Source organism: Rhineura floridana, chromosome 2, assembly GCF_030035675.1.
Source record: "Rhineura floridana isolate rRhiFlo1 chromosome 2, rRhiFlo1.hap2, whole genome shotgun sequence".
Lineage (NCBI taxonomy): Eukaryota > Metazoa > Chordata > Lepidosauria > Squamata > Rhineuridae > Rhineura > Rhineura floridana.
This window is the reverse complement of record NC_084481.1, coordinates 154334517-154406605: the sequence shown is the minus strand read 5'-3', so window position 1 is coordinate 154406605 and position 72089 is coordinate 154334517. Positions and strand designations below refer to the sequence as shown.

General features: G+C 42.6%; 1 protein-coding gene and 1 long non-coding RNA gene across 5 annotated transcripts; one reads left to right on the top strand and one right to left on the bottom strand.

Moving 5' to 3' along the window:
* Nucleotides 1-20026: 20026 nt before the first annotated feature.
* LOC133377238 (uncharacterized) lies at nt 20027-39968 on the bottom strand. 2 transcript variants are annotated; one of them, XR_009760656.1, is made up of 3 exons: nt 39544-39968; nt 21847-21969; nt 20027-20286 (listed from the first exon to the last, which is right to left on the bottom strand). It is a non-coding gene; the product is annotated as an uncharacterized LOC133377238 (long non-coding RNA). The 2 variants fall into 2 exon arrangements; XR_009760657.1 differs by lacking the exon at nt 39544-39968 and adding an exon at nt 39283-39378.
* LOC133377237 (astacin-like metalloendopeptidase) lies at nt 39648-67654 on the top strand. 3 transcript variants are annotated; one of them, XM_061610849.1, is made up of 12 exons: nt 39648-40143; nt 45376-45400; nt 49005-49145; nt 50777-50894; nt 51898-52076; nt 54013-54094; nt 58883-59010; nt 61195-61310; nt 62361-62586; nt 63346-63464; nt 65482-65704; nt 66502-67654. In XM_061610849.1, exons 1-12 carry the CDS (start codon nt 40141-40143, stop codon nt 66513-66515), a joined length of 1374 nt encoding a protein of 457 aa, XP_061466833.1. In that variant the 5' UTR covers nt 39648-40140; the 3' UTR covers nt 66516-67654. The 3 variants fall into 3 exon arrangements, with proteins under 3 accessions (XP_061466833.1, XP_061466832.1, XP_061466831.1); XM_061610848.1 differs by lacking the exon at nt 39648-40143 and adding an exon at nt 40460-40609; XM_061610847.1 differs by lacking the exon at nt 39648-40143 and adding an exon at nt 45094-45253.
* Nucleotides 67655-72089: the final 4435 nt, after the last annotated feature.

The following is a 72089-nucleotide window of genomic DNA, read 5'->3' as shown; positions in this document are numbered from 1 at the left end:
TTGTCTTTTTCCTCAGCCTCCATCCTCAATCTCTCAGCTTCCAACTCTCTCTGTTTATCTTTTTCCTCAGCTTACATCCTCAATCTCTCAGTTTCCATCCTCAACTTCTCAGTTTCCAACTCTCGCTGTTTATCTTTCCCATCAGCTTCCATCCTCAACTTCTCTCTCAAATACTCTGTATAAGCGGGATTGCTTAAGTATCCTTCTGGGGTCTCTTCCCTGACAGGTTGTTTTTGCTGGGCAGTTGCAAATCCTATAAGTGCTACCCTCAATTCATCTACCCCTTTACCCTCGTGAGGTAAATTGAATGTTATGCACTTCTCCACCAGCTCCTCTCTTTTCATTTTTATATATTCAGCCATGGTGTTTGAGTTCACTCACTCTTTGCCACACACTCTTTGCCAGTCACTCTCACAAGTAATCTTGTTTTGTTATTTCTGTTTGCCACACCACTGTTAGGGATTCTCTAGTATTCGTACCACCGCTACAGCCAACACCTGTGACGTAGTCTCCTTTGTTCGATCCCACCGCTACTGCCACCACATGTGATGCCCTTCCCTGGCTCTCCCTGTCAGGTTCCTACCTGCTCGTGGCTACTGCCTGTCACTAGGCACCACCAGGGACTCCACCAGTCCGGACTGTCCTTTTTTATGGTTTCTCTCCCCGCTCTAGCACAGATCTCAACAGATCCCCCTGCTAGGCAGCACCACCAGTCACATCCTAATACCAGTATTCCCAGAGACTCAGAATACTTGTGGTGTTATTCTCTTCACCGCTGCCACCATTTGTTACAGTTTCCCTTCAGCCTTGGTCATTACCTTACCCTCCCTTCTGGTCTGTGAAACCCCAGCCAAGGATCAGACCTTCGGTAAACCAAATATAGTTTTTATTAGATATAACAAAGATAACAAAGATAACAAGATTTCTTCATAAGGCACATAAGCATATGGTTTTATCTAATACTAATCCGAACTCCACCCCCCTCCTTCTCCACGCTCTCCTGGCAAACAACTCTCTAAAACCCACCAAAACAACCCACTCACTTTCATCACATCACATCCACCCAGATTCCACTGTCACTCTTCCTTTTATACTCTCAGCCATTTTAAACACTCAGCCAATCATCCAGCATTCTACTGCCTATTCACTCCCCCTCTTTCACTCCACTTACCATGTATCTTCTATTCAAACAGCACTTACCCTATTTACACTAATACAGGATCATCACAGTGACAACACCTGCAATCAGCCCAAATAACAAAAACAAGACATGTACTGTGCTGATCTTGTTTTAGTAGGGAGGAAGCAACAATATTAAAACAGTTGATATAGTTCAGATGGTCACTTTAAATATGTTTGATTTACTTTGCAATTTTAGTGAAGTTTCCCATAGTAAATCATTTTCTTTTGCTTCTGTTTCTGTGAATATGTGAAGTACAGCAACATTTTGCAACACTAAAAAAACCCTCCAAAAACAATTATGGAATAATGGCACTGACTGTTCTGTAGAATAGTTTCCAATGGACATGAGGAGTGTCTCAGTTTGCACAAGATCAAACAGTGGGAGTTGAAATATATTCTAGAAAAATTCTAGGTGTGCTCTATGTTTTGAATTGACCATGCCCACCTTTCCTTAAATGGATTAGTTTAAGCATAGCAGGCTGAAAACATGCATCTTGGGCAAGCCAAATTTGTTTTTTTCCCAACAGCTGGAGTCATTGCTTAAGTAGCAACATATTGTAATCAGTCTGATTTTACATCAAACTGCAGTTTCAGATTCAACTGTTAATGCACCCAAAATAGAAATAGAGCATAATCTCCAGTTTGAATCACAAAAGGCAATCTTCACCATCATATGACATTGACCAATAAAAAGGCTTTGAAATTAATAAAAATAAATTTGACACAGATATCTAAGGTGAATAATCAGATAAATATAATTTTCTAGGTTAAATTCTCTATAGAAACAGCAGTAACACAGAAAAGAAGCAAAGTAAGAAGAACACCAGCAAACATACCAAAATGCAATTCTCCATCTTTAGAGATGGCAGGGGTTGCCACCACTCACCATATTCTCAGAGGCACATGTTACCAAATTTTTCCAAGCTACACAGGAAGTGGATTGGACTATGAAAGACCAACCCAAATGGTGTTTGCATTTTGACAGATTTGTAGGGCAGTACAATATCTCAGAGAGGAGGTCAGGTCTTCTGCTTCCCTGGTACATTCACTATAGCTGCCCAATTTCCCTGCTTTTTAAAGTTTGATAGAAATATGTGTTGGCTATAGGCATGTTCTTAAACCGCAAGGTTTTTTGCCTATTAGTGAATCTATTTACAGTGTTTATAAGCTGCCCAATGCAAAATTCAGCAACGATAAATAAAAAAAATAAAAGAGTACCAAAGAATAAACACAGCTTAAAGCTAAAACAGATTAAATGGCCAGGGGAAATAAAAAGTTCCTTGCCTGGTGCTGAAATGACAAAGTAGGCACTAGGAAAACATCTCTGAGGAGGACATTCCACAGCTAGGGCATGACCATGGAAAAGGCCATCTCTCCCATAGCCCCTGGGTGTGCATTGCTCATGGAGTCGACACTGTAGTATAGTGGGCAGACAAACTCTACTCCCCCCAGCCCCAACCAGCAAGGCCAATGGTCCTGGTCATGGATGATGGGAGCTGTAGTTTAGCAACATCTGGAGGTCTCTACATTCCCCATTCCTAGACTAACCTAACTACTTGAGTTAAGCTATTATTGCATAAATACATTAACATGTGAATGAAGAAAGAGATTTGCAGGGAGGTATAAGTTAAGGCGGCAGCAGCTCACCTGTTGGAGAGGAGCCACTATGCTAACCTCCTGGCAGGTGGGTCAGTGTTGCTTACCAGGAGGAGTAAGGGCGAGGCAGTGGGATGATCAGCATGGTGCACATGCACCAGCAGGAGCACCAGACCTCCATGCCGCCTCCCCTTCTTCCTCCCTGTCCCAGTAAGCAACAGTGACTCACCTGCCAGGAGGCTGGCAAGCCACTTCTGACCTAAGATATGAATCATTCATGGCCCAGTTTTGCAGTGTTAAAGTCACAGAAACATAGAGTCAGATGTAGGTGACCTACTCCAAGCCCCTGCTCAGTACAGGAAATCCTGAGCGAAAGCATCCCAGGCAAGACTGTCTGGCTTTTGCTTGAAAGCCTCTGGTGAGGGAGAACTCACCTGCCACAGGAGAATTGACTGCATAGTAGAACTGCTCTTACTGTTTAAAAAAGTGCCTTCTAATGCAGCTCAACCCATATATGGAAAATGGAAATGGACTGCCTTCAAGTCGATCCCGACTTATGGCGACCCTATGAATAGAGTTTTCATGGTAAGCGGTATTCAGAGGTGGTTTACCATTGCCTCCCTCTGAGGCTGAGAGGCAGTGACTGGCCCAAAGTCACCCAGTGAGCTTCATGTCTGTGTGGGGATTTGAACCCTGGTCTCCCAGGTCGTAGTCCAACACCTTAACCACTACCCATATATACTCTCCTGTAACTCAAGCCCATCAGAGCTAATCCTGTCCTCTGGCTTTCTATAAGATAGCACTCCAGGTATTTGAATAGTGCAATCATATTTCCTCTCAGTCTTCTCTTCTCCAGGCTAAGCACACACATTTAATTTTACTTTTCCTCAAAGGATTGGCTTTCCATATCCCTGACCATGTTTCCAAACCTGTTCCAATTTGTTTACATCCTTCTTAAAGTATGGTGCCCAGAACTGGGCATAGTGCTCTAAAGGAAGTCTGACCGTGGTAGAAGGAAATCATAGAATCATAGAATAGTAGAGTTGGAAGGGGCCTACAAGGCCATCAAGTCCAACCCCCTGCTCAATGCAGGAATCCAAATCAAAGCATTCCCAACAGATGGCTGTCCAGCTGGCTCTTGAATGCCTCCAGTGTTGGAGAGCCCACTACCTCTTTAGGTGATTGGTTCCATTGTCGTATGGCTCTAACAGTTAGGAAGTTTTTCCTGATGTCCAGTCGAAATCTGGCTTCCTGCAACTTGAACCCATTATTCCGTGTCCTGCACTCTGGGACGATTGAGAAGAGATCCCGGCCCTCCTCTATGTGGCAACCTGTCATGTACTTGAAGAGTGCTATCATATCTCCCCTCAGTCTTCTCTTCCCCAGGCTAAACATGCCCAGTTCTTTCAGTTGCTCTTCATAGTGCTTTGTTTCCAGTCCCCTGATCATCTTTGTTGCCTTCCTCTGAACCCGTTCCAGTTTGTCTGCATCCTTCTTGAAGTGCGGAGACCAGAACTGGACGCAGCACTCAAGATGAAGCCTAACCAGTACGATTACTTCTGGTGACTTGAAAACTGTGGTTCCTTTTTTTTTTTTTAATAATTTTTTATTCAAATTTTTCAAAAGACAAACAAAACAAAATCAAACAACAAAAACATAAACATAACAATACAACAAAAGAAAAGAAAAGAAAATAGTTGACTTCCGATTTGTCGCAGATCAGCTATAAGTATATAATATATATCAAACCTGTCCCTTAATATATACATACAGGATCACTTTTCTCCATAGGCTATCTTAGTTAATCGTCAAATCCCAATATCATCATTTTATTTTGATCTTTCAACAAAAAGTTTAAGAGAGGCTTCCATTCCTTAAGAAATGTGTCTGTCGATTTTTCTCTAAGTAAACATGTCAATTTATCCATCTCTACTAAATCCATTAGTTTCAATAGCCATTCTTCCGTTGTTGGTGTTGATTCCATTTTCCACTTTTGTGCATATAATAATCTTGCTGCCGTAATCATATATAATATTATTCTTCCATATTTCTTTTCTATTTGTTTATCCATAAAACCCAATAAAAAAAATTCTGGTTTTGACTGAATATTTATCTTTAGAATTTTTTGCATCATCCTACCTATCTGTGCCCAAAATGATTGAAAACTGTGGTTCCATTAAGGCAATCTACAGTCATATTAGCCGTTTTTGCAGCTACATCATACTGCTGACTCATGTTCAGTTTGCAGTCACCCACAATTCCAAGATCTTTTTTCATACACCAAGCCAAGTATCCCCACCTGATATTTGTGCATTTATTTGTGCCTAAATGCCGAACTTTGCATTTGTCTCTGTTGAATTTCATTTTAATCATTTCAATTCAGCTTTCCATTCTATCAACATGAGACAATAGGCTAATTCTCTATTGCCCTGGTTTGGGCTTTTTGCTTGTGCTGTTAGAAAGGCAGAAATCAGCACCAAAGATTCATGGCTTAGCTTCATGCAAATTCAGCGACTTTCCCCTGTCACTGTACCACCTCCTCCCTCCCATTTGAACATACATCATGCTCATGTTCAAGCCAGACTGTAAAAGAAAACATTTTTTCAGCTCACTCTATGGATGGTGGCACTAAGCGCCTGTCAATGTGGCAAATGGAGTCTACCACGGCGTACTCATCTGCACTACCTGAAAAATTATTCCTGCCAGTCAGTCACAGATTGAGAGATACGAAACCAATTCCCATGATGAATAAATTCAGAATTAAATAAGGTGAGAATGGTTTCAGTGTCTGCTGGAGCCACTACTTCATTTAAGGTTATTACAGTCTTGCAGAAAATCTGAATGGGTCAGTTTACCTTTCCACTTATCTTCTGCAAACAGCCAAGCAGTTTTGTTTACTGTTTTCTGTTTCTGAAAGGAAATTTTATTCTTCAAAATATGCATGAAAGGTAGAATACTTCCCACATCCAGTGTCACCATGAGGCACAATTATACATGAATTGGTCCCTTCCACCTCTTGATAAGTTTGTATATAATGTAGGCCTGCTTTCCCCAACTTTGGGTCCCCAGATGCTGCTGGACTACATCCCCCATCATTTCAAGCCAGCATGGTTAATGGTCATGAATGATGCAACCCAAGGTTGGGGGAGGCCTGATTTGACCACAGTAATCCACATACTGGATGCCTTACACCAGGCACTACAGAAGGGTTATCCACAATACAGATCCAGATGACTCAAGCATATGAATTAAGCCACATACTAAAGTTGCCAGGTCAGAAACATCCCAAACCCTGGGATTTCAGGGGTGGGCCCTAGTGATGTCACTCCCTCAGGAGTCCCAACCCCTTCCCCACTCATTCCCCAGGCATTTTCCCAACCCCCCATTCCCCAAAGCACTTTCCCAACCTCCCCCCACTCACTAGGCCAGGTGCCAGCCCCTGGGGCTGGGAGGGTGGAGCTCCTGTTCCCTGCTCCTCACCAGCATCACAACTAGACAGTGGCAGGGATAATTTACAGATCAGGAGTTTCACTCTCCCATGGAACATCCATCAGCCAGCACAGCTTACCTATATCTGGTCATGCCCTGTCAGCATGCAATGCCTTCCATCACCCAAGATGGCAGTGGGGGGGGGAGAGATGCACATGAACATGCTGATGCAAAAGGTGGCACAACTGGATGTAGGTAACCTGGAGCGACTGGATGTAGTTGCCAGTCTCTGGGGTGCCAGGTGAGTCACTCCAGAAAACTGGAGATTGGAGAATTTGGTGGTGACTCTGCCAGAGACCTGGAGAGGACCCCCCAAAAAGAGATACTCCAGGTAAAAACCAGACATCTGGCAATGCTATCACAAAACCCTACCAGATCCGAGAAAAAAATCACTAACTCATAGCGGGGCCTTACGAAGTCAGACCAAGAGACCATATATTCTGTACCTTGGACCTGAGTTGCCCTTTTACAAACAGAAGATATCCTTGCATTGACAGAAGGACCTTCATTCATTGTCACTGGTGGGAAACAGGGAGAAGACATATCTATATGTTCGCACCTCCTGATACAGCCACAGCAAGCATCCCCCAATTCTCTGGAGCAAATTTTCACAGGGCACAAGTCTTAAAATAGCAGGGTAAAGAGGAAAATGGTAAAAAAAAATGTGTTGTCATATCTACCTTTCTGCCAGTGGGAGCATCTCATGAGTGGAGTTCTACTCATGGGAACTTCGGATCCAAGCCTCTGTCTCTCATAGGCACAAAACAATGTCCTAGAAAGCTGATAAGCAGAGCGTGATATGACATAATCCCCTCCCAGCAACTAGTAATCAGAGGAGTACTGCAGCTGAAAGTGAAGGTTCCATTTTTGCTGATACTAGTAGGGCACACAACAAAAAATTGCAGTATGGGATACTCCTGTTCACTGCTTCAGCAAGGCAGCCATGCCTCCTCTGAGGTACTCCATTCTATTCCCCCTCCTATGCAGCTTTCTGGTGTCTCTTGCCCCAGAGTTCTATGGCCACTGAGCATGCGCAGTCCTCACTTGGCTTTTTTTCCAGGTTCCTTCTTCCTTAGGGTTCCCCCCCCCAAAAAAATTTACTTGGTGGAATCTCAGGGTTCCACCAAGGCAGCCAATACTGTGTGTGGTCATACTGTTTTGGCTATATAAGCAATGTCACTTATGCCTGGACATCAGAAATACAGAGAATGATGGCCAATAGCCACAGACTTTTGCTTCATGAATCCAAGTTAATCCTATCTCCCCCTATCCCCAAACAGGCCATCTACCACCAACTGTCCTGTGGGAAGAATTCTAGGAGAGTGAGGCAGGCAGGCAGGCAAAGTTGGACCATTTCCCCTCTCCCCAAAGGGCCTCCAGCTGCCCTGTCACTACTTTTTTTACATCAATATTGTTTATTATGTCAATATTATTCTTAAAAAATATTTTTTTGTCTTATTTGTAAGCCTCACTGAAAGGCAGAATATAAATTCTGAAAAATATAAATCCTGAAAGGCAGAATATAAATAATTATAATAAAGAAATTAAATAAAATTGTGGCTGCAAAACGCAGGTTCTTTTCCCATTAAGTTTTTGGCATGATTGAGAGCTGAAACTGGCTCTTCAACTGAACAAAAAACAAGGCAACACTGGAGAGGTCAGGGGTTTATATCGACAGCTTGCTCAAGAGACTGAGAAAAGAAGAAAATCTGCCTTTCAGTATTATGTGGTTTGTGAAGACCTCCACGCTTATGATTTCTTTCCTTTGCAGAAAAGAACACAGTCAGTCCTTTAGGCTGGCCCTACTATTAGGCAGAATGAGGAGGTTCCTTGAATCAGCAGGTACTGGGGTGGAGTGAGGGACTTACAGGGAGAGGCAGCAAAGTCTTAGAAGACAGAGCTGTGCATGTCACATGACCTTAAGGTTGCCAGGTCAGAAGCATTCCAAACCCTGAGAGTTCAGGGGAGGGCCCTAGTGATGTTATAGGGCGGGACCTAATAATGTAATGGGGCAGGCCCTAGTGATGTTATGGGGTGGTCCTAGTGATGTTATTAAGCATGATACATTATGCATCAACCACAGTTTCTTGGATCATACCACTCAAACAAAAACAATTCTCTGAAATCTTAGTTCAATGAGAGTGTTCCCAGATCCAGCTGAAGTGACGGGATCATTCCTTCTCATCTTCTTAGGAAGCCTGGGTAGGGAACATTTAATGTGGCCTGATTACTTCTGCCAAGAATGGTTTAAGTGCCCTCAGGCTAGGCCAGTCACCAGAAGGCCATTGTGGGAAGAAGGGAGCCTAGTGTTGTGGAGATGTTGGATGGGAGCTCTCAGGAGTAAAGATGGATGCTCCTGAAGGCTGCATTTCTAAACTCACTTACTAAGGGACTAGGCCCCATAGAACTCAACAGGACTTACTTCTGAGTAGATATTGTGCTGAGTAGATATTGTGCTGTTGGTAAGGTTGACTTGGGATCCTCTGCAACGATATCTCTCTAAGCAGGTGAGAAGGAATGATCCCATCACTTCAGCTGGAGCTGGAAACACCCACACGTTGCTAAGATTTCTGTATTAATTTCCAGTCAGAGAATTGTTTTCGTTTGAGTGGTATGCTCCAACAAACTGTGGTTGATGCTTAATGTATCATGCTTAATGACATCACTAGGGCCACCCCCTCTGACATCACTAGGCCCCGCCTCTGAAATCTCAGGGTTTGGGGTGCTTCAGACCTGGCAACCCTACCCACTACAGCTGTTGAAATATTGCCCTCAGAAGCTGGGCAGATGCCTTGACAGTACTGCCATACAACCATCACTGCCCCATGGCTCATTATCAAATTGATGTATTTAGTTGGTATCTGCTCCTGAATAACCCGTGGCAAATGTCCCAATTCCTCAGTATAATGCTAGAACACAGGACTGCTGAACAGGTATTTCATTATTTAGAAGCACAGTACTGTACAAGAGTCCAACTGAAAAGCTGTGTAACAAATGGGGAAGCTGAAATTGACAGCATAAAGAAAGGGTGATTATGGAGCTTCCCATGGGCAACTGGTTGGTCACGGTGAAAATAGCATGCTGGACTAGATGGATCATTGGCCTGATCCAGCAAGATCTTCTTTTGCTCTTATGAGTAGGGAACGTTTTTCAACTCGAGGGCCACATCCCCTTCTGAGCAAACTTTTTGGGGCCACATGCAAATGGTGGGCAGGACCAGAGGCAAAAGTGAGTGGTGCAACGAATAGTAATTTTACCTCTGTATAATAGGCTAGTTTCTACACACGCTGACACAGCCCTCTCTATTCTCCCTCCAGGTAAGCAAGCGTCATGATCATTCCAGCCAGGCAAAAACACTCAAAAAGGATGTGAAGCAAGGCCACTAAAGGGTGTGGCCCGGGGAAAGAGGGAGTGTCTGTGGAGGGAGGGATGGCCTGGGGAGAGTCCCAAGGGATTGATAGATGGGGGGATGCATTTGGCCTCTGGGCCAGATTTCTTCACTCCTAGCATAAAGGGAGAGTGGAGAATAGGATGACTCATGGCTTTCAGTTTGATGCCAAACCTGAATGATCTGTGTTCCACACATCCTACAGAGGTACTCCACATAACACACACTTTTTATTCCACCTACCCATCCACTCCCCGAGGGAAAAAAGGTACTCATCGCCTTCTGATGAATTCCTAAGAATTCAGACCTTCACAACATTAATATGAAAATTGTTTCAAACCCAATGCAAAAGAAAGCAGGGCGGGGGTTCATTTGCCACCTTCATCTTTGCTCTTTGAATGAATTAATTATGAAAGGGAAAGGCATATTTTAATGCCTTAGACTTTAAACTCAGGCAAGTGGGAAATGTAAGCTCAACGATCTAAAAAAAAATTGCCAATCTATTATTCTAATCATAACTGTCATCATAGGTTTAAGCACAGCTTGAACAATTTGCCTGATAATTGTCTACTTTGGCCTCTGCTGCCCTCTGCAGGCTATCTGTGGTACCAGCAAAAAAAAGCAAGATGGCCAGAGAGGATCGGAATGGGAAAATTGTGATGCAAAGCTCTCCTACCATTTTGCCACTTGAAAACAAAACTGGTAGAAGGAGATGATGACTGATACAGAGGCCAAGAGCTCACACTGCATAACAGGTGATCAGGTAGTTCTTTAAAAAGTCATGCCTCCCATCACATTGGGGCTAGTTCAAAAGTACTATTTCACAATGGGGTCGGGGAGGCATGCCTTTGCCAACCAAGCGGCTGTTAGAGAGGGTGGAAAGGGACTGGGCATGCACAACTTGTCTCTCATTTAACCCTCAACATCAGCCTCAGTGAAGGGGGACAGGATGGGGTCATTCCTGCACAAGCCCACCCCTCCCACAGTGACTACTGTCACTGGGCAAAGAAGGTGAAGGGACCAGTTCTCCAGGATTGTAAACCCCCCCCCACACACACACCATACACTGTGATGACAAAGGTCCAGATGACTGGGTGGAGTGGTGAAGAGGGCTCTCCCTAGCATGCAGCCTCTTGGGGCTCTGTCAGGGTGAGCCTCTGCTAACAACACTTCATTGCCGTTGTGATGGAAATGCCTCTTCATTGAGCTCCAGTGTGTCAAAGCAATAGAAGCCAGGAACTGGGGAATATATGGTGATTGCTAAGAGGGCAAAGGCTTACTACTAAAATTGTTTGGGGTAAGAGGCTTGGATCAAATGAGCCCTGTGTGGATAACCCAGTTGGCATCACCCTTTTATAAGCCAATGTCAGTATAACCACAGGGACTTCAAAGTGGAAATCCATTGCTTTGAAAAAACAGATGAAACAGGAAATTACAGATTTTAGATACAGAAGAGGCTTAATGGACCCCATCCAGTTCAATATTCTGAACTGCATTTTCCCCCTGCTTCATTCTAAGTAGACGTGCCAATGTACCTATGCTGCTAGATAAACAGTGCAGCCTCTTTTAATAAAAAACAATAATAACTATACTGAAGGTTGCTAAATTCTGGCTCTGGAGGGCGTGTTCCAAATTGAGGTCCCCATGCTGACAGTCTTGTCACAGGAGGGAAAGTGCCCTGAATTGTTTTTTGACAAATGCTTCCTGGCAGATCTTAACTGTGATTAAGTGGCAAAGCTACTGTAATGTATAAGGGAGTCAATGTGGACATTTTACTCATGTCCATCTTTAGGAAGAGATACTCCAGTGGCCTGAATCCTAACTTTTCTTCCATGAACAGAACAGAGGTGCTTCCCGCTGCAGCTTCCTGCACACCCTGAAATTTTGATTTCCCCCCCCGGAATAGGCTGTGGGGGCTGTAGACAGAGTTGATGGAACATAACCACCACCGCCAGCCCCACAAAGTGCACAGAGGACCTAAGTGAGCTTCAGGCTGCAGAGGTCCATGGGCAAATGCCCTCTGCTGTGTCCCATCTTCCCTCAGTGGGTCCCAACACTCTTACGCAATGGCAGCAGCCAGCAGCAGTGGCAGTTGCCAGGTTGCTTGGTTCAGCCGCCATGTATAAGTCTCATATGATCCCCCTGCTATAGTGTCACTCTGGGAAATTAAAATGATGGATTGTCTCAAGCTGCTCAACTCTGCTTGGAATACTGAGTTGGATTTTTTTTTAAGGGGAGCCCAAGCAGGTGTTAAGTGATGGGTCCTACCAAAGGAATATTAGGTGCTGACGCTGGGCCTGGAAAGAGGAATGTAGCATCCACACCTGGGAGGAACAACCTCTGGGCTCCCTAGGCTCCTCCTGGGAGGGAGGGTGGGATATAAATCTAATAAATAAATAATAATAAATAAACCTGGAATCTGGTCTTATAGTCCAGCTCAAGGAACAGAGTTCCACTAAGAGCCACAGTTTCTACTGTTTCTACCACGCACCACATATTTCTCTTGGATAAGCTGAGAAGCATGATATGTGTGGATCCCAAAGGAGATCCCAAAGGACTCAGAATCCCAAAGGAGAAGCAGCTGGGAAATGGAAGTGTCAGGGTGGAGCCACCCCTTTACTGTAGCTTGCTAAGGGCAAACTTGTGAGAGGACAGTTTCAATAAAATATTTTAGCTCCAGCCTAAAGTCTGCTAGTGCTTTACACTAATGAAAAAAGGTGAACTAACGTATATCAAATTTGTGGTCCTATGTTAAGAGTGAACACATCCCGACATTCTAACTAGAAATCTGGGGCAGGAGGTTCTACAGCTTATCGTTAGTAAGCGGCTCAACTGATTGATTTGAAATGTCGCAGTGAATGAGAGGTAGGTTTGAGAATGGTCGGTGCTGAATTTGGGGTTGAAAGGATAAGAAATAGCTTTAACTGGAATGATGAATGACGCTGGCATTTTGACAGGTACTGTGACTTTCTTCCAAGACCTGGCTGAGTTTGGACTTTCCAGAGAGGGGTGGGTCTCAGAGTAGACCCTTTGAAGTTAATGGACATAACTTGGGTTCATTAATTTCAGTGGGTCTCCTCTGAGTAGGACTTAGTTTAATATCACCCATGGTACTGATGACCCTAAACCTGACCAGCAGTGATCTATACATCATAATGAAACTACTAAGTTCCACCATCCCAAATCACCCTCATCCCATCCAGCACACACACACAAAACCTAGTCTGTGGAGCTTTGGCTGTAGGTCACATACAGATGCCAAAAACATAAACATAGTTATAATTTTCTTATTATCTTCCTCATTTAGTCAGATATCAACTAATTATATATATATATTGGGGCTCGGAGCCACAGATCATTAGTACACCCTCCAAAGAATTCATATGGGATAACGTTAAGCCTTACAAATGAAACGTACAGTTTTATCTACTAAATAAAAGATGCTTTCTTATTTGCTTTGGGATGCTTTAGAGAACGAGAAGGAAGTTAATAGAACAGAAAGCAAAACACAAAAGAATACAACACCTGGAATTTCTCTAATGAAAGACAGTTAATCCCCAAAATGGAGAGTTTCAGAGAACATCTGTAAAATTAAGTGCATTGGTGGTAGAAAGAGTCCTTCACGGTGGTAGACTTAAGATGGTAGACTCAATTCAGTATTAAATTGTCTGTTACCACAGAGACAAAGATGGTCAAAATGAGTTGGATAGAAAGTAATGCCAAATACAGTCAAGTTAAAAAACCCTGATGTTGCTGAATTGAAGGGACATTCCCAGGCCCAAGCCATATCATATATCCCTGCACTGCTATCAGGGACTAGAGCTTTCTTTGGCTCCCACAAACAGCATTCCATAGACCTTTCTATGCAAATATATACAAACCAAATGCAGTATGGAAGGAGCCAAAACTCTCATTAGAACCTTTTGCCATCGAGACATAGAGAGAAAAAATAGACATGTAAAAGTACACTATTAATAATTAACAACACATCAGGGTGGTCCATAGAGCAAGAAAGCAGTACCTCCCTGTGACTGCCCCTGCGGGAGGGACACCTCAAAGCCCCCCATCTCCACGGAATCCATGCACAAACATGAGTTCCCATAAAGAACAAACAAGCTTTACTGCAACCAGACAATGATCCATCTTACAATTTGGTCTACAAGGCATGGCCTTATCAGTCCAAAGACCAGTTAAGTGAGCTCTTAGCTGTTACTTCACAGCAAAGCACCCCGAAAGCAACACAGTCTCCCGAGGAAGCAAAAGATACCTCCCTTCTCCAGCTGCCTTTAATTTCCCTGGACTTCATCTGCAGATAGAGATTCCCTGAGGCCCTGATAGTTCTCAGGGACCTCAGTATTGTGCCCGTCTAGCAGGGATAACCTTGCAAGGCCAAGTTCTCCTGGATGCCACCAGTACCACTCAGGCAGTTTGGCCAGATAATAGCAGAACCCTCTTTGGGCATGGGACAGTACTTGTAGGATCTCCTATCTATCCTACCACACCACGGATCTGATGGTCTCCAAGTGGTCTCCTCTCCTCTGGCCAGCCTTGGCTGTCAGTGCTGCATTCAGCCCTGCCCTCTGAGGTTCATCCCTTCATTTTCCAACCCATAGGACTCCACCAGGGGCCTTTTATTCTTACCCTAGGATTCCCTGGAATCTTTACCCTGTTCCTCCACCACATATAGCAGTGCAGCCTCTGTCCTCCTTTACCACTTGCATCATAGAAGGGGTCTCGCTTTTATGGTGGGTGGGGCATCATTTCGGGATGAAAGAGTGGGGTGCAGATATGTTTCAGGGTTCCCAGGGTTGGAGAGAAATGGCTGGTTTGCTGATCCCCAACAGTCCCTTACACTCCCAAACAATCACTCTGGTCCCACAGCCTTTCTTCTCACACATTCCCAAACTTCTTTCTGCAAGTGGAAGAGCTTAAGAACTTCCATTTTTTAAAAATAAAATAAAATCACACTTAAATTCTTAAACCAACAGGCTATGCAGTTGATTGTGATAATGCTTCAGTCTATTTGCATCTTTAGTTTAATCTCAGCTCCCAACAGTTCTTGGAGCCCAGAAAAATCATACAGGATGTAACTGCATGTGTTTTAACAGTGATTGTTCCACAATCAGAGTTCTCACACTTCATCGTATGAAGAAGCACTGTAAGAAGTATTTTAAATGGTATTATTTCATATATCAAACTGCCTGGAGAAATAAAAAGAGCTTTCATCTGCACTGCTGACCACTGCTCTCTCTTAGTATATTCAGATATTGTACCATTTCTCAGGGTGCATTATGAGGGCAGAACTAGTTGTTATAAGGGAAAACCTACCTCCTATTTCTCCCATTGTGTTTTCTGGTAGGTTAATTGTTACCCTGTATTTGTAAAACACTTGGTTTGTAAAAATGTCTTTGGAAATGCTTTTGAAAGTTGCTGTCTACATGTGCTTGTACTGCATGCCTTGTCTGCTTGGGAGAGAATCACCTGGGAGACAAATCATTAAGGACAGGGATGCTGCTGAGAACCAATCCCGCATTAAAAGGAAAAGGAAAAGGAGGGGACCAGATGGGAGGTATTTGGGGCTGTGAACAAACTCTTCATAGCTGGCTGCTAATAGAGTTCAACCAAGCCTGCCCTGTCCCACTTAAGAAGAGAAAGAACCAGGCTGTATTGCTCATGGAGTGGCTGAGTGATGCTTACGTTGTTGGGATGAATTTTCTTAGTCATTCAGAGAACAGTTCTGTTCTATGCATCTTACACTGAAGAGGATATGGATGTTCTTACTAAAGCATATGATGTTTGAAACTAAACACGTATAGCATTTGTCATCCTGGATCAAAGAACTGTTCTGTGGCAACTTTATTTGTTATCTGGACATTTATATCCCATCTTTCTATGATGATGATGGGGGGGGGGGAGAGAGAGAGAGTTTTGAAAGCAACAAACAGAACTTCACTGAAGCTTGCTCTGGATCCCTATAAGGATTCTGTTAATCACCTAAAAATATATACACATAATTGTGATCAGCAAAACAGAGGTTTTTATTGTACTACTAAAGTGTTTTGGCTTCCGGCTTCATTTGCTGCTAACATATAAATGCTGTTACCAAGGTGGCAGTTATACAGCTTTGAGGAGACAGCTTAACCACAAGCTCCAGATAAGATGAAACATTAAGTTAAATCTTGGTTTAGTGAAACACAGCAGCAAAATGGACCGGAAAGGAGCAAAGTGCCTGTGAGCTCCTGTCTGGGAACCTGCATGCTTGCAGGGTCTTGCTTAGCTATAGTTTGGTTTAGCATGATGCCATGTGAACCAGGCCAATGTATGTAAATCTATGAATTATAAGACAGATTCAAGAGTTTTGCCTGATGGGAAGCTGCATGCATTCATTGTATCCCTGACCATTGAATGCATATGACTTGCATTTGCAGAGATTGTCCCCATGTCTGATGGACTGCCATGACAGCTGGCTCTTAGATGCAACCTTTGTCAGCATGCCACAGATTAAACCTTCCAAAAATGTCTAGGGAACTGATCCAGAAAATCTTTACCATTTCCCTGTATCTAAATGCCCAGGTTTGCTTTGAAAGAGCAAGGTTGTGGCAAAGGTGACTTATTTCAACTACCCCAGCAAGAAAGGGAAAAAAAGAGAGGGGAGGCAGTGAAATCAAGGTACTGTTCATTTGTGGTCATTAACATCCCTACAGCAAGCAGAAGCATTGCTTCTAGTGTCCAGGCAACATTCTAAATCAAGTGATTACATTATGTAAAATGGAAATATGAAGAATAAAACGCGGTGGGGTGTTACTGCTATTCAGCTGTTAAACAGCTGCACTAATTCACATGCAACGTGACTGCATTTCTGATGATAGTTGGAACAAATCCTGCATATTTTTATTTGAAAGCACTTACTGATCTCATAATTGGATGTTTAGCATCAGGCATCTCTAGCCATGTTTGGACATCAAGAAATTAGCCCAGTTTCAAAAAAACCACCCACAAGTTCCACCCAGGAACAGGTATCTGGCACTCTAAAGCGATCTGCCATGATGGATGGAGTAAAGTACACATGAACTGGGGGCAGGCACATCTCTGCCATCACATCTTAGAAGTTGCATGAAATTAGGGCTGCATGAAGGCCACAGGTTCCACATCCCAGTTTTGAACAGAGAAATAAATAAGAGTAACAGTAGATGTGGTCAAGTTTTAAAATGGATGTTCCAGAGAAACTTTGATGACAGGTTATATTTTAAGAGAATTAAAACTTCCACATAAAAATCTGCTGACCAAAATATCAATTGCGGTTATATTTCTTTTCTTTTTTTTACAATAATTTTTATTCAAATTTTCATAAAACATAGAAAACAAAATCATAAAACATTCAAAGACAAAAAACAAAACAAAACAAAAATGATTAAACAAAAAAAAATAAAATGTTGACTTCCCATTTGTCACATATCAAATCAGTTATAGGTCTACAATATATAACAATCCTGTCTCTTAAATCATATTATAAAATCACTTTCCTCCAGTAGTTATCTTAATTAATCATAAAATCTCATAAACATTACTTTATTCTTTCCACAAAAAGTCAAAGAGAGGTTTCAATTCTTTAAGAAATATATCTATCCATTTTTCTCCAAATAAACATGTCAATTAATCCATCTCGTTAATAATTATAATAATCTTATTGTCATAACCATAGTCCAAATAAACATTTCGATTAATCCATCTCATCAGAATCTGTTAGGTCCAATAATTTCAATAGCCATTATTCCATTATCCCTATTAGTTCCATCTTCCATCTTCAATAGTCCTGTTAAGTCCAGTAATTTCAGTGTCCAATCTTCCATTATCAGTATTCCATAATAATCTTGCTGTTGTAGCCATAGTCATATAATAAGAGTCTGATGGGAATTTCCTCTATCCCAAATATTTTCTTGCCATCCATTCTGAATAAGTTGCTGAAATATTGTTGTAAAGTCATATCTGTGTTCTTTTTTACAAAATGCACTGGCTCATCTCTTAAGAGTTTTTCCATTGTCACATGGCTGCAGTTAATTCCATAGATTTTCTCTATATCAAGCTCCATCACATCATTCCAGTCCAGAAGATTATCCAAGCCATTGATAACTTTATCTCTAATATCTTCATTAATTTCTTCAGAGATAACGTTAAATTCCAAACAGTAGATTTTATTTCTAAAATCCATAAACTCCAGATCTTTTTCCAATTCCACATTTGTTCCAATCTCCAGGGCTTGTATCTTCCCTTTATTTTTTCTTTTCTCATCTCTGATCTCATTCTCCTCTCTCACAGGATCCCCTATTTCTTTAAGCTCCTGCGTCATTTTGCTCAGTTCAATTTTCAGCTCCTTACTACCCTGTCGCAGGGTTTGTTTCGTTATCTCAATCTCATCCATTATTTTCTGAAACATAATTACTTCCAGATTCTCAGCCACTTTCTTGATTGCCATTTTTAAAACCACGAAAACAAAGCAAAACAAAAATAAAGAAGAACCACTTCTTATTTCAGCAACAATTGGGTTAATATTCCAGGCTTGATGACATCACAGTATAAACAGAGCAACCTGCCTTATCTCTCTATGTTCAAGAATGCAAAACAAATTTAGTTCCCAGCATCAAAACAGTTAGTGGCGTCGTGAAGAAGCAGATTCGTCAAAATAAAATAGACCAAAAAGAGAATAGTCCCAGACAATATAATATTCCTCGGAATATAAATCAGGAATAGAAATCCCTCTTCTGTTTATTATCTTTAGAATGCACTTCCAGGACAGCTTTTTGCGACAGAAACAGAGATAAGCTGTTAATTTCGTGAATAACAGAGAAGAGCTATATCTCACCCAGAAGTTGTCCAAAGCCGATCAATCTGACAAATCTCCTTTTGCTGCAACAACTTAAACCAAGTAAAAAAAATAATAGAAAGAAGGGTGCTTGCCTGTTAGTCCGTTCTCTCTTTAAAGAAAAGATAAACGTATCGCTTAAGCAGATAGAGCTTGTTAGGAAGTCCGTCCGGCATTGTTGGCTGGACCTTATCTCATAAATTAATGAAATCCAGTCCTCCCAACAAAAACAGGCTTTTGAGGTTGATCTCTACGTTTCTCCCTGCCCGGGAGAAATTTCATCAGTCAAAAAAAAAATGTTCTGACTGATTTATATCTGAATAAGCTTCTTTTGAGGCGGGAGCCCGTCCCAAAAGCAGGCACAAGCGAAGTCACCCTTCCCGGAAGTCCCAATTGCGGTTATATTTCTGAAGAATTCTCCAGTTCCTGGCCTCATTTTCTTTGCACTTTACAGGTGACTACACATTTTGCCTTCAGTGCCGGATATGTGTAAATATCACCTCACTGCATATGTGTCGTATCCAGGTTGGGACTCAGGAGCCAGACCAGTTGATGAAAGCAATTCAGTTTTTATTAAAATAATATCCAGACAAAGACTACGCCTTCTCATGAAGTTTCACTACAAAACATAACCTGTGACTTGAAAGAGAGTTGACAGAACAAGGAACCACTATTCCCCCTGTCCCTTAAGAAGGGGGCAATCGAGCGCGAATTCTCTCACTCTGCCTCAAAGTGCTCTCATCCACTCCCCTCCTCTCCCCTTTCTTTTGTTGTCTCTTTTGCTGTCTCCTTGTACATGGTGAAGGAGGTGCTACTGCCCCTTCCCCTTCTGAGGACTCTGATTCAGGTATGGGGGAAAGCGGGGGGACAAGGCCTAAACCATCTGGCTGCTTCTCTTTGCTTTTCCCTGGATCAGGAGGAGGCTGGATTCCCCCTTGCCCTCCCTCCTTCTCCAACTGCTCTAAGCTCGAAGGGGGAGGGGGTGTGGGAAACTCCTGGGAAGGATATGTGTCTGTGGGACATTCAAGGTCTTTGCTGCCAGACAGTTCTATCTCTGAGATTCCCTCCCCCTCCTCTGCGTCTTCTTCACACGGCTCTGGCCAAATGATCCCCTCCCTCTCTTCATCTTCTGAAACATCAGGGCCCCAATCCTGCATCCCGACAATATGGAAGGGAACCTAGGATTATGCTAGAGAAAACAATTTGTTTAAAAGCTGGGCTTTTCCAGACATTCACCTTCTCCCAGGGCAGAAGGTACAGACATCACACACCTGTCCAGACAATGACAACGTATGATAGATGGCCATGATTCAGTTTCAAGAAAATGTAACAGTGCAATCTATGCATGTTTACTCAGAAGGAAGTCCCCCTTACTTCAGTGAGGCTTACTCTCAAGTAAGTGGGCATAGAGTTGCAAGTTATTTCTTTTTAAATCAGGCTGTTTTTAAAGAAAACTGAAGTTTTAAAAACACGCACACACAAATCAATTAAATATTCCGCTTTTATCCTGTATCATAGAATGAAGGCCAACATCATGATATAAAGTGTCAGTTGACTTCTGGGTCTTCTCAGAGCAGCTTGTCTACCACTTTGGAACTGTCCATGGTCCTGCAGATCCTACTTGTGATGCAGATTGTAGCCCCTTTCATTTGTTCCTCGCCACACAACCACAGTATGAAGGAGGGAGCAAGGCCATGTCTGTAAACTACACACCCAACTTCCTTGCATTTGGCTGAACATGAAGGCACCCTTTTCATGTGTTCAACCAGACCTACAGTAATGAGAGGCATGGTCAGTAGGTGCACTGACATTGCGGCATGATCAGAAGACACTATGCCGCTTCTCCCTTCCCTCAACCATGCATTCAGTTAATATGTGTTTCTATGTTTCCAAATATATATTCTGCTCCCTAGATGATCTGCTATATGGTCATGACACAAGTTCCCAGCTATTGGGTGCTGACACTCACCATCTGCCTGCTTCCTGCCAGGCCCCTTAAAGTCATACACCCATATCCTCCAGGACCTACACCCCACCAGACCAGGACACTTATTTCACAGTGTCCCTTAACATCACTATTGGGCACATCACTAGCCTTTTAAGTGAACAAAGATCACTTTGCTTTTTCATCAGTCCTTGTTGGTTTGGCTTTTTCTAGAATACTGTGTACTTGTCCTCTTCAGAAAACACACCTCCTACATATAGTTAAGCAGTTAAGAAACCTTAGGAAATGTAGCCTTGTTCTCTTCCAATACATGAGGTGGGAAGTGGATTAGTAATACAGTACTACTAGAGGGATGCAATATCCACCTAGAAAGGCATGTGTCTGGAAAGAGCCCATCAACATCACTACCTGGAGCACATATAAGGTTCCACCCATCTCCCACACACTCATCTTTTTTCCTTAACATATAAATCCGCTGGAATTTTCAAAGGCACAACTGAGGACAGAATCTTGTCCCTTGACCTAAAAGCATGCACAGAAAAGCTGAAGTTGTCATCAGTTGAGCAAACAATCTGTTCATCATTTATAAGGCCAGAACTGTAATTTGAATACAGGGAAAGGGTCCTCCTTTTCAGTCTACAGCCATGGCGTTGTCTTACTCTCTACAACACATAGTGAGTGGTATGTAGGATATTTTACTGAAAGCTAGATCTATAGACTGTTGTATATAAACTCTTTTCTTCGCTGAAGGACAATATCATGATGGCAAAAATGTTATTGTGGGTATTGTGCAAACATTATTGTGGATTTGTCAGAGCTTGGAAAAGTTACTTTTTTTGAACTACAACTCCCATCAGCCCCAGCCAGCATGGCCACTAGATTGGGCTGATGGGAGTTGTAGTTCAAAAAAGTAACTTTTCCAAGCTCTGGAGTTTGTGGATATTGTGGAAAAATCTATGGGTTTTTTCCTAATGAGTATGACAAGCTTTCAAATCATCTGAAATACAACTGCCTTCGAACAATTTCCTTACAGAAGACCAACCCACTACAAGTGCACTTCTTTTGGTGAACAGCAGAACCCATCAGAGTCACCCAAACTATTACCAGAAGAGGGCTAAAGCTTTATTTCCCCTTCTTCAAGCATTTGTACAACATAGGGTGTGGCTGGTCAGATCTTGTGAATAGGTTACCTTTTGAGATAGACAACAAAATAATTTATAAGACGCCAGTTAGCCTGATCCAATCAGGCTAACTGGCATTCACAAACCCATATATCATGGTTAACATTAACTCTTTCTCAATATGAAGATGACTTGTAGGCAATAAGCAAAACTGAGGGGAAAGATACCAATAGCTGCTCACAAATTTAGCTTATCTAACACTTACCTTTCCTTCTTGCTTTCCAGACTTGTGAATTACATTTCACAAAGCCTTATGATCAACAGCTACTGTGCAGGAGAGCACCTTCTGAACAGGCAAAGGCTAACACCACACCCCTGGATTCCTTTCCTGTATAAACAAAGGTACATAACCATCATCTGTCGATGCACCCTGAATTAACTGCTATTATCCCCTGCTTGTGTAAACAAGCCATGAAATGCACGATGTGCCAGGTCCTAACACCACTGCATACAGTGCATCAGACAAGAGTAACTGTTATTATCATGAGGACCCGCCTAGAAGAGCATTGCAAGAAGCTCAGTTTGCCTGTAATAAAGGCTTGTCATCTAAGGGCTGCTGGGAAGTCACAACCTCTCTCTCTCCTCACCAAGCTTAGATTGGCTCTGTCATTGGGCTGTCAGTCAATAGGAGGTTTCCCATCTCTCAAAAAAAGAACTCTGTTACAGTTGTAACTTGCAGAGGCCAAGGAGGGACTTTCTAGTTTCTGTCACCTGCCAGATGTACAAGGGCTACTATTCCATCCCCACCCTCTTAAAAGCAAGGGTACAACAGCTTGGGCCCATCTGGTAAGGGAAGGGTTGTAGCTCAGTGATAGAGCACTGTAGCTCAGATAGGGCTGGAAGATACCCCTGTCTGAAAACCTGGAGAGCTGCTGCCAGTTAATATTGACAATACTGAGATCAATGGACCACTGGTCTAACTCCAAGTTAGTTTCTTCACTACTTTCAGTCACTGCTGGGCACAAACTTCTGGGCATCGTCTGGCTGATGATGGGGCAACTGAAGATTATGTAAGAATTCCTAGAATTTTGATTCTTATGGGCCTTTATATGTCAGCTAATTTGAATAAAAACTGCAATGTTCTCATTGGTTAAAGCAGATTAATTTGTTTTTATGTCATATATGTTTTTGTGATTTTATTATTGCCATGTATGTATTTTACCCTATGCTGTTTACCGCCCTGAGAGCTATTTGCTAAGGGCGGTATATAAATGCAACCAAATAAATAAATAAATAAATAAATAAATAAACTCGGTATAAGGCAACTTCATATGCTGCTATGGAATACATGGCTGTTAAAAACCCACCTCTGATTTGGACAGATCCCACTCCTCTCCTTTTCCCTTGCATATAGCCCAATTCTCTGCATGTTTACTCAGAAATAAGTTCCATGGTGTGGATGTTCAATGGGGCTCAGCCCCCAGGTAAATGTGCCAAGGATTGTACTGTTTGCCTTCCAAATTGCAAACCTGGGGGCTAGGATAGTGCTATGAATTTGACTACTGACATATAGCGCCTAGCTACTGCAGGCATTCTCAAAATAATAAAAGGATCTACTTGATATACATCTGGAGCAGAGGGCTCAAGGTCTAAATCAAATATTAAAGACTTCATGAGTGACAAAGAAGAGCAGCTAATCCAATAACGGTATATGATCTCGAAAATCTAGATCTCCTTACTTGGAAAGCGCATTGCATATTGAGGCCCTTCTTAGGTAGAATGAGCTGCCCCCATTTCAGAACTCACATCAGCCATGAATTCACTGTGTCACTCTCAGCAAGCCATTGTTTCTCAGGCCCCCTCCCCATAGATAATACTGGAATACTTCACAGAGCTACTGCAAAGACTCATTAAGTTAATGGACTGAGCAGATGAATACATACACGCTAAGGGCCAAGCTACAAGGACGTATTTTTAGAAACATGGTTGCCTCTTATCTCTTTCACTGGAGAGATTGAAATGTATGTTTATTTTGTAATAAATCCAAGCTGTATTATTATTTTTAGTGATTTTAGTACCCAAGACCGTGATTGGTAGTGTTGCGATTTATTCATGCCTCGTTGGACTCGTGTCATGCTAATCATACTTTTCCTTGTTTGCTGTATAAAAGAAAACAATTTGAAAATAAAAGTCACAGAGAAAATTAAAAGCCAGGAGCAACCAACAGAGCCATTCAAGTTGAAAGAAAGACCACATTGTGGGGTGGGGTGAGGGAAAAGAAGAACTATTTCAAACTTGCTTTGCCAGCTGTTTCTCCACTCAAAAGTATCTCCATCTCTTGATAAAGAGATTTTTTTTGTTGTTATGTCCGTTCAAGTCGATCACAACTTATGGTGATCCTATGAATCAGCGACCTCCAAGAGCATCTGTCATGAACCACCCTGTTCAGATCTTGTAAGTTCAGGTCTGTGGCTTCCTTTATGGAATCAATCCATCTCTTGTTTGGCCTTCCTCTTTTTCTACTCCCTTCTGTTTTTCCCAGCATTATGGTCTTTTCTAGTGAATCATGTCTTCTCATGATGTGTCCAAAGTATGATAACCTCAGTTTCATCATTTTGGCTTCCAGTGACAGTTCTGGCTGAATTTGTTCTAACACCCAATTATTTGACTTTTTTGCATTCCATGGTATGTGCAAAGCTCTCCTCCAACACCATATTTCAAATGAGTTTATTTTTCTCTTATCTGCTGTTTTCACTGTCCAACTTTCGCATCCATACATAGAGATCAGGAATACCATGGTCTGAATGATCTTGACTTTAGTATTCAGTGTCTTTAGTCTTCACATTTGAGGACCTTTTCTAGTTCTTTCATAGGCCCTCCCCAGTCCTAGCCTTCTTCTGATTTCTTGACTATTGCCTCCATTTTGGTTAATGACTGTGCCGAGGTATTGATAATCCTTGACAAGTTCAATGTCCTCATTGTCAACTGTAAAGTTGCATAAATCTTCTGTTGTCATTACTTCAGTCTTCTTGACATTCAGCTGTAGTCCTGCTTTTGTGCTTTCCTCTTGAACTTTCATCAGCATTCGTTTCAAATCATTACTGGTTTCTGCTAGTAGTATGATATTGTCTGCATATCTTAAATTATTGATGTTTCTCCCTCCAATTTTCACACCTTCATCTTGGTCCAATCCTGCTTTCCATATGATATGTTCTGCGTATAGATTAAACAAACAGGGTGATAAAATACACCCCTGTGTCACACCCTTTCCGATTGGAAACCAATCGGTTTCTCCATATTCTGTCCTTACAATAGCCTCTTGTCCAGAGTATAGGTTGCACATCAGGACAGTCAGATGCTGTGGTACCCCCATTTCTTTTAAAGCATTCCATAGTTTTTCATGATCTACACAGTCAAAGGCTTTGCTGTAATCTATAAAGCACAGGGTGATTTTCTTCTGAAATTCCTTGCTCTGTTCCATTATCCAACGTGATAAAAGAGATTAGTATGTTCAAAAGATGTATATGTTACTATCATCAGTGTAATAATCACTATTATGTTTACTTATTAAAATTAATTTAGTCCTCTTCTGTTGTGGATATAAAAATGGAAAGGCTCTTTGTGATTAGTAATCAACTGAATTGGTAACAGATTGCTTAATTATTGGTCAGTTATTATTTGATGTATTATGTAATACATTTTTCTTTTGATAATATTTAATAAATTGTGGCTTAAAAAACCCCTCCCCTCCAGATGCTTTTCTACTTACAGAGGAAGAAGATACACGGACCCTGTTTCTTTCCCCCGCTGGATGGGAAAGTGGCTTGGGGTGGATTCTGAGCAGGCAAACAGCACCTTCTACTGCCCTGCTGGTGTCCCTCTTAATCTGGAATCACCCAAGACCTAATTTCATAGCTTTATTTGCAGAAACCTGCAGTTAGTAAGCAAACAACGCATGAGAGAGGCTGCAGAGAGGGCTTTTATAACAGAAATACTCCACTTTGGGCTACTGCCCTTCCAATAGGATCATGATGCTACCGTGTGTGCCCTGTTAACTATTTACAGTATTGCTCATTTGGAATAAGGTGTACTCTACAGAATAACAGTGATCACCAACCTTTTGTTGAGGCTGCAGTTTTCCCTAGAGCAGTATTTCCCAAACCTTTTCCCCCACAGACCACTTGAAAACAACTAAGGGCCTTGCTGGACCAGTGAATGTTTTTTTTTTCTGCCTGTTGTAGCAATTGGAATGTCCTGTGCTAGACATTTTGAATTGTATTTTTATTGCTTCTTTTATTTCTTACACTGGATTTTATTGTATTACAATTTGAATTCAATAGAATTCAAATGGCAAGTGTTCTTCACAGACACGCTTCGGACTCCCTGAAATGAAATCTGCATACCAGAGTTTGGAAACCCCTACACATGACTTACAGTTACATGATCATTCTTTTTATTAACTAAAATGTTGTTTAATACAAAAATAAACCCATCACAGCTGGTATCAAAGAAAATGATAAAGAAACTTGAAAGATACATTTTACAATGAAGTGACGGCATTATATGGCTGCATGCTGTCATGTTTATTGTTCCAAAACATAATAAATGGTGGTAGCCTGAGAGAGGGCCTTCTCTGTGGCGGCCTCGAAGTTGTGGAACTCTCTCTCCACTGATGTGTGTCTGGCAACCTTGCTGCACAGCTTTAGGCAAATGCTGAGGATGTACTTCTTTACCCTGGCCTTTGACACCTGAGGTGTATATTTTTAGGACACTCCCCCGCCCTCCCATTTTTGTGATTCTGGTTGTTTTTCATTTTTTTAACACTGTGTTTTAAGGCTGAGAAGACATGATGCACTAGAAAAGACAATAATGCTGGAAAAAACAGAAGGGAGTAGAAAAAGAGGAAGGCCAAACAAGAGATGGATTGATTCCATAAAGGAAGCCACAGACCTGAACTTACAAGATCTGAACAGGGCGGTTCATGACAGATGCTCTTGGGGGTCGCTGATTCATAGTGTCGCCATAAGTCCTAGTTGACTTGAAGGCACATAACAACAACAAAATCTGCCCTGGGACCTCTGGGTGAATGGCAAGCAATAAATGTTGATAATTTATTTATTATTTTATTTATTATTGTATTTATTATTTGATTTATATCCCGCCCTTCCTCCCAGGAGGAGTTATAATAATAACAGCCATCATTCCAGCAGATGGAAAGAATCTGGACAATAATAATAATGTTGTGTGCCACTCCAATCTCCAAGCGGTGAGATTTCCAGGGGGTCCCTGCGCTCACCCAGGGCTTGGTTTCCTTGGGAAGGTCAGTGAAGACTGTGGTGTCTTTATGAAATATAGTTTGTTTATTTACACACATTCCAACCTGAGCTTAGGATGGAGGGGTTCAAGGCATCAGCAGTCCAATATCCAGCTTTTCCATCAGAGTTACAGGAGGCACCCCAAAGCTTTGGTGCAGAGAGCCAGTCTCTGCCTGCCTCCAGTTCCCAGCCTTTCTCAGACACAACTAAAAACACAACCCTCTCCTTGGCCCCAGGAGGGGGAGAGACGCTCTCCTGAAGAGTTTCAATGACAAAAGGATCTCCCTGGCCCATTCACCAGTTGATGGGCACCTGATAGACCCATTAACCCATCCGGCCACTCTATTAGATTAACAAAAGAGACTCATCTGACCAGCAGAGCGTTTCTCACCCTCAGGCGCAAGTCTCCAAATCAGAGGCTGGAAGGGGACTCATTGGAATTATCCCTCTCAACCCCCCCCCCCAAACTCACAACAATAATGATCAGATTAACATACTTCAGGAGGGCTGGTAATGAACAAGCAAACACATTTGGAACAATTAAAAAAAAGAAACAGGCAATAGTAAGTGGAAAAGACACACCGAGTCAAAAGACTGCATCTTCAAAAACTGAGGGAAGCCACAGAGCACTGAACACCTTTTCTCTCTTGGCCACAGATGTGGCTGAGATAAAGCAAAGCTTCTAGCAACACAGTTTCCCTATAAGCCACAGCCTGTAATAATGTTCCAACAGAGGGATTAGTATAGGAAGCAGTGGCCTTTGTCTGGCAAGTTGCCAGCGGCTCCATTATCAAGTGAGTAGTGCCCCCATGTGGCTCTGTAGAGATGTTGAAAGAGCCTACTTTAAAACTGGTGTCCGAAGAGAGAGTTTGTGCCTTGCTTTTCAGCAGGTTTTGTTCGTAGATCTAATCTGTTGCAATATCCTGCCATTGGAGCTGACCTCATTTCAGCCCCCTCGCTCTCCTTGATGAGGTTTTCTTTCTCCATTCTCCACGATGTGTTAAGAATCAGCGGGTGCTGTGTGTTAAGACAGCAGGTAATAGAGTCATTTGTCACCATGAGCTAACGGACAGCATATAGGGGTCACCTATCACAATATGATTCAAGGAAGATTAAAAACAAAGAAATCAAGGCCACATAGTGTGCCAGAATATTAACTCACAGAAGAGAATATATATGACGATGGGGAAAATAAGGGCTGGGGTGGGAGGGGGAAGAAATTCATTCCTAGTTTCTAGATACCAATCTTGCATTTGTTCCTCAAGAAAATTTCTTCCTTGTGTGATTCACTTGCCCTGCTGAGAACACACTTAGAAAAGCTGAAGCATATCAGAAGACAACGTTCCAAAACCCCTTGGCCTCAGACAAACTTCCCCCGGAATTGTGTTAGTTTGGAATGGTTTTCAAGTTATTTGCTATTGATGATGAGCTCATTAAACTAACGGTTCTCATGTGCATAGGGAAAGGTGTTGTACGACCAGGCAAGTCTATTCTGATGAGTGATGACACCATAAAGACACAAAGGAAAAACTAAATGGAGTTCAAGGCCTCCGTGTTCAGAGGAGCAGATTGCAATATTATTACTTTGAAACAGAAAGATAACCCCTATAGGGCAAAGCCTTTCATTTTACTGCATATTATGTGTCATACACATCCAGTTCTTCTCACTCTAGGAGTAGAATGCACGTGTCTTGCAGTCTGAAAACCCAAAGTCCCTATGATGCAATTTCACAAAATATTGGAACAAACTAGAAGAATGGGGTCTCTGGAGAGAGCCTGCAGTCTCTTGTGCTCTCATTAAAGGAAGATGAGCAGACACAGCTTCCAATTCATAGATCCCAGGAAACAAGAGCACAGCATGGCTGGAACAACATGATTTACTGTATTTTATTATTTATGGGGTGTTTTTTTAAAAAAAAGCTTTCGATTTTACAGGAAAAGGGCTATTAAGGGGAGCAAGCTGTAATAAAAAGAGAAGATACGAAAGAGAAGGCATAATGGCATTTTCTATGAAAATAACTTCAGATATCTATTCTCATTGTTGGCCACTTTGTTTTAACGGCTTTGGTGTCATAGCCTGTTATCGCTATCGTAAGTCATATTGTTATTTGCTGAAAGAAAATATGGCATATCAACTAGATAAGCCCCCTGCTGTTCTTCTCCAAGAATAGGTGCAGTCACTGGTCCTGTTTTATCCTGGCACTGATAACACACACACACACACACACAACTATTTTGTTTGTTTGTTTATTAGATTTATATCCTGCCCTTCCTCCCAGTAGGAGCCCAGGGCAGCAAACAAAAGCACTAAAAACACTTTAAAACATCATAAAACCAGACTTTAAAATACATTAAAATGAAACATCTTTTAAAAGCTTTAAAAGCATCTTTAAAAAAAAAAAGCTTTAAAAACATCTTTAAAAAAAAAAAGCTTTAAAAACATATTAAAAAGCAATTCCAACACAGACGCAGACTGGGATAAGGTCTATACTTTAAAGGCTTATTGAAAGAGGAAGGTCTTCAGCAGGCACTGAAAAGATAACAGAGATGGTTCCTGTCTAATATTTAAGGAGAGGGAATTCCAAAGGGTAGGTGCCACTACACTAAAGGTCCATTTCCTATATTGTGCAGAACGGACCTCCTGATATCTGCAGGAGGCCCTCACCTGCAGAGTGCAGTGATCAACTGGGTATATAAGGGATAAGACGGTCTTTCAGGTATCCTGGTTCCAAGTTGTATAGGGCTTTGTACATCAAAACTAGAACCTTGAACTTAGTCTGGTAGCTAATAGGTAGCTACAATTCTTTCATCAGCGAGGTGACATGTTGGTGATACCCTGCCCAAGTGAGCAGTCTCGCCGCCGCATTTTGCACCAGCTGCAGTTACCAGACCAACCTCAAGGGCATCCCCACATAGAGCACATTACAGTAATCCAGCCTGGAGGTTACCAGTGTATGGACAACAGTGGTCAGGTTATCCCGGTCAAGAAATGGCCAGACCTGTCTTACCAGCCGCAGCTTGTAAAAGGCACTCCTAGCCACTGAGATCACCTGGGCCTCTAGCGACAAAGATGGATCCAAGAGCACCCCCAGACTATGGACCTGCTCTTTCAGAGGGAGTACAACCCCATCCAAAACAAGCAACTGACCAATTATCCAAACTTGGGAACCACCAACCCACAATGCCTCCGCCTTGCTAGGATTCAGACTCAGTTTATTGGCCTTCACCAGCCCACCACTGAGTTCAGGCAGTGGTCCAGAGTTTGCACAGCCTCTCCTGTTTCAGATGTTACAGAGAAATAGAGCCGAGTATCATCAGCGTAGAGAGCCAGTGTGGCGTAGTGGTTAAAGTGTTGGACTACGACCTGGGAGACCATGGTTCGAATCCCCACACAGCCATGAAACTCACTGGGTGACCTTGGGCCAGTCACTGCCTCTCAGCCTCATGAAAACCAAGATGGTACCCTGCGGCACCTCACAGCACAACTGCTACAGGGCTGAAAGACAATCACCCAATGCTATTCTCTGAAAATGACCCTGGAGATAGGATTGGAACCACTGTAAAACAGTGCCTCTGATATCCATCTCACCATGTCGGTCCAGAAAGATACTATGGTCAATGGTATCAATAGCTGCTGAGAGATCAAGTAAGAATAGCAGGGCCGCACTCCCCGTCTGTCCCCCGATAGAGGTCATCCATCAGGGTGACCAAGGATGATTCAGTCCCATGACCAGGCCTGAACCCAGATTGGAATGGGTCAAAATAATCTGCTTCATCCAAGAATACTTGTGTCCCTCTGGCTTTCTTGCATTTATCCATACTGGTGAGCATGGGTCAGTTGTAGACAGTCAAGCCAAAGATGTATTGCTGTAGGCAATGTTAATTCTAGCACAGCCTTTCTCATCATTCCTGACCATTGGCCATGCTGACTGGGGCTGATGGGAGTTGTTGTCCAGCAACCTCTGGGGACCCAAAGGTTGGCAAAGGGTAGTCTCCAGGCTAGCACTAGCCTCCTGCTGGAGAAAAAGAAACAGTGGAAAAGCTGACAACACTGTCAAAATAAAACTCAGCTTTCTAATGTTAAAGTTTTCAATTACTTTGGTGAGTGAAAGAGAGGGAGGAAATGAGGTGTTCAGCTTGCACTGCTGTAGGGTGTATAGAAGGAGACATTGTAGAAGCATCTCTGTGGGACAACTCTTGGATGAGACTAGATGACAGAGCTACCGTCATGTACATTTACTTGGGAACGAATTCCATGGAACTCAGTAAATATGTAAATATTATAGGTAACCAGATTGGACCATCAAAAAAATTCTAAAAGCCCCAGAAATGAACCAACCAAACATTTAACAAAGTTTTGAGTAAGGTTTTATTATTTATTTATTATTTGATTTATATCCTGCCCTTCCTCCCAGCAGGAGCCCAGGGTGGCTTTTGAGTATTGAGTAAGCCTTTGAGTATTCACAGTACCTTTTTGGTAAAAAAAAAAATGAGGTGAGGGTACAGTGTCATGGGTGCCAGCACAAAATTGCTGCTCTGGGCAGCAAAAAAGAAAAGAAAAAAAAAGAGTATTTGTCCTGCCCAGAGTGCGACATGAGACGGAGGCGAGACTGCAATTAATTCTTGTTTTATTAAGAGTAACGGTTACATCAAAAGCAGTGTGCTTCATAGACTTAATTTATTTATTTTTATTTATTTATTTCGATTTCTATACTGCCCACAGCCAAAAGGCTCTCAGGGCGGTGCACAACATAGAGTAAAATACAATAAAATTACAAAGGTCAGTAAAAAGCATACATATTAAACAGTAAAACAGCCTGGCACAAATTGAAAGCTAAAAAATAAATTAAGTTAAAATGCCTGGGAGAATAAAAAGGTTTTAACCTGGAGCCGAAAAGATAAAAGTGTAGGTGCCAGGCGTACCTCATCGGGGAGACTGTTCCATAATTCGGGGGCCACTACTGAAAAGGCCCCGGATCTTGTTACAACCCTCCGAGCCTCTCTGTGGGTCGTGACTCGGAGGAGGGCCTTTGATGTTGAACGTAGTGAGCGAGTAGGTTCATATCGGGAGAGGCATTCCGCTAGGTATTTATTTATTTATTTATTTATTTATTTAGTTTAATTTATATACCGCCCTAAGCCCGAAGGCTCTCTGGGCGGTGTACAAAAAGATAAAAACAAGCACAATATATAAATACAATAAATACAATAAATAATAATAATAATAATAAAAAATAACGAACCAAACAACATCCAAAATACGGAAATGCTGTTTAAAATACACTTTAAAATGCCTGGGAGTACAAAAAGGTTTTCACCTGGCGCCGAAAAGATAGTAGCGTCGGCGCCAGGCGCACCTCATCAGGGAGACTGTTCCACAGTTCGGGGGCCACTACTGAAAAGGCCCTGGTTCTAGTCATCACCCTCTGAGCCTCTCGATGGGATGGTACTCGGAGAAGGGCCTTAGATGTTGAGCGTAGTGTACGGGTAGGTTCATATTGGGAGAGGCGTCCCACCAGGTATTGCGGTCCCATGCCGTGTAGGGCTTTATAGGTCAAAACCAGCACTTTGAATCTAGCCTGGAAACAAATAGGAAGCCAGTGCAAACGAGCCAGGACAGGTGTTATATGTGCGGACCGCCTGGTCCTCGTCAACAGTCTAGCAGCTGCGTTTTGCACTAGCTGTAGTTTCCGAACTGTCTTCAAAGGCAGCCCCACGTAGAGCGCATTGCAGTAATCCAATCTAGAGGTTACCAGAGCACGCACGACTGAAGTGAGGTCATCGCTTTCCAGATAGGGGCGTAGCTGGGCTACCAAACGAAGGTGGTAGAACGCATTCCGTGCCACCGAGGCCACCTGAGCCTCGAGAGACAGGAATGGATCGAAAAGAACCCCCAAGCTACGAACCTGTTCCTTCAGGGGGAGTGTAACCCCATCCAGAACAGGTTGAACATCCACCATCTGGGCGGAGAAGGCACTCACCAACAGCGTCTCAGTCTTGTCAGGATTGAGCCTCAGTTTATTAGCTCTCATCCAGTCCATTATCGCGGCCAGGCAACGGTTCAGCACATTAACAGCCTCACCTGATGAAGATGAAAAGGAGAAATAGAGTTGCGTGTCATCAGCATACTGGTGACAACACACTCCAAAACTCCTGATGACCGCACCCAGCGGCTTCACGTAGATGTTAAAAAGCATAGGGGACAGAACCGATCCCTGCGGGACTCCACAATGGAGAGTCCAGGGTATCAAACAATGCTCCCCAAGCCCTACCTTCTGGAGGCGTCCACCAAGTAGGAGCGGAGCCACTGCCAAGCAGTACCTCCAACTCCCAACTCCGTGAGTCTCCCCAGAAGGATACCATGGTCGATGGTATCAAAAGCAGCTGAGAGATCAAGGAGAATCAACAGAGTTACACTCCCCCTGTCCCTCTCCCGACATAGGTCATCATACAGGGCGACCAAGTCTGTTTTGGTTCCAAAACCGGGCCTAAAACCGGATTGAAATGGATCTAGAAAATCGGCTTCATCCAAGAGCACCTGCAGCTGGCTGGCCACCACACGTTCTAAGACCTTGCCCAGGAATGGAACATTCGCTACCGGTCTATAGTTGTTCAAATTATCTGGATCCAGGGAAGGTTTCTTCAAGAGTGGTCTCACTACCGCCTCTTTCAAACAACTAGGGACCACTCCCTCTCTCAAGGAGGCATTTATCACTTCCCTGGCCCAGCCGGCTGTTCCAGTCCTGCCAGCTTTCACTAGCCAAGAGGGGCAAGGATCCAGTACAGAAGTGGTTGCACGCACCAGTCCAAGCACCTTGTCAACGTCCTCGAGCTGTACCAACTGAAACTCATCCAATAAATGAGGACAAGACCGTGCTCCGGATACCTCATTAGGTTCAACTGCCATAATATTGGAGTCTAAGTCCCAGCGGATGCATGAGATTTTGTCTTGGAAGTGCCCAGCGAACTCGTTACAGCGGGTTTCCGAAGATTCTATAATATCCTGAGGACTAGAGTGTAAAAGCCCTCGGACAATTTTAAAAAGCTCCGCTGGACGGTTGAGGGATGATTTAATGGTGGCAGCGAAGTGTCGCTTTTTCGCTGCCCTCACCACTTCTGTATACAACTTAGTGTAGGCAGTTACCAAGGCATAATTGCATCTGTCAGGAGTACACCTCCATCTGCACTCGAGCCTTCTCCTCTCTTGCTTCATCGCTCTCAGTTCCGGAGTATACCATGGGGCTGCATGAGCTCTGCATGGGATAGGGCACGCAGGAGCGATCGTGTCCACAGCCCAGGTCATTTCCGCATTCCACAGTGTGACCAAGGCTTCGACAGGACCGCCTGTCTTATCAGCCGGAAAATCCCCCAGAGCCCTTTGAAAACCCTGAGGATCCATTAGTCTCCAAGGTCGGACCAACTTAATAGGTCCCCCACCTTTGCGGAGGGAAAGGGTGGCTGTAAGCCTAAACTTCAGCAAGCGGTGATCTGTCCATGACAATGGGGTCGATGAAACACTTGTAGAGTGCAGCACCAATTTACCAGTATAACCAGTAGAGTCCAGTAGCGTTTTAACTTGCTTATCAGTGCCAGTCGCCGACCAAAATAATAGACCATCAGCCACGTCTTTAAGAAAACAAAACTTTACTGGTTTCACACCGTGCTCCGTCTCTTGCTCACCAACCAACTCTATAATGCTTTCCTATTACCCCCACACCTCTGCGTGCTCTTTGAAGCCTTTTTATTGCTGCTTCACTTATCAGTTACAGCTGCAGCCTGACCTTGGGCGTTTCTGCCAAGTGCTGTCAATTACCGGCTTCACTGTGTCTTTAACTCCTAACAGTCTTGTCTGGAACTGGCTGTGATGCCCACCTAAGCCTGACAAAACTCCCCACCTCCAGATCACCATCTCCGTGTCCAGTGGCAAAGATCAAATCAAGAGTATGTCCCGACACATGTGTTGGGCCAGTAGCAAATTGAGACAGCCCCATGGTTGCCATGGAGGCCATGAAGTCCTGAGCCGCCCCAGATAAAGCAGCCTCGGCATGGATGTTGAAGTCCCCCAGTACCAATAGTCTGGGGGGCTTCAACAAAACCTCCGAGACTACCTCTGTCAGCTCAGTTAGGGAAGCTGTTGGGCAGCAGGGTGGTCGGTACACCAACAAGATTCCCAGTCTGTCTCCTTGACCCAGCACAAGGTGGAGGCACTCCAAGCCAGTCGTTACCTGGACAGGGTGCTTGATGAGCGAGAGAGAACTCCTATAGGCCACAGCCACTCCACCTCCCCTATGTAACTTCATATCCAAAAGTAACCCCAAAGCTGATAATAGTAGCTAGCGATCTCTTCTCCCCCGCCTCAAAATAGTCATCCCCTGATGACAACCCAAGTCTCTCTCCCCTCACAGTCCTTCTGGAAGCAGCTCCCTTATGAAGGCTTTCAGGTCTGAATAAATGTAAATGTACTGCCTTCAAGTCGATTCTGACTTATGGCGACCCTATGAACAGGGTTTTCATGAGGCTGAGAGGCAATGACTGGCCCAAGGTCACCCAGTGAGCTTCATGGCTATGTGGGGATTCAAACCCTGTTCTCCCAGGTCATAGTCCAACACCTTAACCACTACACCACACTGGCTCTGAAGGCAGGTGGAAATAGCCACCCCTGATGAAAACCCCAGAGAGTGTCTCTCCCCTCACTAAGCCTAGTATAGGTATAGGAAGAGTGTCTTGCACTGTGTGAATGTTAGTTTCGACCCTTAAGTGTGTGATTACTGCCTTACCATTGTGTATTGATGCCCATCTAAGTAAGATCTGTGCTTTCAGATGGAGAACTGTAAGACCTAACTAAATACACATTTGCATCTTAGCCTAAAATCAACATGATACTCCACTGAGATGACTCAAAATCATTCATTATCCAGTTAGTGGCTGACTTTTTTTTACACTCACAGGAGTTTACAAATCTCTTGTTTTGTTCTTAATTTGGCAAAACCAGGTCTTTTAATGAGAGCTTTGTTGCTGGGTTTTAGCCCAGAGGGAGTTGAATACTAGAGTTAGAACTCTTCACATACCAAACAAACAAATATAGAATGCAGTGGAAAACAATGAACCTGACATTTAATTAAAAGGGTATTTCGGTGACACATAAACATGCCAAACACTTTAGAAGCGATAACTACTACTGTTTCATATCCCTCAAATAAAATACAACTAAAACTGGGGCTCCAATATCAATCAATTAAAATTAAAATAGCCCCAATTACTCATATATTATCCCTGCACCAGTGTCTCCGCCCCTTGCGGAAGGGTAGTGATCTTCAGCTTGGACAAGTCCCTTTCTGGGAAACAGACAAGAAGAGCAAAAAAGTCTGCACTTCAGCCAGCCACCACTATTCAGTGAAAAGCAATCTATGCCATGCTTATCCCCCTCTTTTCCTCTGTCCGTGCCCAACTTCAACTGCTGTTTTCAGATAATGTGCCTCAAGAAGCAATTCTGGTACTGTACAGTACATATTCCTGGAGGAAGGACGGGACGGGATATAAATCTAATAATAAAATAAAATAAATATACACACTGCTGCTTGGAAATGCTCCTCCTTCTACAACATCAAGAAGTCAGGGCAGAAGGTTCTGTCTGTATCAACTTGGATGCTTTATTTTTTATGATTATTATTCAAACTATTTCCTTGTATGGATGCAAGCCACTCCATTAAAACCAGTGTCAGTTTCTCCACTGAGGCAGATCTCATCTTACTTATGTATCTAGAATTACACTTATAATTTTAGTTATATCTTACAAATGTCACTTTAGCTTCTGCTTAGTCTGATCTTTGGCTGCAGGTATCAGACTACATTGACCTGGTTTGCACATAATGCTAATCCATGGCATAAAGCACACTCCTCACTCCACATGGTCAGGAGAAAGACTTCTGACGAGTTTAATTTTGCTTTTAAAGAATTTTGTCTTAGGGTTACCTAAATATAAGGAATCCTGATTTAAAACAAAACCAACTGTCAGTTTTTAAACAAACCAACTTCAGTCCATGTGTTATGTTTTAAACCAAGATCCACTTCAAACATCCAGGATGCTTCAATTCTTTAAAAGCGAAACTCAACTCAACAGGAATCCTCTTCCCAGCTGAACAGGGAGCAGAAGAGCTCCACGCTGCACTCAGGCTTGCCCCCTTAGCTTGTCCATGTAGCACTAAATGATGGTTTAGTGCAAGGATGAGGAACCTGAACCTCCTGATGTTATTGGACTCCAGTTCCCATCAGCCACCATCGCCAATGCTCAGGGATGATGGGAGTTGGAGTCCAACAACCTCTGGAGTGCCACAGGTTCCCCATCCCTGGTTTAGCACATTGTGTGGTTGTGCCAACGTACGGACTGAAATGTCAAGTGTGCTCAGTCAAAAAACAAAAACATGTCATTTTTCACCATGCATGCAATCAAAACTCTATCCTGTGCCAATCAACAAGCAGAAATGACATGATATAGCCTTACTTGCCCCAGTGAATCTCATAAAGCCCAGCATCTCTTGAACTCTTTCCTCTTACTTAACAGGGCTAAAAAAAACCTCCAACTCAGAGGCATTATGCCTTCATTTTCAATACTTGCATGTGCCTCACTTGTTCCAAAGAAAATGATGCCTAAAATAACAGAAACAATAGAGCTTATGGATATGCAGTGTGAAAAACAAGTACAGAACATAGAATAATTCAAATTAAAGTTTATATTAAATAAATAGAATTACATGCAAGTAAACTCAGTGGAAGTTCTGGACAGGAGCTGGGTTTGTGGTCTGAATATTGATGTGTTGGTTTTTAAGCAAATTTCTAGAGCTCTTGGCTATGATGACTGAAAGTAAGCATCTGGAGAATAACCATCAGATATGTAGGCAACATGCATATGATTCATCAATTACAGGTTTAAACATGCCAGGATATTTCCTCTAACAGGAATATAAGTGTTTGCTTTTAAAACTGTTGACTTGACTTATGAGCCTATCATGGGAACACTTTTGCATGAAATAGCAAAGTATGCAAAGGCGAGGCAGTAATCGCACACTGAAGGGTCAAAACTGAGATCCACACAGTTCACTTTTTAGCCAAAGTTGAAACAGTGAATCCATTATGACAGAGAATGGATTAAAAGGTCATTTTGTCTTCCTATGGCCCAGATGCGGGGTGTGGAGCAAGAAATGCTCATATTGTTATGGGCTGTAATTAGCTGTCATAAAGAGGCAATGAGAACAAGTCAAATCACTCTGGGAGAAAGGAAAGTTATAAAAAGTAGAAAGTAAGCTGTTGTGGAAAGTGGCCGTTATCAGAAAGACAGTAGGAAAGAACTGTGCAGAGTAAAGAACAGAAACAGGTGAGCACTAAAGTACAAGCAGGTCAGGGAGAGGGGAAAATCCTCAAGGTGCCAAACCAAACCATAATGCAGGGCTGGAAAAGTAATGGAGATGATGTATTGTAGCCCATTACATTGGCCCATTTTCAGGGATATGTTTCCAGCAAGCTGGTGTTTCGGACTGTAGAAAAAGTGCATAGTGTAAATGATAAGATCTTGTTAAAAGATAAGATCTTATTAAGATAAGATGTTATTAAACTGTTTTGGACACTCCAGCTGAGGAGTTTATCCCCCACTGGCCTGAATGAAGACCCAGGAGTAGCACCTTTGTTATAGTAAGCTTCTGTATATAATTCTTTGAAGCAGCCACTACTAACAAAATAAGAGCACAAAGTTCTTCTGCTTTTGTTTTGCTAGTTGCCGCCTTTTCAGTATTTTTTTAGTTTACTTACGAGTATATTTCCAGTTCTGTCTGTAACTGGAATTAGTACAGTGTGCTTTAAGAACCAAGAAAATGAAATACCTTTAATGATTTGCTATAGCTATATGTGTGAATCTGTCTTTTTATTGCATCATTCTCAGGAGTAAGATGCTCCTTTGAATTTTACTTTTCATTTTTACAGGGAATTAGTCTTAAGGCTCTTTAAGGTAAATGAGTTTTGCTTTTAATAATGTTATTTTTTGGTTGTTCTCTTCCTGTTGTTTTATGAGTTACTTTGAACCCAGTTCATTCTTTTGATGTTGGATTCATTCATGTTTGCAGATTGCCCTTGATAAAGGGTTGTGTGTTAACCTGAAGCTTAGTAAAGGCAATGAAGAAAGAAAACTGCAGCCCTTTGCAAACTCCTTGAAACAAGGTCCTAAGCTTTATTACTGAAGACCCCATGATTTCTTCACAAAGATCACTTTCTCAGCCTAGATCTTTTTCATTCTTGGTCACTCACATCACCACCTCCTGCCTGCCTGGTTCATGTTGTTATTAATTAACTAAGCACAACAGAATTCCAGTTGCCTGTCCATACTAACACCAACTTACAGTTCACTTGGCACAGGGAAAAGCAGACCAAACAGTTAAATCTATGCCACAGCAATTCAAAAAGGAACCTGGAAACCGCCCAGAGCAACAATCCTCTGTGTGTTCGTTTCAATAATAAAACCATATGGGGCTGGCGGAATTTATATGGTTGCTTTCAGTGCCCGAGATTTATTCTTGATAGGAAGGGAGTCCCATGAGCTTGGGGGCGTGTCTGTACCACATCAGAGCATCCTTTCAAAGGAGAACAAACACACAACTTACATTCTCTTGGGTTTGATTTTTTTAAAACACACAGCAGCAGCAGCAGCCAGCAGCAGCCCTTCCTGGCTCCAGCTGACAGGGGAAAGGAAGCTCCATGCTCTTCAGTCCCAAGAAGGAAAAGGCACAAGCCGGCGCTCCCTGGCTCTCCTCGTGGCTCAAGAGGACAGGCAGCTTACTCAAGAGGAGCAGCGCCACAAGGTCGCAACAGCAGCCGGAGCCCTTCCCCGCTGCTGAGTCCAGCTCCTCCTCCAGCTCTGGATGTAAACACTGAGTAGGCGAAGGAGGAGACTGGGCCAAGCCGGAAGAGGAACGAGCCGGCGGGTCAGCCAGGGGTGCTTCTGGTGGTCACCATCTTCGAAGGGGGAGAGGGGGAGAACTGGAGAGATCAACAGGTGCACGTTTTTCACCCGCGCCGTACCTGGGAATGCTGGTGCTCTTGCCAAATTTTTGATCCATAGGAACCTACTTTATATCCACTTTTGGACGCTGACTAGGAGCGGCTCCCTTTCAGGCAGCTTAACCTGAAACTGCCGCCAGGGATTGAACATCGGATCTTTTGTATGCAAGGCGTATGCGCTACCACCAACTCAAACCCATATGGTAATGCCCAGTAGTTCAGAATTCAACTCATAGAAAAGGGTACCAACTTCAAATTTGAGAGATGATCTAAGCGTATAAGAATTATTTAGAATGTGTGTGGAAAGATGCACGTACTTATGCAAAGTTTTGTGATGTGTGGATCTCCAAAATATGCCTCTGTGGCTAATAATCTGATATTTCTTGTGTATTATGAGGCTGTGATTAGCAAGTCTTCCGAGCCTAGTATTAGTTAAAACTCTGCACTCTGGAAAATACTACAATTCACATAATGTGACACCAGAGGGCAAGAGCAGACTATGCTTTGAATAGCTGTTACGCGGAACAATTCCCAGGAAGCATATTAGCAGGGAAGTGGGAGCCGCTTTCTCTGAGGCAACATGAACACGAGACCCCAAGCCTGTCTGGTTTGACAAGGTAACAATCTCAGTGGACAAGCAGATTGATGCAGAACAAGGTGACCCAACAGGTATTGGGTCTTAAATCACGTAATTCTTTAAATTCTTCAGAGCTGTATATACTCAGAAACTTGAAATTCTTTTAATTCTTCAGAGCTGTATATACTCAGAAACTCATTCCGAGCCAGTGGAGTTGTTTCCATACTGGTGAGATATAAACTCGGGTGTAGTCATGCAGGGTCTGGGGGGATCTTAGACCCTTTACTTTTTTGGGAGCAGGGTCCCTATGTCTCTAGTATCCTACAAGCCAATCAGCATAAAAGAGGAGGGTGTTAGCACTGAGAAGAGTCTTCTAAGGTGCTTCCTTGTCCTTTCCTGCTAATTGGAGCAAATCAGAGTGGACTCTTCTCAGTGGTAACTCTCTTCTTTCATGTATATTGGTTCCCAGGCATTAACAAGGATCTCATTCTCAACCCCACAGCAAAAAAAAGTGGGGAGGGGGCATGACTGTGATTAACATGAAGGGACCCTGCACTTCTGAATTTGCTACTACACTGCTGTATAGTGTAATATTCATACTGAACATGATTAAAGGGACTGTGGGATCACATCTCTGCCCCTGTTGATGAATGACTTCCCTAGTTCTGCTCCTGCATTTCACCCATTACTATAGATACATGAGGTGGGGAAGTATCTGCACATAGACCTCTACACAGGTAGGTTTGTCCAGGTCCTGGAACTCTGCACAATCAAGGTTCAAGGATCTGGGGAAGCCTGTGTGTGTAGGTAGCCACAACAGGCTGTCTTGTCTCTTGCACTCTATGAAGCATCCTACGTAAGTTGGGTTGTTTTTTATGTTTTATTGGCATTTGCAATTTTAACTTATTTGCTGCACGTTTTATTTTTATGTTAACTGCCCTGGGAATGTGATATGGCTTGAAATGTCCGTAACAAGCAAGCAAACAAGTCTGTCTATCAATTTGGCACTGAGACTGAACATAAAGTTCACCTTCCTGAGATAAAACTAAGCTAGAATGGATATTAAATAAATCCACCCACATGAATTTTAGCTCCTATTCACAAAGATTCTGTTGCCATGTTTCTTTGGGATCTTTATTATTGGTATATTAGGTTGGTTAGATACATGAATCCGACTTGCTCCAAAACCGTGTCGAGCTGAAACAAATCAGAATTGTGACTGCTTGGGCAATAATCTCTAGAACAGGTGTGGGGGACTTTTGACCCTCCAGATGTTGCTGAACTACAACTCTCATCATCCTTGGCCATTGGACATAGTTGCCGCTATGGAATTTCCCACCCCATTGAGCTGCCTGTTCCGTAAGCTATGACAGGGTCCATCCCATCTGTAGCACACAGTTACAGATCTTAAAGATATCTTAAAAGATCAGGTTAAAGAAACCAAGAAAGAACTGTAAATTACCACATATACTTTGATCCAAGTTCAATATGGCCAAATTGGCCGGCGGGGCAGGGGGGGGGGAGAGAGGAAGGGGCTATGGATGTAAACTACAGCTTTGAAACAGGAATTGTTTTGACCAATAATTAAATTCATTCCTGAAAATTGCCCCTAATATGAAAGAAGAAGATTGCACAAGAAAAGTCCATTTGGGGAGAAGTTTATTTACAAGACAAGGTTAGCAGGTGACTAACAAAATTCATTAGTTGGACAAGTTTCTAATGTTTTGAAGTGCTTCCACAAACTGAATAAATGGCTTATGAAACTCCAGTGATTCATTTCAACTTCAGCATCCAGTCCAGCTCCCAATCAAGTGGGGTCAAAAACAGGTTGGGAATTGCATTCCACAGACTCATCCGGCTACTGTCCAATTCCAAGGCAAAACTTTGAAATTCCACTCCAGCCCTCAGCTGGGAGAAGTGACCCATGTTGTGTACAGTGCAGTGACCTGGTTTTTGTTTCTCATGTTTTTCTTGCCTAACAATCTGAGCTGTTTTATAATGTGCAGCTGTAAAAATATGATTCTCTGTCTCCTTTGAATGGAATTACAGTCTTATACTGAGCCACACAGCCTTGTAACTACCTTCATAATAAGAGTATTAATTATTTTGTCATCACTCTAGGCACTTTGCACTTGTCTTTTAATATGCATTGTATGGACAGTAGTAGTAAAGAGTGGAATAAATGCTTAGTATAGTTCTGGTAAGTTTAAAAGTATAGATGTCACTACAATAAGACACAAGTAAAGAAATTCTTATCTCCCAGTCTGAAACCAAATGTTGTCTGACGATCATTACCATGCAAGGGAAAAACAATCTATAGCTACTGCTGCCTAGTATCAATAGGTGCTCTAAAGCACACAAAAGGGACATGACTGTTGCCCAATAACATCTGTTCCCTGGGCAGTATACAAGTAAATATTAAAACCATAAAATATAGCTTGGAAATAACAGCTAAAACAAAATAAACCAGGAACAATATAAACCCAGCAGTGAAGGGTTAATGGTTCAACAGATGTAAAAAGTACTAAAAAACCTAATTGAAATGGGGAAACTTCACCTGGCACTGGAAAGACCATTATGTGACCACCAGGCAAGCCTCTCTGGGGAGAGTGTTTGATAACTGGAGTGCCCACACTGAAAAGGCCCTCTTTCTAGGAGCCACCTGCTGGACCTCATTTAGCAAGAGTAGCTGGAGAAGAGCTTCAGGTGATCTTAGTTTTCTGAGTAGGTGTGGGATGGAAAGCGAGGGTGGGAATCAACAATGGAACAGAATGCATAAGATAAGGCTGGGTCAATGAAGAAAAACTATCCTACTACTGGATCTTGGAACAAGACTGAAAGCAGAAAAGAAGCAGCCTGATGCATGGTGAAGGGGAGGCTGTTCCAGGCTATGCATTGAATCAAACAAAGTCCCTATGTGAGCAGAACATTGTTGACAATTTCTGTCAATAGCTAGCATTTTCAGTGACTAGGACTTGGAGATGTAAAGGGGGGATCTCTTGCCCTATTCCCAATTAAGTAATGTTGGAATCCAAATGGCTGTGTAGTTGCAGTCTGAGGCAGACTAGGGGCCAAATGCCACACGTTTGTTGCACAGTTTGCCCTTGAATGCCAGCCTTTTATTTCAAAAATGGTCAGCAGGGGGGGATTTGAATTGGGGTCCTGGCATGGGGGTGGGGGAGAGCAGGGAAGACTTTAACCTTTTGCCCCCATGCTGGGGTTCTGGTCTGGATCAGGCCCCCTGTACTGGCACTTTATGAAAGAAAAAGGTTGCACTCATGGGCAAACTACATAATTCACATCATATGTAATGTGGCCCTGAAAAAAGGACAGACTACGGTTTTGGGGGCTCTGAAGCGTCTTAAGGTCCTGGCAGTTTCCTTAGAGATTTGATGTGGGACCACCAGATTTCAGGGCATATACTGGAGTATTAAGGTATGAGCCTCCACCTATGCTTTATCTGTAAATTTTAAATACACACAAAGATTACAAAACACCATAAGCCTCCTGTGACCTCCTCCCAAGGACACTGAACCCAGGTAAACACTGCACCTTTGGAAATGCTCATCACATGGAAAATTAAGGCACCCATAACCATCTTGTGTCTGATCCAGAAGCACTGTGAGGTGATAGGAAAGCTGCTTCTCAAGTCATCACTTGATATTGTGGCCATCAAGTGATGAGCATGCATGTGTGGATACATATTCAGTGACATGGCTTCATGAGCCAACATTTCAGGCCCAGAACCTGCAGTCTCCACTGTCAAGCACCTGCTGTCAAGAGACTCCCAAACTAACAAATGATGTCAACCTGGCTGTACCTCCTCCTCTGGCTTGGGGCTGATTCTTCCCTCTCTGTCCTCAATATTGGCAATAATGGTGCTGCCGCCACCAGGGAGAGGAGCTCACTGCAGCATTGTGGGAGCTGTAAGCCAGAGCTTGGAGGAAATGGCTGGAGACGGGAAGGACCATAGTGCAGTGGTACAGCGTCTGCTTTGCATGCAGAATATCCCTGGTTCCATCGCTGGCATCTCCAGACAAGGTTAGGAATGTCCTGTGTGAAATCCTGCAGAGCCGCTGCTAGTCATTGCCAAATACTCTTTGTGGTTTACAATAAAAGCAGATCTTTCATATATCTGGAAGCCTTCATCTTTCTGCCTGCGTATTGGACTAACTGCTTGGATCACTGTAAGAACGCTTTTAAGTGTTGGTGGTGAGATCTGCCTGGACAGCTCCCTGCTATCAGCATGTGGGGATCCAAGGGAAAGGAGCAACTGCCTTACCCTCCAAGGGCAGGCCTTCAGAAACACTGCTCAGCATGCACGGTCAAAGGGTGGCTTGTGATCCCAGTATTCAAGCACTTTTCAAAATCCTCACTTACTCATAAAGTTCCCATAAAGTTCATTTTGTGTCAGTCACCAAACAGTTTTGCTCATATTGCAACATTGCTTTGGCTTTTTTTATGATAAAGTAGCATGAAATCGGCTAACTCTGCTGGGAATTCTCACAGCTTGTTTGTTTCTGAGAAAATACATCTTGTTATCTAGCTGTTCTACGCTGATTAAAGCCAGTATTTTTGTATAAAAACCATCATCCAGGTTGCAGATAGCTAGGGCTCAACAAGAACAGCTGCTGGGAACCTCCAAGAACCTGTGAAGGAACCCAAAGATGAATCTTCTAGCACTTTCAGCCTTCTTAATGTCCTTTCATGCATTTACACTAGGTAAACCTGTCCAGGTGTGTGCCTGAGGCTGCTAAGGCTGCTATCTAGACATCTCTCTTGAAGGACTCGCTTCCTGCATTTTCTGTTACGACTGTACATTTCAACTGTCACTAAAACTATGCCCATTCTTTTGCAGGGCATCCAGGAAAACAATGGCCCAGGTGAGCTTGATTTACAACTGTTTTATGAGATGTTAAGTTCCCACTGTTGCGTTTATGCCATATTAGCATCCCACAGATTCTAGTAGGCTCTTTCTATCTGATGGTGGTGCAACTGAGAAGATGACTATCAGACCTTTGTGTCTGTAATGAGGAAGGCAGGGTCCTCTGGGAAGGTCTCCAGCAGGATTCTCACTGAAATCAATGGAAGCTGTCCAACAATACAGTAATGTTGTTACCCAGCTCCCATTCACTTCATTTGGGCTCACGGAAGAGAAATGCTCAGTAGATTTTGACCCTGGGTACCTTTACAGAAGCAGCCTGATTTCAGAGGTGTTGACCTTAATAATTTTTTTAAAAAATGAATTGTTCAGCACCTGTTGTTTTATACATCAAAGACTAACTTCTCTTTTTGTGAGGTTTTCATCACTATTAAATGTTAAAACATCTTGATGAGCTTCATTAGCATGCTAAGGAAATAATATATTTATTGAAGAATATGGTATTTGCTACTTCATGAAAATCCTCTCTTTATAAAAAGTAAACAATGCAGGATTTGGGGGGTGGGGCTGGTTGTTGTTTTTACAGGACAATATTTCTTCCTGCCCACTTGAAATTAGCAACAAATAATGGCATTAACTATATATTTTGGAAAGTTGTGTCTGTTTGCTATGCATAAGTTATGGTAACCAAATGTTGCATGATAATTCCTGAGATCAAGGAACAGGCTTTAATCTATGTTTGGATACAATTGGATGCCATTTTGAATGGAAGATAGTGGACGGAATCTTTCAAAACTGCATTAATCTTAGCTACAGATGTTTTGGTTTCACAGAATTTGAAAATGATGCTGCGTATGAGGCTGCTAGCAATAAATAAGTGCATAGCTAGATCTAATAGATTTAGTGACTGAGCAGTGGTGAGGCCTAGGGTGACCTGGCTTCTGAAAAACGTACATTCCAGGCCTACCCATCCATTCTTTTTCAATGGGTAGATCTGCTGTCCATCTTTGGGTACACCTGGCATCCAGAGATCTTTCCACCATAGCTGAAACCCTCCATTCTTTCCTTGGCTCTCTTCACCCACTCCAGCCCTTAATGAATTGCACTGCTACAACAATCAACTTCACTGCCCAGCCCTACTACATTTCCCTGAAAAATCCAACATGCTAGGAAAGCAACACAGGACTACATTTCAGTGTTGTCATATGCTACTCTAATTCTGCCCTCCACCTGGCAAAATGCCTATAACAAAACTACATTACTTTGCAAGGCAGGCATAACCCATACTCTCTCTGCCAGAGATCCATTTTATCTCCATTGGGACTGGCAGGACAATTTTTAAAATGTTGACAAACTTGATGGAGGGCAGAGATTCCATTTGGGGGGGTATAAAATAATACCTGAGTTAGAAAGATCATAAACTCCTGTCTTTGCTGCTATTTTCTGGTTTTGGGTAGATATAGATATTTAGATGTACTGCCCAATCACGGTTACACTAAAATTCTAGACATATGAATTGTTTGCTATGGGGCAGCAATCATTTCCTCACCAGGGAAGACCAAAATAAAAGACTTAAAAATGAACCAAGAAACTCCTTCTTGAAACGATGGATGTGTCACTCCTTCTCTTTGTCTAATTTGTTTGATCTGCTTTCCTAAATGTCAGTTGTTCCTATTACTTCATTCATTGGCTAAAAACATACTGAAAAAGATGTGAGCAGGCTACTTTCTCACAAAACCAAGAAGCAGAATAGTGCTTCACATTTTGCCTCATATCTCCAGTTCTTTAAAAAAAGAAAGAAAGAAAGCTGGCAATCCAGGGTTTATGGCTTATCTGGAGGATGTCCCCTTTACAGGCACACATAGGCCCTCTTTAGATGGAAATGTGTATTACTTCACTTACTTCAAAATGTGGTAAGTCAACAACCCTGATGATTTGGGGGAGGGGGGCTTACCACTCCTGCTGTTAGGATGGACCCAGGACTTCTGCGCCATAGTCTTCCCTTTATGGAACCCCTGCCCATAGGTAAGTGTCGTTGAGTTCAGTGGAGTTGACTCCCAGGTAAGTGGGTTGCACCCTAAATTAGTATCTTCTTGGATGTTTCTCGCCATTCTTGTTTGGATCAGATGAATGCATTTCCTTCAGTGATTCCTCACCCTTTCTGCTCACAAAGCACTGCACTGATGTTTTGTCTTTTGCTTGGAATTCACTTGTAAGTTTCACCTCTGGAGGAAGGCCTGGTCTACACATTCAGTAGTAGGAATCCATGGGGGTATGATGGACTGCACCATTTCAGATTGCAGGTGGGGACTAATATCTTTGGAGGCTCCTTTATATAAAAAAAAAATCACTGTTAGTAAAAAGCTTGCTGTGAGGCCAACCTACTTCCCTTCCATATTAGGTTTTTCTACATGAGGATATTTAACCATGCCATCTTTCACCTGCAATCTGAAGTGGCCCAGTTCATCCTACCACCTCAGAAATCTTCTGTCTCATTCTGCTGCAGGTGTAGCAGACCAGGTCTGAAATACAGCTTTCTTTTGACCCTTTGAATCGCATGCCATGTTTAAAAAGGCAGCCTGGCGTTCTGCCTAAAAGGTTTTCATGACTTAGTAGTGGATATGGTGAACAGCTCCCTATGTGTTCAAGCGCTGAAAAGGCCAGAGCACTGCTACTGCCTTAAATTTCCTTGGACTAAGACAGCACTGGGAGCTTAAGGTGCTCACTGCCTTTGTAATATTTGGCATATATTACACACACACACAAGTACAGCAGAATAAAAGCAAACAGCACTCTCAGACTCTGAAATTCAAACTGCAGTTTCTAGCTGTCTTTTGATCCCTCACCTAAACTCTGATAGATGTCAGTAAAAGTGTGTTTACATACCTGCAATCATAAGCAACAACCCTTCATTTGGCAAATGTAAACTTTTCAACCGCATTGCCAAACACACATTAATCTTTTTCCAGTCTCTTCTCTCCCATTGCCATTTTATCTTGGTTCACCAGCTACAGCCCCTTTTGGATAGAGATGACTTGGCCACAATATTTCATGCTCTGGTAATTTCCAGATTGGATTATTGCAATGTGTTCTATATGGGACTGCTTTAAAGATGACTCGGAAACTTCAAGTGGTCCAAAATGCAGCAGCTGGATTATTGGCTGAGATTGCATTTAGAACTTTCTGGGTCCGATTCAAAGTGCTCACATTAGTATTTAATGCCATAACATGGCCAAATATCCAAGAGGTCACCTTCCCTACAGACTCTCTTGGGTGTCAAGAATGGCAGAGGAGGCCCGCTTAGTAATTCTACCACCCTTAGAAGTTCAGGGTGTGGCAGCCTGGGAGAGGGATTTCTCTGTGATAGCCCCCAAGCTGTGAAATCCCCTGCCCACAGAGGAGCACCTTACACCTTCATTGTATAGCTTTCATCATATAATGAGGACACACCTCTTGACACTAGCCTTTGACACCTGAGAGAGATATTTTTAGGATCTTCCTATTCTTCTGACTGTAAGGTGTTTTAACTGACTTTAATATAGCATTTTTACATTGTTGTAATCCACCCTGGGAAATAATGATTAATAATAATAATATCTTTGTAGGGGAGACATATCTGCACCAGGATGACATTGTCTATAGAAGAAGAACACAGCGCAGTGCCATGAACTGCAATCAGAGTTGCTTTTGGCCCAGATCAGAAGATGGGCTGGTCAACATTCCAGTTAATATCTCTACAGAATTTTGTATGTCATTTTAAAGCTTCCCAGTAGACGGTCTCCACTGTACATCCTTGTAAGGGATAATGAAAATTCATCCTACAAAAAAAACAGATAGCTATTTTCCATAGATAGCAGTGAACAAACGTTGTTGGTGATTCTATCCCCATCTTAATCAAGCTACTGCTTTTTCCTTTTGGGCAAGATCTAGTGGGAGATCTGACTTTGATCGAGGAGCAATCACCACAGACAGCACAATACTAGGCAGCAAGTTACAGTCAGACTTAAGTCCTGCAGGCCTCAGGACAGCTTCCAAGGAGACTGTCAGCCAGAAGCAGATGGCATGGTGGGACAAAGACACTTGCCTAGCCTCCAGTCGTTTGCATTGCTGCAACTTATTAGGAGGGGGAGGGGGAGGGGGGAGGTCAGTGCAATGCAGACACACCAGTGGCAGCGGTGACATTGGCTCCGCTGCTGCATTTGCACTGCACTTATCTTGCTGCCACCTCTCTTGTCCCCCTCTCCTTCCCTAAGCAGCAACAATGTGATCGACTGGAGTTCAGGTGAGTGCCATCATGCCATCCACTGCTGGCGACAGTTGATACAATCTGAAACTCAAGGGAGTCCTTAAATCCTCAAGTGTGTCTTAACAGATTCAAATCCCTCTCCAAGGTCTAAACTATCTCTCCAGCGTTTAGAATATGGAAGCTCCTCCTTCTCCTCTATGCAGAGTTCACCCTTTGGTGCAACATGAGACATATTTAGCATCCACAAGACCTTCTAAGCTAATGATGCAAGCTTGAGGCCATCATTATCAGATGAGGTACAAGAACATAGAAACTGCCTTACACCAAGTCAGACCACTGGTCCATTTAGCTCTGTGTTGTTTACACTCACTGGCAGCAGTTCTGCAGGATTTTAGTCAGGAGTCTTTTCCAAGCCCCACCTAGAGATGCCAGGGATTGAATCTGAGACCTGCTGTGTGCACCGCAGATGCTCTGCCACTGCCCTGTCTAGGGATCATCAGAAGGATCTGAAGGCTATATTTTTAAAAGATGAATTGGGATAAAGAGCTGGACTGAAGCCTTAAAGTTTGTTGAGGCACAAAGTTTTGTAGGCAAGAGGTGACTGTATCGTCAGTTACATGAAGTGGACAGCAAATTGTTGGATTGTATATAATATAACCAAGTCTGCTATATGTATTTTGTAAATAGATATCTTTGTCCAAATACAATACAACCCCCCACCCCATAACAACCAGCATTTACCCAAGTTTAAAACAGGCATAACAAATGCTGATGTGGACTATGTACTGTAGGCAACAGAGAGAGCACAAACATTCACAACTGGTTTCTAGCGTTCAGAATTTCCCTAAAGCTGGGACACTGACCACTATCTCATTGCTACCATGTCATATGCAGAGAATAGCCATTGTTGGTTGGATAATTTTTGAAAAACAATTACAAACCCTCCATTACACACATACCACACATAAACAATTTTCCAGGAGTCCTGTTGTAGATTATACTTGCCATAATGATAAATCCCAGAGTCCAGGGAACTTTTCCATGTTGGCAAAAGATCTCTTTGAACTTCACACACATAATATGGCAACTTTCAGTCTATTTCTTCTTCTCCCTTACAATATTTCTTTTTAGCTGTGGAGCAGACAGCTGTGATAGCTGAAGCCATGCAAGAATTTGTCACACTGACATGTATTCAGTTTATCAGTCGCACAACAGAACATGACTACATCAATATTTTCCCTGGAGACAGGTAAGTCTAATCTCTCCTGACGATATCTGAGAATACTACAATTCCCAGAAACATGTTGACATTCCCTTTTCTTCTACTGCCGACTTTCCCAACCTGTTACCTTCTAGATGTCATTGGACTCCAGTTCCCATCATCCCTGACCATTGCTATGCTAGTTGCGGCTGATGGGAGTTGAAGTCCAACATCTGTTTGGGAAAGGCTGCCCTACTGACGTCAGCTTTTACAGACTCTATAAACTTGATATGTGTTCAAAACCCAAACCCTACTAGAGGAATGACAAACTTTTCTTCCAGCAGAGTACAGTTGGATATCTGACATTATGTTTTAAAGTAAGACAAAGATTCTTAACATAAGATTCAAGCATATATTGTGCGGGATAAGTTCTATGTTTTTGTAGGCAGCAAAGTTATTCAGTTCTCTAGATTTTTGCTGGACATTCACTTTTGCTGGGAATTAGATATGTGTAAATGATACTATGTGAAGTTCACATCTTAAGATATAGACCTCAGGAACTGTATCTCTGACATCAATTTGCAATCAGAAATTGATCTTACAGTGTAATCCTTTAGCTGTTTATCACAAGTAACCTCCATTATTGAGGTCATTTGGGCTTAAGAGGCTGCAATCATATACCCACTTACCTGGGACTAAGACCCATTTAACTCAGTAGAGTTTACTTCTGAGCAGGCATGCATAGGAGCAGGGCTGTACTAAAGAATGTTTAGTTATATACTTATGGTGTAGTGGTTATAGTGTTGAACTAGAACTGAGAGAGACCCAAGTTCAAATTCAGCCATGAAGTTCACTGGAATGACCCTAGGCCAATCCCCATCTCTCAGCCACATGTGTGTCACAGAGTTGTTGTGAGGATAAAATATGGGGAAGATTCATGTACAATGCCTTGTGCTTATTGACAGGTGGCTTATACAAGTAATGAATAAAATAACTCAGTGTCATGCGTACTTTATGCGACGGCTCTGAGTTTTGATTTTTGTCTTCTCAGATGCTGGTCTTATTTTGGGAAGATTGGAGGCAGACAGAATTTGGGTTTGGCAAAATTTGGCTGCATTTATAAAGGATTAATTCAGCATGAACTCAACCATGCGTTGGGTTTCCTACATGAACAAGCCCGGGGTGACCGAGACAAGTACGTTAAAATCAACTGGGAGTACGTTACAGCAGGTATGTCCACTAGCAGTCAAGTAACAGTTTTAAACCTTGCTTGGTGTAGAGGACCATTTTTAAAATTTGGGCAGTCTCCAAGTGCACTCATTCTGTTAGCACAAGGATTTTCACTTGCTCAATGGAACTTTCTCCCCTCTCCTTCCCCCACACTTGCCCCGTGCCCTCCCCAAATCTATTCCAGAGAGTAGGGGAAACCTTCAGAACAGATTTAGGGGGTACATGGGGGGTGGGAAGTTCTGCTTATTTGTTGATTTTATTTACTTATTAAAATATTTATAAGCCGCACTTTCCATAAAAATATGTCAAAGCAGCATTACAAAATACAAAAACATGACATAATTAAAAACCAATACAAATTGTTAAGAACAATCATAATAGCATCCGTAAGTACTGCATTGGTTGGAAAAGAAAATTCATATTAAAAGGCCTGTTTACAAAGTTCAGTTTTCAGGAGAGGCCTGAAAGAAAGAAGGGATGGTTCCTCCCAAACCTCTATTGGTAGGGAGTTCCACAGGGCAGGGCCTGCCACGCTAAAGGCTCAGTCCCTAGTGGAGGCCAATCGAACCTCAGGGGCATGAGGAACCACTAAGAGTGCCCCATCAGAAGATCTCAGTAATCGAGATGGAACATCTTTTATGCACAAGCATAAAACCTTGTGCTGACAGAACAACTTGCTTAGTGCTACATTGGATTTAACCTTTTATTTCGTTTAAAGTATTTTATATGCACATCTGTTAAAGTATTCTGGTCAGCAGGTGCATTGAGACCATATAAAATAAACAACTAAAATAAATAAACACAAAGCTACTTTATTTAAAGTATTTTTATCCTGCTTATCAACTGAAAAAAATCTTCCCAGAGTGGCTTACAACTGTAAATAATAAGCCACACTCGGGCTTATGATCTGAAAGACACGATTCAAAAGGAAAAAAGATGGGGAGGGAGGAAGAAAGGAAACTCAGGCATTAGTTCCAAGTTACAAAGGGATGTATCCAACTATGTTATACTCAGAGGAGACCCATTGAGATCAATGGGCCTAAGTTAGTCATGTTCATTCATTTTATTGGCTGTACTCTGAGTAGGACTAACACTGGATGCAACCCAGAGTTTTTCTAACAGCCAGCTGGAACTGAAACATAAAGCACTTCTTGTCCCCATAAGGGTACAGAGTTGGTTGTGCTGGTGGTGGTGGTGATGATGATTCTGTTTTTTTTAGCAATTATGGTTAAATTAAAAGGGTCTGCATATCTTTCCCCCCTACAATCCTGCAGATAGGAGTGAGTGAGGTGAGTCAGATTCCATTAGGCAATGACTTCTGGGATACAGAGGCCAAGAAGTCGCTGCTCTGGTTCATGCCTGTCTCACACACATCAAAAGGAGCTGAAACAAGAGTCTTTTTTCATATATTAATGGGAAGCAAGGTTTACATGAGGAGAGAAATTCTCATAGGTATTGTGAACATATGCCATCTATAGGTGGAGAAGACCATATCCTTGGAGGATATGATTAGAAAAGAATCTGGGGCAACCAGTGTATCTGAAAGAATGCTGTACTGGTGATACACATTCTGTCCTGCTTCTCTCCCTTTCAGAAGGCAGACAGCTACATCCTGTACCAACTGTAGCTTTCAGTCTGACTTCAAGGGCAACCTCATGTACAGTGCTGATAAAAGGTCTTCCTTGCTCCAGCAGCAAGGCTAGCCAAACTATTTAAACACAACTGGGAGACCAGAAAACAAATCCTGTGAAAATCCTGTGCAAGTTTATGCTTCAAGTGGTCGTTCTCCTCTGCAGGGCTGGTAGACCCATTAGAGTAAACACATCAGGCACTAGTACCTGCAACAACCATTCCTTTCTCTCTCCCCCCCCTTCTGCCAGCCAGGTGTTCTAAATCTGTTTATGGTGCCTGATGCATTTACTCTCATATCTTACAGGAGAACAGGGGAATTTTGAGAAAGTGAACTCCAACAATCTGGGTCTTCCATATGACTACGGTTCAGTGATGCACTATGGCCCGTAAGCTATGTTTCATGGCATCTTCTCTTTTCTATTTTAACTTAACTATTTTCAAATAAGGATCCATCATTTTGAATAGAACCTCTTTTCTCTGAGGTTTGTTTTTTATTTGCTCTCGGTCTTCTGTTTGGAACAATGTACAGGATGGGTTTCAAATCTCAACAAAACCTTTACACAATTATCATTAGAAAAATGCTAGGTCCATGGGGGTTCTGGTGAACACTAAATGTTCTAATGACGGAGGTATTTTTATGTAAGTGCATAACTTAGGATAGTAACCATAAATCCTGAAAATGGATTAGTTTCATATCTCATATGAATTTTCATCTAAGGCAGCCTTTCCCAACCTCATGCCCTCCAATCTTTTGGTCTATGGGATGGGAGTTATAGCACAAAACATTTGGAGAGCACTAGGTTGGGGAAGGATGATCTAAGGTGTAAACCAGGATGCTATCAGGGTTATCAACCAGTCAATACTTCCCTGCACCTCTGATCAGTTGACTAGTCGGACATGTGCAGACTTCTCTCAATGTACAAGGGTATGTATGGTTATGGTTACAAATTAAGGATTAAATGTCTTTGGGAGTGTAGATCCAATTTAGGCATTAAGAGAGATGGGGGGGCTATAATCAGGCAATACCCATACTTATAGCTGAGTCCCACTCTTGGTTACCCTTGCAATCTATCCCAGTAGGTCAAGGAGCTCATAAAACCATCCTTAACACAAGTGATAAGCCAATGAAGAAAACCACAGTGTGTTCAAATCTCCTTGCTTCATCCACTCTAAGTTTCCTTTTTTTTTTTTTCAATAATTTTTATTCAGATTTTCATAAAACATACAAGACGAAATCATAAAACATTCAAAGACAAAAAACAAAATCAAAAATAGTTAAACAAAAAAAAAAAAGAAAAAAAAAAAGAAAAATAAAAAATAAAGAGTAAAATATTGACTTCCCATTTGTCAAAGATCAAATCAGTTATAAGTCTATAATATATAACAATCCTGTCTCTTAAGTCATATTATAAAATCACTTTCCTCCAGTAGTTATCTTACTTAATCATCAAATCTCATAAACATTACTTTATTCTTTCCACAAAAAGTCAAAGAGAGGTTTCAATTCTTTAAGAAATATATCTATCAATTTTTTTTTCCAGATAAGCATATCGATTAATCCATCTCATTACTAATTATGATAATCTTATTGTCATAACCATAGTCAAAATAAACATTTCAATTAATCCATCACATCAGAATCTGTTAGGTTCAGTAATTTCAGTAGCCATTGTTCTATTATCCCTATTAGTTCCATTTTCCATCTTCCATCTTCAGTAGTCTTGTTAAGTCCAGTAATTTCAGTATCCAATCTTCCATTATCAGTATTCCATAATAATCTTGCTGTCAAAGCCATAGTCATATAGTAAGAGTCTGATGGGAATTACCTCTATCCCAAATATTTTCTTGCCATCCATTCTGAATAGGTTGCTGAAATACTGCTGTAAAATCATATCTCTGTTCTTTTTTTCAAAATACACTGGGTCATCTCTTGAAAGTTTTTCCATTGTCACATGGCTGCAGTTAATTCCATAGATTTTCTCTATATTGGGCTCCATCACATCATTCCAGTCCAGAAGATTATCCATGCCATTGATAACTTTATCTCTAGAATCTTCATTAATTTCTTCAGAGATAACATTGAGTTCCAAACAATAGATTTTATTTCTAAAGTCCATAGACTCCAAATCTTGTTCCTGTTCCACGTTTGTTCCAATCTCCGGGATCTCCTCTCTCACAGGGACCCCTGTTCCAGTCTCCAGGGTCTCCTCTCTCACAGGGACCCCTGTTCCAGTCTCCAGGGTCTCCTCTCTCACAAGGACCCCTATGTCTTTAATCTCCTGTGTCTCCAAACAATAGATTTTGTTTCTAAAGTCCATAGACTCCAAATCTTTTTCCTGTTCCACGTTTGTTCCAATCTCCGGGGTCTCCTCTCTCACAGGGACCCCTTCCAGGGTCACCTCTCTCACAGGGACCCCTATATCTTTAATCTCCTGCTTCATTTTACTCAATTCAATTTTCAGCTCCTTACAACCCTGTCGCAGGTTTTGTTTCGTTATCTCAATCTCATCCATTATTTTCTGAAACATAGTTATTTCCAGATTCTCAGCCACTTTCTTAATTGCCATTTTAAAAGAAAAATATAGGAAAACCACTTCTTATTTCAGCAACAATTGGGTTAATACTCCAAACTTGGTGACATCACAGTATAAACAGAGCAGACAGCCTTATCTCTCCATGCTTAAGTAAACAAAATGCAGTTCCCAGGATCGAAACAATTAATGGCGGTCGTCAGGAAACAGATTCGTCAAAATAAAATAGACCAAAAAGAGAGTAGTCTCAGACAATATAATATTCTTCAAAATAAAAATCTGGAATAGAAATCCCTCTTCTGTGTATATCTTTAGAATGCAAATCCAGGACAGCTTTTTGCAACAAAAACAGAGATAAGCTATTAATTAGTGAGTAGCAGAGAGAAGTTATGGCTCCCCAGTGAGATGTCAAAAACCGATCAATCTGGCAAATCTCTTTTAAACAGCAACAATTTAAGTCAAGTAAAAGAAAAATATAGAAAGAAGGGTGCTTGCCTGTTAGTGCGTTCTCTCTTAGAAGATAAGATGAACGTTCGCTTTATCAGATAGAGCTTGTTGTTGAAAATCCGTCCCACCTTCGTCGGCTGGACCTCGTCCCATAAATTAATGAGATCTGGTCGTCCCAACAAAAATAGGCTTTGAGGTTAATCTCTTCGTTTCTCCCTACCCGGGAGAAGTTTAATCAGTCAAAAAAAAAAAAATCTGACTGATATATCTGAATAAGCTTCTTTTGAGGCAGGAGCCCGTCTCAAAAGCAGGCACAGGCTAAGTCACCCTTCCCGGAAGTCCATCCACTCTAAGTTTCCATGAGAGAATTTATTTTCCTATAGGTATAGCTGAGCAACTCACTCTTTGTTTATTGACTTAAAGTCATTTATATCCTGCTCTTCCTCCCTAAAGAGATCAGAGCAGCAAACAAAGCTAGAAGAGCAAATGACAAAACTCACAGCAGCCAAAATATCTAGGAGGGCTCAAAAGCCTGGTTAAAAAGAAATGTTTTCACTCCTAATCAGAAGCAGTGAAGGAGCCAAATGGATTTCCCTGGGAGGGACTTCCAAAGGGAGGAGAATGCCACAGATAAAGCTCTCTGATGTGCTGGCACCTTACAAATATCCAGAGACAGTGAGAAGGGCCTTTGTGGAACATCTCAGTTCCACGGGATTATATGGACCAGGCAGGATTATATGGACCAAGGAAGTCTTTCAGGTAACCTGTTCCCAAGTCCTTTCAAGTTTTAACAATTAAAACCAGCACATTGAATTGTACTTGGGAACAAATAGGCAGCCAATGCAGTTGGTACAAAAGGGGAACCTTATATGTGACCCTTGTAAGAAGCCTGGCTTCTGCAGTCTGTTCTTCTGCTAACTGAGGTGTCCGAACAGTTTTCAAAGGCAATCCCACACAGATTATTGCGTTACAACAATCAAGACAAGAAGTGACTAAGGCACTGATCACAGCCAGATCAGAAGGTTCTAGAAACGGACATGGCAAAGGTGCTCCTGGCTGCAACTGTGGCCTGAAAATCCAGGTCTAAGGCCAGGTCCAAGAGCACCCCAAAGCTGCAAGACTACATTTTCTGAGGGACTGCAATCCCTTTCCAATGCTGGCTGAACTGAAACCCTTCCAACTTATCAGAAGAAGCATACTCATGACATTGTACCCCCCAAACTTCAGATGACTTTTCTTCATGTTTTCACATAGATGTTAAAAAGCAAAGTGGGCAGAATTTCTATTCCCTGAGGAACCTTACAAGCAAAGGTCATGGAACTGAACACAATGGACCGTAGACCAACTTCTGGAAACATCCCCCCAGGAAGGACTGGAACTGCCACAAGGTAGTGCCTTCAATGCCGAGCTCAATGTGATGGTCCAGAAGCATACCATAAATGATGGTATTGAATACGCCAAGAGGTCCAGAAACTGATGGAGGAAGCTGAAATGTTTTGCAGCAGAAATTAAATCTCTGTTTTGTTGATCACATGATCCTCCGTAGCGCAGAGGGGTAAGCGGCAGTAACGCAGCCAAAGCTCTGCTCATGGCTGGAGTTCAATTCCAACGGAAGGAGGAAGTCGAATCTCCGGTAAAAGGGGTCGAGGTCCACTCAGCCTTCCATCCATCCGTGGTCGGTAAAATGAGTACCCGGCATACGCTGGGGGGTAAAGAAAGGCTGGGGAAGGAACTGGCAAACCCATCCCATATATACGGTCTGCCTAGTAAACGTCGCAAGTCGTCACCCTAAGAGTCGGAAATGACTCGCACTACAAGTACGGGGACACCTTTACCTTTTTTTGTTGATCACAGTATCATATATAATTGTTTGTAAAGATAGTCGATCATTGTCTGTCACTAGTTTGCCTTTTTCTTTGCACATTGTTATTAGGACATTTTTATTGTGGTATAGACATCTTTTATCTTGATACAGACAGGTAAGGTACATTTTTGTTGCTCAAAACATATCTTTTGTCTATATATACAGACAAAATGTTTGTGAAGTTGTTGGGGTTTGGGGTCATTGTTGCTGTTCTTTTCCAGTTATTTGTCATTTCCTAGGCTGACGGCCATGCAGATATTATTTAAAACATTGCATTATAAAATATTTCCTGGATAGGGTTTAATGAGCACATCTATTCCTGTTTTCTGCAGATATGATTTTTCTAATGCCGCTGGGAAGCCAACCATAGTCCCCACCCCTAATGCATCTGTACTAATTGGTCAGCGAGTAGGACTGAGCAACCTAGATGTGAAAAAAATCAACATGCTCTACAGCTGCAGTAGGTGCTAAATATGCTATGTGGGTCATTGTTTTCAACTGCTATAGTTCATTTTTATAACATCTGAGATCTGCTAGTGCTGTCAAATTTAGTGACCGCGATGGACCTCACCTAACATCACCTCACCTCACCATGCTTTCTTTTCCAAATGCGATGCTTTGAAAACAGAACATTATTTAATGTGCACTTAAATGGACATCCCTACTAATGCCCTATATAGACAGTGCACTGATCCAGCAGAAGACAGGGTAGGTCATAAATGGTACTGCTCATATAATTTAATGAACTGCCTGTGTAAGCATAAGTTTCCGGTCTGTGGGAGAAATTTCTGTGCAGCTCAAATACTTCTTAATGTAACAACACACTGGGACAGGGATGGAGAACCTATGAGCCTCCAGACCTTGCTGGATTATAAGTCCCATCATCAGTTGGCCATGTTGGCTGGGACTGAAGGGAGTTGGAGTGCCCAACAGCATAGGCTCAACACTTCTGCACCAGACCCATCGTTTTTTGTTGAAGCATTTTGAATCTTGCCTGCCTGCCTATGTAGGTTGTGTGGAATTCTTACACCATAGTCAGTGCCTCGTTTCATAACTGGCTTAAACCTTCAGGTTCAACCCTGCAGTATGTATATTTTGGGCCCCTCCAGACATTATTTTTATTGTGCATTATTATTTGTGCTCATGATGCTATTGGGCAGTCATACGCAATCCTGCTTTCAATACTGTTTGCACCTGAAAAATATGTGGGGTGGTTATGCTGCTTTTATTTCTAGTCGGTGCCAGCGGAGACTGGTGGCTCTGCTGTCAGTGGGGTAGTGAATCCAGTCTGGGTTTTAGTCCAAACTTTCAAGGAGTTTTCAAACCTGGACAGGATTCACTGCCCCGCTGACGTCAGGCCCACCAGTCTCCACTGGTCAGTGCTTGTCCTGTAACTTGCTGCTGAAATTCTTTCACTTTTCATGCCACAAAGCTTTTGTTGTGCTATAGCCACTCCAGACAGTAATAACGTAGTTGTATTGTGGTAGTGTTGGAGAAGCATCACAGAACAACTAACAAAGCAAAATAAACCCTCCACTAATGCACTATTATTGTGTCAAAAACATGTTGCAGAATACAATAAAACACCAGTCTGGAGATGCCCTTTGAGAAGCTGTGAGAAGAAATTGCCTCTATAGGATTTCCCTCTTCTAGTTCTTCTTTTCCCACACTTTACCTTGCATTCATGTGGATAATTCTTGTAATTAAATCCTAACGTGGGAAGGGGTCTCTTTGTGAATGGGGTGTGCAAACATGAACACTTCTTTATGATGATAGAAAGTACACTTTTCCCTGCAATACATATACCCCTTTCCCCCACTCACCTGCCACCCCAACTGGCCAACACTTGGGCCTCTTTACAAGCTCATTATGCTGTGTGGGAGACATTTCCTCATAGTGCTATCTCATGTATGTGTGTGTGAATGCTGCAACTATTTGGTCAGGGCCAATCATTTGGATCTTTCCCACCCAGTCAGACACCACAGTGGGGGATGCTGCTGCAGCGAAGGCAAGACTTGACACTGGATAGCTTTGCCATTGCTGACAGAGAACCTACAGGGAAGGGGGATTGTTTAATGTGCCTTTGTATGCTCAGAGTACAGAGATCACTGCCCTACATTCCCCAGCAATCCTTGTAATATACAAACATGGCTTTTTTGTGGCAGTACTCATGGATACAGAATACTGTCACCCCATTTTTTTTGCTGCCCATGGCACTCACAGCACTTTTGTCAATATATGAGTCCCAGCACCTCATTTTTTTTAAAAAAAAATACATACACTGTATACAAGCCCTCCTTCTTCCATACATCCACATACATCCACCTCACTCATCATATTGAGGAGAATTTGCTAACACCATATATGTTGGTCTTAATGTTAACTGAACTGAAAATCCTGAATTATAACTGATACACCATTTACTGGCTAGCAGTGGGGTGATATTCTTAACAGGCATTTTTGGTCCCTGTGATTTCAGTTTCCTCGTTGTCTAAAAGTAAACTTTACAAAGCTGAACAGTAATATGTTTAACAAGCAGTGAATCTCATAAATTGGAAGTAATAGATAAACAGAGAAAGTTATGCCTGAATTTTCCCTTTGCACATCTCATCTTCCTCACCCCTTGTTTTGTTCTGTTCTTTAGACTGTTGTAGCACTGTGCTTCGTAATCCAAGAGGCAACTTCTCCTCTAACAATTACCCACATTCATATCCTCCAAATGTCACATGCCTATGGCTGGTCAAAATCCCAAATGTAAAGGTAAGGATGCTCAAATCAGTGTTTAAATTGATGTATCAGGTTTATAGATGTTGGATGTAGTAAAATGTGCACACAGATAATGGGGAGCAGGAAGCGAACATTTTCATATTACTACTTATATCCTTTTTGGGTTTTCTGTTCTGTGTTCTGTTCTGAATCTAATTGACACAACACTTATCTTCAAGTTAGCTTGAGGTTGGTGACTCAGGGCTTATCCACACAACTTCATACTAAAGATTCTGCTTTTACAATCGTAATAGATTTTCAAGGTCCACACTTCTTGCTTAATGGTAGCTTCCAATCTGTTGTTTGCCATTCACACAATAAGAGTTCCTCTGGCAAGAATTAGTATCGCTGTTTCTTTGTGGCCCCGCCCTCTAATTTTACATGTTTACTCCCTCCAGTTCAAGGCTGAAGCCAGGAGAGCACCTTGCTGTGCAACTAACAAGAAAAAATGAAACTGACTAGACCCCCCTCTCCTTCTCCATTGTCCAAGCCTGAGTGAAAGGTGGATGGGGTAGGGGAGTGAGTAAAAGGCAAGGTAGGCAGCTGCTGCAGCAGCTTTTGCAGGTAGCAAAGAGAGAGGGAGCAGGCGATGGGGCATAAGAGAGCCCACCCACTAAAAAAAAATCAAAGCAAAGTGCCTACAAGGAGAAGCATAGCACAGCTGAAAAGGTCTTTCCTTTCCTTTTCGCGTTATCAGTGGATTGGGTTAATACGGATTTGAAGGGGAAAACTGTGTGATAGCCTCTGCTTGAGCTTTCCAGAGTTGAAATCCCCACTTAGCTTTGAAGCTCACTGGTTGACCTTGGGCCAGGCACTAAGCCTAACCTATCTTATAGGGCTGTTGTGAGGATAAAATGGGAGTGGGGGAGAAGCATGTACTAAGCCTTGAGCTTGTTGGAGGACAGGTGAGATACAACTCTAATCACAAACAAAATGATGTGCTGCATCCTTTCGTTCAAGTCCACATAAGAATAGAAGATACTACAAATAAGAATCAGGGCCCAACCAAGTTAAAATGTATTTGGCTTTCTTATTCTGCTTTAGGTCTTCCTGAAGTTTCTAGTTTTTGATCTCCAGCCCTCCCCAAACTGTGCCTCTGACTACATCCGAATTTATGATGGAAACAGCAGAAATGCTCGTCTTCTCATTGACAAGTTTTGTGGTGTGGGGCAATTGCCTGCAGTGGTATCTTCTGGAAGCACGATGCTTGTGGAGTTTGTGAGTGATGAGGATACTGCAGCAAAGGGCTTCACAGCCTCCTATACATATGGTATGAACAGCTCCATCTCTCTTGCTTACTGAAAGTATCAGTGTCAGGAGAGGAAACGTAGGAACATAGTCTTAGAAACATAGGAAGCTGCTTTATACCAAGTCAGACCATTGGTCCATCTAGCTCAGTACTGTCTACGCTGACTGGTGGTGGTTCTTCAGGGCTTCAGGCATCCCCAGCCCTAGCTGGAGTTGCTAGGGATTGAACCTGGGACCTTCTGTATAAAAAGCAGATGCTCTGCCACGGAGCTATTTCATGGCCCAATGGAGGGAGAGCAGCACTGAACCAGAGTTATCTTCTTATCCTATTTAGTTGCTGGACCAATAGCCAAACTGGTAGAGCTTTCCCCAAGTCAGTAGCCCCCTTCTCAAGTGCTCTCTGTTCTTGGTGTCTTGTTTCTACCAAGACAGAATGGGAAGTTTATGTTGATGTAATATTTGCACCCTGCGTTCCCTCTAGCTCAAAGTGACATAACAATACTGCAAGGTAGGCTAAGCTAAGAGAGAGCTTCAAAGCTCATAGTGAGCTTCATGGATGAGTGAAGAGGATTTCCCATGTCCAACCCCATCACTCTAGCAATTACACCATACTGGCTTGGGAGAGCTCCTATAAACTCTCAGCATAGAGTAGACAGCCTGTTGGGCAGCTCCATAAAAGAAGAGCATCCATATTAATATGTCCTTTATTTAGAGTGAACTTTTTTATCATCATGATTCTCCCCCCCTTTTATTCCTATTAAGCTTTTCTTTCTCATCACAGTGATATGTGGGGGGACGTTCACGAACACTTCTGGAGCAGTGACTTCCCCAAACTTCCCTAGAAAATACCCCCCAGACCAAGACTGCCTATGGATTATCAGTGCACCTCCAGGAAGGAGGGTAAGGACAGTGGGGGCCCGGGGGAGACGGAAGCATCATTGACTAGAGCAATTACTTTTAAATTGGCTACAGCTAGGGATGGGGAAGAAATTTGGTTTCGTTCACATTTAAACACATTAGCCTCCCTAATTCGAACTTTCTGAAACAATACATGAACCAAAACAGCGGCATCCTTTGAAATCCACACTTCACATCTCCAGTACAGTTCTCCAGCAAAGGAATGTGTACAAAGATGCATACACTGGGCTAAAGTGTGCGTGAAAATGTATATGTTAGCAAAAATAACATGCAAATATGCAAAAATGTGTTTTGAGAAAATCGCTTTGCAAAAATATGTGTATTCAGCAAAATTGCATATGAACACACGTATATTAGGAGAAATTTGCACTAAAATGCTTATTAGTTTTCACGAGGACTTTTTTTTAAAAAAACTGATTTGGAAATGTGGAGAACTGAACTTAAGATTGGAAAAAATGAGAAATTGAGACAAACTGAAAATGACAGATGTGACCATCCCTCGCTACAGCTGATAACTTTTCTCCTAAAAGTCATCAAAGTGTGAAACTGGACCCTGTCCAATATCCAGGACAAATGAATTCATAGTTCATACTTACTGAGCATCAATGGCTCTCAAAATATCCTTGAACACAGCTGATATCTTATTTACTAACAGTAAGTTTACTCTCTGAGTGTAGATCATTATGTAGCCACAACACCATCCATGTATGTACAAGACAGAGGTACAAACAGGCTGGGGGTTTTGCACAAGTATACTAAATCTTTAGGAAAAAATCTTAAAGGGGGGGACCCAAAAACAGCTCACATGAGGACAGAGCTTGTTAAGCGGGACATAGAAAGCTGTTGGAATGGAATGGAAAATTAAGTGGAAGGATTAATGGAATGGAATATTTTGGAAGAGGATATGGCTGGCGCATTCCACGCCACAACATGTTGTTGTAGAATTCATTTATGAACAAAATTTCACAGTGCAATCGTATGCATGTTAGTTCCACAAGGTTCAGCCGAACTTACTCCCAGGTAAATGTGTTTAGGCGAATTGCAATCTCAGCCTCAGAGTTCATGGGAGGACACAGGGCTGGATCAGGCATAGAAATAGATGCTCATTTCACCACATGGTTTCTCATAGGATGTTGGACTGTATGGAAAAATGCCTGTGTGACTTGGATTGCATATATGGTTACAGGCTGCCATGATGGAGCCATTTCTACTATGACCTGTAGCCCCTGGGAAAAGCAATTATTTGAATATATTCTCCCATGAACTCTGAGACTGACTGGGAGAGTGCCACCTTGCTGATACATGTATCCAAGAAGAACCTGAATGGAGAGAGAGAGAAAGGTGACTATTTCAAGGAATAGAGAATTATGTATGTTTACCAAAGCATAAAGAAATCAGACATGGTTCACGTAATAAGAAAATAATTCTAACGCAAAACAGATCTGATATCTTATATTTACATTTCATCTGAGGAAGAAACATTTATATAAGGCACTAGGACTGACTTTGTTGACCCTAACAGATTTATTTGTGAGAGCCTTATAGCAAATTGATATGACACAAAACAATTTCTGGATGACACAATTCCCAGCAGAACCCCGTAGAAACATATAAAGTTCTCTGTCTCAAGTGCATTAAAAATTCTGTTCCTGATTGGTTATAGAAGTACTCTAATTTGCACCTGATATCTCTTTGGAAAAGTTTGTATTAGATCAATATGATGCCCTCCAGATGTTGTTTGGCAGCAATTATTATCATCCATGCTGGCTCAGGCTGATGGGAGTTGTAGTCCAACAATATCAACATCTGGGGGGCACTGTGTTTCTTTCTTCTGTATTCAGTGATGGAATCTAGCTTGTTCTAGATCTGCCTTGTTAGTTTATGGGTATCTTCTTCCTCCCGAAATCTAAATGCTCCCTTGTTTTTAAGGCATACTATGTTGCTGAATTTAGATAAGAGCTACACATAGAAACTGGTGCCCTTATTGTGGTTTCTTCAGATATCCCTAAGAATGGACTCTTTTGACCTGGAGTACACTGCAGAGTGTAACTATGACAGGCTTGTCCTTCGTGATGGCAGCCAAAACCATTCTCCACGTGTTGGCACTTTTTGTGGGAAAATGGAGGTTCCGGCTTTCAATTCTACTGGGAGCTTTCTACGTGTAGAATTTTACACTGACCTTGCTTTTCAATATTCTGGATTTAAGCTGGACTACTCAATCAGTTAAGTATTGTCGCTAAAGATTCTGGGTGGCAGGTGGCAAATTTTTGTGTTGAAAGAAGTACAGAGGGAATTAATGATTTATTAGTATTATGGAACCATTGCCTTGAATAATATGCATCACCAGAAGTCGGGTTAAATGGAAATAGTAATCTAGAGACATTGACATGATGAACAGACCAACACAGGATATGGAATGTCAAGTACCTGAGGCTGAAATGCCTGGACCTAGAAGTGAGCCTTAGGCCCATATGGCTCAACTATCTCCCTGTGCTGTGTATATCACCTGTAATGAGAAGTGGGGGTAATACGTAGAAACACAAAACTAGGCCCCAAGTCACATCACAGGTTGTATGTGCTATAAGAAAGAGTAACCTGAACCTCACTCTCATTTCCTGCAACATAGAAAAAACCAACAAGATAAAAACCTCTTCAGGCCTTCAGGAACTGGGGAAACCAATGCATGAGGGAGGGAGTTTCAGGAATGAGTGTTCTAGTTCCACACATCCCACCCCCATCACCCTCCATGACTTGGAGGGTGATTGCCTGAAGCAAGAAGCCTGCCTCTACCCCATGTAAGCTTCCCACACAATGTAGAACCCCGATCATTCCAGGGTTTTCCAGAGTGCTAGCGTGCTCATCCCCGGCCCTCCAGCCCTTCTAACATGATGCTTGGATTCATCAAGGCAGCAAACAACATTAATACTATGTGCTGTGTCTCAGGCATAGACTGTTTTAATCCATCAGCACAGTTTTCATGAGCACAAACAGATGAAACCAACTTTACCTGTCATTCCAGTTCTGCCATCGTGAAGGAGAGCCTACAGGAGACTTGCCTTGCTCCTGAATTGCCAACAAGAAAGATAATGGAAATTCTGACTCCGGATTGTCTCTGCCTCTTGCTGCCATTGTGTTTTGTGTCTTTTAAAGACTAATCCCATTAATGATATTAATATATAAATGCAGAATGCTGAGCTGTGTGCCTGATTTGTCAAAACACAAAGGTATAATTGAAGCAGACAAGAAGAATAATTCTGTGTTGTATCTCTTCAATTGCTGTTTTTATGCGCCATCTGGTGGTGGCACCTTGAACGGACTATGTAACAAGTTGTATAAGTCAAGCTTAAAACATCCATCATATGTAACACAGTGCTTGCGATTGCTTTGGTCTGCTAACATTCTAATGTGCTTAATTTACCTTCCACATTTACATGCACAGGCCTTTTCCAGTAGAAAATGCCCATCAGTGTCCTTGTATGTTCAGTGACTTTATACACAGCAAGTACCTATGTTCCTGTTTTCAAGCAATAAGGCAGGGATGTTGCAACATTGTCTCATATGTGGTGTGCATATGGTGATACAGAGTGTGAGCTGGGGACAAGTCCTACCACCATGATTTTATAGGCTGCCTCTGTGTTGGCAGTGTAGTGTAGCGGTTAAGGTGTTGGACTATGACCTGGGAGACCAGGGCTCAAATCCCCACATAGCCATGAACTCACTGGGTGACCTTGGGCCAGTCACTGCCTCTCAGCCTCATGAAACCCTATTCATAGGGTCACCATAAGTTGGAATCGACTTGAAGGCAGTACATGTTGGCAGTAGGGATGGGATCCATTGGCCAGTGCCTGTTCAAAAGCATTCCATTGACCTAACAGGCTGTTATCAATTCAAGTTCATTCTTTGTCTGCTAGCCAGGCTATGGTCTGAAGGCATATGAGGCAACTACCTTGCTGAAGCTAAGCAGATTTGGGTTTGGTCAGTGCCTGGATGGGAGATTGTCTGGGAACATGTATGGTGCCTTGGCTTCTGTGGTGAAAGAAAGGTGTGGTATAAATGTAATAAGTAAATAAATAGCCACTGCTTTTAGTGATCCATTTTTCCCTCCCAAAAATATTGTTATTAATATCGATATTTTGAAATGAAATATCAATATTTTGAAATGAAATATCAATAAATGAAAAGAAATATCAATAAAATTCTTATATCAATATCATTCTTATACCAATATTTTAGAGGCAGGTTTTTTTTTTTTAAATCCATTTTCAAAAATAGCTGTGGAAAATCACTACCTAAAAATCCAATCAGCAACAATAGAGAATTAGCTGATTAATGGAAAATTCTGTACCAAATCCAAATTGGGTGGACTTCTAGCATACCTCTAGCTGGCAGCATGTGGGCATCTTCAGCAATACTGTCCCTGTTTGGTAGTCACTGGCAGTGTTTCTAGGAAGCTGTGGGTGTGACTGCCTGAATCTAGCCTGATGCCATCACATGATGTTAATGTGTTTGACTTGAATCCCAGGCCATTTCAGCCCATCCCCATCCCCAGAATGCCCTTTTCTGGGGCTTTCTGCCAGGTGCTGCAGGCAGGGAACTTACCAGTGGCACTTCCACCCACCCAGTGTTCAGTATGCGGAATGGGAAGCTCCACACCAGTGAAGTGATGCTGCCGCCATTCCACGGGCAGAAGATGGCTAGACAGCAAGGCAGTGTTTAAGCAGGTCCATATGAGAAGAGGTGGTCTTTCAGGTTTTGGGATGATTATGGTATTACTATCTGACTCAGCTTTATTTTTCAGCCACAGTAATTTAACATCTCTGAACAGCCCATAGTTATATATTGGCCATTTGGCATGCACCACAAGGCAAGAGCAATTGTCCCAATCAACTCTTTGGGAAGAAGAGGATTGGATTTAATCTTTCCCATCTTCTCCCCACCAAACACCTGACTAGAATCATTATGGCTTATTTGTAATGTATATATTTATGAAAGGCTCATGGGAGCTATTTTCAAAACAGCTTGAAATTGGCTTTCAATGGATACCTCAGAATACTCTTTCAAAGACATAATTTTATAGATCATACATGAATTGTGAAATGATATCTATAAAATGCATTTGGATGTACCTTTTTCAACTGAAATTTGATACTATGGGATGTTTTCCCATCAAAGAAACAAGGGCCTAAGTAGATATGTTCTTTGCTTTTTAAATAGGCTTTCCTCAAGCAATAACGTTAAATCATATTTTATGTGTGGATTTTTATCTGCTCAGAAATACCAGAATGTAAGATACCTCAAAATAGGTACCTGTGATTTATTTACTTATTTACTTTCATATTTATAATCTGCACTTTCTTAAGAATATATCAAGGCGAAATACAACATATAAAAATAAAATCAGTAAAAACAACCATGAAAGTATCATTAAAAATAACATCAATAAAAAGAGAATAGTTAAAAAAGAAAAAATTCAAATTACAAAGGCCTGTCTAAACAATATAGTTTTCACAAAACACCTGAAAGAAGGGAGGAATGGTTCCTGCCAAACCTCTACTGTTTGGGAGTTCCACAGGGCAATGCCTGCCATACTGAAGGAGCAGCCCCAGGTGGAGGCAAACCGAACCAAAAGTGTCCCATCAGAGGATTTTATTTATTTATTTATTATTAAATTTATTAGTCACCCATCTGGCTGGTTGTCCAGCCACTCTGAGCGACATACAGATAAAACAGTAACTAAAACAATTAAAAATTTTAAAACAGTACAAACTTAACCCGTCCCAAAAGCCTGCCTGAAAAGCCAGGTCTTCAGGGTCCGGCGGAAGCTCATTATAGACGGGGCATGGCGTAGATCAGTTGGGAGAGAGTTCCACAGGGTGGGGGCCACTATTGAGAAGGCCCTCTCTCTAGTCCTCACCAGTCTAGCTGTTTTAACCGGTGGGATCCAGAGAAGGTCTTCTGAGGCTGATCTTGTTGAGCGGCATCCCTATCGATGCTGGAGGCGCTCCTTCAGATAAGCTGGGCCACAACCATATAGGGTTTTAAAGGTTAAGACCAACACCTTGAATTGGGCTCGGTACACAACCGGTAACCAATGCAACTCCTTCAACACAGGAGTGATGTGATCTCGCTGGCGGCTGCCTGCGATCAGACACGCCACCGCATTCTGTACCAGCTGTAACTTCCAAACCGTTTTCAAGGGTAACCCCACGTAAAGCGCATTACAGTAGTCTAGGCGAGTGGTGATCAGGGCATGTACCACCGGTGGGAGCAGATGATTGGGAAGGTAGGGGTGTAGCCTCCATATCAGATGGAGTTGATACAGAGCTGCCCAGCTCACAGCCGAAACTTGAGCCTCCATGGACAGCTGGGAGTCAAGAATGACCCCCAGGCTACGGACCTGGTCTTTCAGGGGCAAACGTACCCCATTAAGCACCAGGTCTATATCTCCCAGCCTACCCTTGTCTCCCACAAACAGCACCTCAGTTTTGTTAGGATTCAGCTTCAGCTTATTCCTTCCCATCCAGCCACTCACCAACTCCAGACACTTGGACAGGGTTTCCACAGTCAACCTTGGTGAAGATTTAAATGAGAGATAGAGCTGCGTGTCATCTGCATACTGATGACACTGCAGCCCAAATCTCCTGATGATTGCTCCCAGCGGCTTTATATAGATATTAAAAAGCATTGGAGAGAGGATCAAACCCTGTGGCACCCCACAAATGAGAGGCCAGGGATCCGAAACCTCCTCCAGTGCTACTCTTTGGTATCTCCCAGAGAGGAAGGAATGGAACCACTGCAATACAGTGCCCCCCACTCCTAACCTCTGCAGGCGGTCCAAGAGGATAGCGTGGTCAACAGTATCAAAAGCCTCTGAGAGATCGAGGAGGACAAGGAAGGTGCATTCGCCTCTATCCCACGCCCTTCTCATATCATCTACCAAGGCGACCAAGGCTGTTTCAGTCCCATGCCCCGGTCTGAAGCCCGACTGAAATGGATCCAGATAACCCGCTTCTTCCAAGTGTGCTTTCAACTGCTTAGCCACCACCCGCTCAACTGCCTTGCCTAAGAATGGCACATTTGAGACTGGGCGAAAGTTGTTCAGATCTTGAGGGTCCAAGGAGGGCTTTTTTAAGATTGGTTTTATTATCACCTCCTTGAGCAGTGATGGCATTATTCTCTCTTCAAGCGATGCATTTACCACCAGCTTGATCCTCTCCCCCAGTCTATCTTTGCAGCTCATAATGAGCCACAAAGGGCAAGAGTCAAGTAGGCAGGTGGTCGGCTTTAGAGTTGAAAGCACCTTGTCCACTTCATCAGAGGGAAGAAGCTGAAACCGATCCCACGCCACCGGAGCAACACTGATCACCTCTGGCTCACTCCCTGTATCCACAGTGTACGGAATATCGCTTTTAATACGATCGATTTTATCCGCAAAGTGTTTAGCAAACTCGTCACAGGAGACCTTGTCATGTTCCACCAGTTCCGGAGCAACCGGACCGACCAGGCTCCGGACCACTTGGAACAGTCTCCTGGGACAACACTCTGCAGATGCAATAGAGGCAGCATAAAAATCCTTTTTTGCTGCCCTTATTGCCACATGATAGGCTGCAGCAGCAGCTCTAACGTGTTCGATCGTCCTCAGAGCGAGACTTACGCCACCGGCGCTCTAGCCGTCTCACCTCCCGCCTCAGAGTTCGCAACCGTGGGGTAAACCACGGTGCTGTCTGAGTTCTATTCAGGGGGAGAGGGCGTTTTGGAGCCACTCGGTTTAGTGCCCTGGTGATCGCAGCATTCCAGCCCTCCACCAGGGCTTCAGCCGAGTGGCTGTGTGCTTGCTCCAAAGTATCCCCAAGCGCATTCAGGAATCCATCAGGATCCATCAGACGCCTGGGGCAGACCATCTTAATGGGCCCTTCAACCCCACAGAGGGTTTGTGGCAGCGAAAGGTCCATCCTCACCAGGTAGTGGTCTGACCATGACAAGGGGGTGATGGATGTATCCCCAATTTTCAGACCACTCCCCTCCTCTCCCGAGACAAACACAAGGTTGAGTGCATGACCGGCTACATGGGTGGGCCCCATTGAAATAAGGTGCAGCTCCCAGGAAGCCATGGTTTCCAAGAAGTCCCGAGGTGCTCCAGTGAGACTGGCCTCCGAATGTACACTGAAGTCCCCCAACACCAAAAGGTTTGGGGACTGCACCCGCACATCCGAGACCACCCCCAGCACCTCGGCTAGGGAGTCCGTCGTGCAGCGGGGTGGACGGTACACGAGCAGAATCCCTAGACTGCCCTTTGGGCCCAACCTCCAGTACATGCAATCTGCCACCTCAGTGATCTCAGTGATCTAAGTTGAGCATAAGAGATCAGACGGTGGTTAAGATACTTTGGGCCCAAGTTGTTGAGGGCTTTGTGAATTAATACAAGATTACTGACAAATTCCACTAACAGTGTTTTTAGAGGATGTTGAAGACGTGGTATTTTTTGCTTCACAGGTCTTGACAGGTAGAACCTTCTTTGATTTACTGATCCTATGAAATACTTTCACATAGTCAGCTGCAGTAGTGTAGTGGCAAATTCAAAAGTGCAGGTCCCTTCATGATAGTCAC

What these genes read in the sequence shown, in the direction of transcription:
- LOC133377237 (XM_061610847.1), top strand. Translation starts at nt 45,185, where the DNA reads ATGAATCTTCTAGCACTTTCAGCCTTCTTAATGTCCTTTCATGCATTT. An exon ending in AATATTTTCCCTGGAGACAG is followed by an intron (nt 50,895 to 51,897) that starts GTAAGTCTAATC and finishes TTGTCTTCTCAG; the next exon opens with ATGCTGGTCTTATTTTGGGA. An exon ending in TCAGTGATGCACTATGGCCC is followed by an intron (nt 54,095 to 58,882) that starts GTAAGCTATGTT and finishes TGTTTTCTGCAG; the next exon opens with ATATGATTTTTCTAATGCCG.